General features: G+C 50.9%; 5 protein-coding genes and 1 non-coding gene across 20 annotated transcripts in view; 3 read left to right on the forward strand and 3 right to left on the reverse strand.

Annotated features, from left to right (window-relative positions):
- The first annotated feature begins 7572 nt into the window (after positions 1-7572).
- LOC103645785 (OVARIAN TUMOR DOMAIN-containing deubiquitinating enzyme 7) lies at positions 7573-12732 on the forward strand. Of its 5 annotated transcripts, XR_004856054.1 has the most exons (12): positions 7644-7905; positions 8010-8116; positions 8347-8422; positions 8587-8736; positions 8937-9001; positions 9077-9161; positions 9296-9445; positions 9557-9674; positions 9748-9808; positions 10436-10560; positions 10662-10762; positions 10955-11260. XR_004856054.1 is itself a non-coding variant. In XM_008670496.4 (11 exons), the coding sequence occupies exons 1-11, from the start codon at positions 7840-7842 to the stop codon at positions 11079-11081; spliced, it is 1170 nt and encodes a 389-aa protein (XP_008668718.1). In that variant the 5' UTR covers positions 7573-7839; the 3' UTR covers positions 11082-12732. The 5 variants fall into 5 exon arrangements, 4 of the variants coding, with proteins under 4 accessions (XP_008668718.1, XP_020403655.1, XP_008668722.1 ...); XM_008670496.4 differs by lacking the exon at positions 9748-9808 and having other exon boundaries at positions 7573-7905; positions 10955-12732; XM_020548066.3 differs by lacking the exon at positions 9748-9808 and having other exon boundaries at positions 10934-12732.
- A 474-nt stretch (positions 12733-13206) lies between these two features.
- LOC111590991 (U5 spliceosomal RNA) lies at positions 13207-13323 on the reverse strand. The gene has a single exon (XR_004856757.1). It is a non-coding gene; the product is annotated as a U5 spliceosomal RNA (small nuclear RNA).
- Positions 13324-13913: 590 nt separating this feature from the next.
- On the reverse strand, positions 13914-20540 carry LOC100272345 (uncharacterized). Of its 10 annotated transcripts, none has more exons than XM_020547490.2 (13): positions 20141-20540; positions 19524-19922; positions 19087-19164; positions 17840-17997; positions 17200-17263; positions 17005-17072; positions 16509-16764; positions 15570-15710; positions 15367-15473; positions 15240-15293; positions 15013-15096; positions 14551-14714; positions 13914-14316 (listed from the first exon to the last, which is right to left on the reverse strand). In XM_020547490.2, exons 2-13 carry the CDS (start codon positions 19861-19863, stop codon positions 14172-14174), a joined length of 1659 nt encoding a protein of 552 aa, XP_020403079.1. In that variant the 5' UTR covers positions 19864-19922; positions 20141-20540; the 3' UTR covers positions 13914-14171. The 10 variants fall into 10 exon arrangements, with proteins under 10 accessions (XP_020403079.1, XP_008667408.1, XP_008667409.1 ...); XM_008669186.3 differs by having other exon boundaries at positions 13954-14316; positions 17005-17081; positions 19524-19915; positions 20141-20320; XM_008669187.2 differs by having other exon boundaries at positions 13954-14316; positions 17005-17081; positions 20141-20304.
- Positions 20368-22329, forward strand: LOC542338 (acidic ribosomal protein P2a-3). Its single transcript, NM_001305861.1, has 4 exons — positions 20368-20495; positions 20972-21060; positions 21590-21816; positions 22052-22329. Exons 2-4 carry the CDS (start codon positions 20973-20975, stop codon positions 22076-22078), a joined length of 342 nt encoding a protein of 113 aa, NP_001292790.1. The 5' UTR covers positions 20368-20495; position 20972; the 3' UTR covers positions 22079-22329.
- Positions 22330-23503: 1174 nt separating this feature from the next.
- Positions 23504-26968, forward strand: LOC100283896 (cysteine protease 1). 2 transcript variants are annotated; one of them, XM_008669832.4, is made up of 5 exons: positions 23504-24124; positions 25440-25678; positions 25761-25901; positions 25989-26450; positions 26610-26666. In XM_008669832.4, the coding sequence occupies exons 1-5, from the start codon at positions 23635-23637 to the stop codon at positions 26649-26651; spliced, it is 1374 nt and encodes a 457-aa protein (XP_008668054.1). In that variant the 5' UTR covers positions 23504-23634; the 3' UTR covers positions 26652-26666. The 2 variants fall into 2 exon arrangements, with proteins under 2 accessions (XP_008668054.1, NP_001357489.1); NM_001370560.1 differs by lacking the exon at positions 26610-26666 and adding an exon at positions 26719-26968 and having other exon boundaries at positions 23524-24124.
- Positions 26969-68564: 41596 nt separating this feature from the next.
- LOC100273152 (uncharacterized) overlaps positions 68565-68856 on the reverse strand; it is a 4220-nt gene continuing 3928 nt past the window's right edge. Inside the window, exon 6 of the mRNA NM_001147599.1 lies at positions 68565-68856. This exon is cut by the window's right edge and continues 139 nt beyond it. The gene's annotated coding sequence lies outside the window, so the exon portion shown is untranslated.

The following is a 68856-nucleotide window of genomic DNA, read 5'->3' on the forward strand; positions in this document are numbered from 1 at the left end:
TTCGTTTTACGACCGTAAGGTGAGCTTCCTTAGGGTCGGCTTGGAATCTTGCACACATGCATACGGAAAGCATAATATCCGGTCGAGATGCACATAAATAGAGTAAAGAACCTATCATCGACCGGTATACCTTTTGATCCACGGACTTACCTTCCGTGTCGAGGTCGAGATGCCCATTGGTTCCCATGGGTGTCTTGATGGGCTTGGCATCCTTCATCCCAAACTTGGTTAGAATGTCTTGAGTGTACTTCGTTTGGCTGATGAAGGTGCCCTCTTGGAGTTGCTTCACTTGAAATCCTAAGAAATATTTCAACTCCCCCATCATAGACATCTCGAATTTCTGTGTCATGATCCTACTAAATTCCTCACAAGTAGATTCGTTAGTAGACCCAAATATGATATCATCAACATAAATTTGGCATACAAACAAGTCATTTTCAAGAGTTTTAGTAAAGAGTGTAGGATCGGCCTTTCCGACTTTGAATCCATTTGCAATAAGAAAATCTCTAAGGCATTCATACCATGCTCTTGGGGCTTGCTTGAGCCCATAAAGCGCCTTAGAGAGCTTATAGACATGGTTAGGATACTCACTGTCTTCAAAGCCGGGAGGTTGCTCAACATAGACCTCTTCCTTGATTGGTCCATTGAGGAAGGCACTTTTCACGTCCATTTGATAAAGCTTAAAGCCATGGTAAGTAGCATAGGCCAATAAAATGCGAATTGACTCAAGCCTAGCTACGGGTGCATAGGTTTCACCGAAATCCAAACCTTCGACTTGGGAGTATCCCTTGGCCACAAGTCGAGCTTTGTTCCTTGTCACCACACCATGCTCGTCTTGCTTGTTGCGGAAGACCCATTTGGTTCCTACAACATTTTGGTTAGGACGTGGAACTAAATGCCATACCTCATTTCTCGTGAAGTTGTTGAGCTCCTCTTGCATCGCCACCACCCAATCCGAATCTTGAAGTGCTTCCTCTACCCTGTGTGGCTCAATAGAGGAAACAAACGAGTAATGTTCACAAAAATGTGCAACACGAGATCGAGTAGTTACCCCCTTATGAATGTCGCCGAGGATGGTGTCGACGGGGTGATCTCGTTGGATTGCTTGGTGGACTCTTGGGTGTGGCGGCCTTTGTTCTTCATCCTCCTTGTCTTGATCATTTGCATCTCCCCCTTGATCATTGCCATCATCTTGAGGTGGCTCATTGGCTTGATCTTCTACTTCATCAACTTGAGCTTCATCCTCATTTTGAGTCGGTGGAGATGCTTGCATGGAGGAGGATGGTTGATCTTGTACATTTGAAGGCTCTTCGGATTCCTTAGGACACATATCCCCAATGGACATGTTCCTTAGCGCGATGCATGGAGCCTCTTCTTCACCTATCTCATCAAGATCAACTTGCTCTACTTGAGAGCCATTAGTCTCATCAAACACAACATCACATGAGACTTCAACTAGCCCAGTGGACTTGTTAAAGACCCTATATGCCCTTGTGTTTGAGTCATAACCAAGTAAAAAGCCTTCTACAGTCTTAGGAGCAAATTTAGATTTTCTACCTCTCTTAACAAGAATAAAGCATTTGCTACCAAAGACTCTAAAATATGAAATGTTGGGATTTTTACCGGTTAGGAGTTCATATGATGTCTTCTTGAGGATTCGGTGAAGATATAACCAGTTGATGGCGTAGCAAGCGGTGTTGACCGCCTCCGCCCAAAACCGATCCGAAGTCTTGTATTCATCAAGCATGGTTCTCGCCATGTCCAAAAGAGTTCTATTCTTCCTCTCCACTACACCATTTTGTTGAGGTGTGTAGGGAGAAGAGAACTCATGCTTGATGCCCTCCTCCTCAAGAAAGCCTTCAATTTGAGAGTTCTTGAACTCCGTCCCGTTGTCGCTTCTTATTTTCTTGATCCTTAAGCCGAACTCATTTTGAGCCCGTCTCAAGAATCCCTTTAAGGTCTCTTGGGTTTGAGATTTTTCCTGTAAAAAGAATACCCAAGTGAAGCGAGAATAATCATCCACAATAACAAGACAGTACTTACTCCCGCCGATGCTTATGTAAGCGATCGGGCCGAATAGATCCATGTGCAGGAGCTCTAGTGGCCTGTCGGTCGTCATTATGTTCTTATGCGGATGATGAGAGCCAACTTGCTTTCCTGCTTGGCATGCGCTACAAATCCTGTCTTTCTCAAAATGAACATTGGTTAGTCCTAAAATGTGCTCTCCCTTTAGAAGCTTATGAAGATTCTTCATTCCAACATGGGCTAGTCGGCGGTGCAGAGCCAACCCATGTTAGTCTTAGCAATTAAGCAAGTGTCGAGTTCAGCTCTATCAAAATCTACCAAGTATAGCTGACCCTCTAACACTCCCTTAAATGCTATTGAATCATCACTTCTTCTAAAGACAGTGACACCTATATCAGTAAAAAGACAGTTGTAGCCCATTTGACATAATTGAGATACAGAAAGCAAATTGTAATCTAAAGAATCTACAAGAAAAACATTGGAAATGGAATGGTCAGGAGATATAGCTATTTTACCAAGACCTTTGACCAAACCTTGATTTCCATCCCCGAATGTGATCGCTCTTTGGGGATCTTGGTTTTTCTCATAGGAGGAGAACATCCTTTTCTCCCCTGTCATGTGGTTTGTGCACCCGCTGTCGAGTATCCAACTTGAACCCCCGGATGCATAAACCTACAAAACAATTTTAGTTCTTGACTTTAGGTACCCAAATGGTTTTGGGTCCTTTGGCATTAGACACAAGAACTTTGGGTACCCAAACACAAGTCTTTGACCCCTTGTGTTTGCTCCCAACATATTTGGCAACTACTTTGCCGGATTTGTTCGTTAACACATAAGATGCATCAAAAGTCTTAAATGAAATGTCATGCTCATTTGATGCAATAGGAGTTTTCTTAGGCAACTTAGCACGGGTTGGTTGCCTAGAACTAGATGTCTCACTCTTATACATAAATGCATGATTAGGGCCAGAGTGAGACTTCCTAGAACGAATTCTCCTAATTTTGCTCTTGGGATAACCGGCAGGGTATAAAATGTAACCCTCGTTATCCTGAGGCATGGGAGCCTTGCCCTTAACAAAGTTGGACAATCTTTTAGGAGGGGCACTAATTTTGACATTGTCTCCCCTTTGGAAGCCAATGCCATCCTTGATGCCCGGGCGTCTCCCATTATAAAGCATGCTACGAGCAAATTTAAATTTCTCATTTTCTAAGTTGTGCTCGGCAATTTTAGCATCTAGTTTTGCTATATGATCATTTTGTTGTTTAATTAAGGCCATGTGATCATGTATAGCATCAATGTTAACATCTCTACATCTAGTGCAAATAGAAGTGTGCTCAACAGTAGATGTAGAGGGTTTGCAAGAATTAAGTTCAACAATCTTAGCATGAAGAATATCATTTTTATCCCTAAGATCGGAAATTGTAGTTTTGCAAACATCAAAATCTTTAGCCTTAGCAATTAAATTTTCATTTTCTATTCTAAGGCTAGCAAGAGAAATGTTTAATTCTTCAATCCTAGCAAGCAAATCATCATTATTATCTCTAGGATTGGGAATTGAAACATTACAAACATGTGAATCAACCTTAGCATTTAAACTAGCATTTTCATGTCTAAGGTTGTCAATCATCTCACGACAAATGCTTAGCTCACTAGATAATTTTTCACATTTCTCAATTTCTAGAGCATAAGCCTTTTTAACCTTAACATGTTTCTTGTTTTCTTTAATTAGACAATCCTCTTGGGAATCCAAAAGGTCATCCTTTTCATGAATAGCACTGACTAATTCATTTAATTTTTCCTTTTGAGCTATGTTAAGGTTGGCAAAAAGGGAACGCAAACTATCCTCCTCATCACTAGTATTATCATCACTAGAAGATTCATATTTAGTGGAGGAGTTAGATTTAACCTTTTTTCTTTTGCCGTCCTTTGCCATGAGGCACTTGTGGCCGACGTTGGGGAAGAGAAGTCCCTTGGTGACGGCGATGTTGGCGGCGTCCTCGTCGTCGGAGGAGTCGCTTGAGCTTTCGTCGGAATCCCATTCCCGACAAACATGGGCATCGCCGCCCTTCTTCTTGTAGTACTTCTTCTTCTCCTTTCTTCTCCCCTTCTTGTCGTCGCCTCGGTCACTGTCACTTGATATAGGACATTTAGCAATAAAATGACCGGGCTTACCACACTTGTAGCAAACTTTCTTGGAGCGGGACTTGTAGTCTTTCCCCCTCCTTTGCTTGAGGATTTGGCGGAAGCTCTTGATGACGAGCGCCATTTACTCATTGTCGAGCTTGGAGGCGTCTATTGGTTGTCGACTTGGTGTAGCCTCCTCCTTCTTTTCCTCCGTTGCTTTGAATGCAACGGGTTGAGCTTCGGATGTGGTGGGTTCGTCAAGCTCGTTGATCTTTCTTGAGCCTTCGATCATGCACTCAAAACTTACAAAATGCCCGATAACTTCCTCGGGGTCATTTTAGTATATCTGGGATTACCACGAATTAATTGAACTTGAGTAGGGTTAAGGAAAATAAGAGATCTTAGAATAACCTTAACCACTTCATGGTCATCCCACTTTACGCTCCCGAGGTTGCGCACTTGGTTCACCAGGGTCTTGAGCCGGTTGTACATGTGTTGTGGCTCCTCCCCTTTGCGAAGCCGGAACCGACCGAGCTCCCCCTCGAACGTTTCCCGCTTGGTGATCTTGGTGAGCTCGTCTCCCTCATGCGCGGTTTTGAGCACATCCCAAACCTCCTTGGCACTCTTCAACCCTTGTACTTTGATATACTCCTCTCTACTTAGTGAGGCGAGGAGTATTGTTGTCGCTTGAGAGTTGAAGTGCTCGATTTGGGCCACCTCATCCTCATCATAGTCTTCATCCCCTACGGATGGTACCTGTGCACCAAACTCAACAACATCCCATATACTTTTGTGGAGCGAGGTTAGATGAAATCGCATTAAATCGCTCCACCTAACGTAATCTTCACCATCAAAAGTTGGTGGTTTGCCTAATGGGACGGAAAGTAAAGGTGTATTTTTGGAAATGCGAGGGTAGCGTAGGGGGATCTTACTATACTTCTTGCGCTCTTGGCGCTTAGAAGTGACGGATGCCGCGTCGGAGCCGGAGGTGGATGCCGATGAAGAATCGGTCTCGTAGTAGACCACCTTCCTCATCCTTTTCTTCTTGTCCCCACTCCGATGCGGCTTGTGGGAAGAAGATTTTTCCTTCTTCTCTTTGTGGTGAGAAGAAGATTTCTTCTCCTTCCCTTTGTTGGAGGAGATCTTCTTCTTCTCCTTCCTCTTGGTGCGGGACTCTTCCGATGAAGTGCTCCCGTGGCTTGTAGTGGGCTTTTCGCCGGTCTCTATCTCCTTCTTGGCGTGATCTCCCGACATCACTTCGAGCGGTTAGGCTCTAATGAAGCACCGGGCTCTGATACCAATTGATAGTCGCCTAGAGGGGGGTGAATAGGGCGAAACTGAAATTTACAAATATAAACACAACTACAAGCCGGGTTAGCGTTAGTAATAAAGAAACGAGTCCGCGAGAGAGGGCGCAAAACAAATCCCAAGCGAATAAGCAAGTGAGACACGGAGATTTGTTTTACCGAGGTTCGGTTCTTGCAAACCTACTCCCCGTTGAGGAGGCCACAAAGGCAGGGTCTCTTTCAACCCTTCCCTCTCTCAAACGATCCACGGATCGAGTGAGCTTTCTCTTCTCAATCACTTGGAACACAAAGTTCCCGCAAGGACCACCACAAGATTGGTGTCTCTTGCCTCAATTACAAGTGAGTTTGATTGCAAAGAAAGGATCAAGAAAGAAGAAAGCAATCCAAGCGCAAGAGCTCGAAAGAACACAAGCAAATCACTCTCTCTAGTCACTATGGCGTTTTGTGGAATTTGGAGAGGATTTGATCTCTTTGGTGTGTCTAGAAATGAATGCTAGAGCTCTTGTAGTAGTTGGGAAGTGGAAAACTTGGATGCAATGAATGGTGGGGTGGTTGGGGTATTTATAGCCCCAACCACCAACTTGACCGTTGGTGGAGGCTGTCTGCTCGATGGCGCACCGGACAGTCCGGTGCCCCCCTGCCACGTCATCACTGCCGTTGGATTCTGACCGTTGGAGCTTCTGACTTGTGGGCCCGCCTGGGTGTCCGGTGCACACCGGACAGGTACTGTTTGCTGTCCGGTGTGCCAGTATGGGCGCGCCTGACTTCTGCGCGCGCTGCGCGCGCATTTATTGCGCAGCAGGTATCCGTTGGCGCGGAGATAGCCGTTGCTCCGGAGTCGCACCGGACAGTCCGGTGCACACCGGACAGTCCGGTGAATTATAGCGGACTAGCCGTTGGAGTTTCCCGAAGCTGGCGAGTTCCTGAGGCCGACCTCCCTTGGCGCACCGGACACTGTCCGGTGTACACCGGACAGTCCGGTGAATTATAGCGGAGTCGCCTCTGGAAATTCCCGAAGGTGGCGAGTTTGCGTTGGAGTCCTCTGGTGCACCGGACACTGTCCGGTGGCACACCGGACAGTCCGGTGGCACACCGGACAGTCCGGTGCGCCAGACCAGAGGTGCCTTCGGTTGGCCCTTTGCTCCTTTGTTGAATCCAAACTTGATCTTTTTATTGGCTGAGTGTGAACCTTTTACACCTGTATAATCTATACACTTGGCCAAACTAGTTAGTCCAATAAATTTGTGTTGGGCAATTCAACCACCAAAATTAATTAGGGACTAGGTGTAAGCCTAATTCCCTTTCAAGGACCCTTATACCGAAAATACCGACACCGAGGGGGATGTGTTTTATGATTTTTCGGTACTTAGGTGTTAAGCATGTTTAGAGGTATAATCCGGTACCCTGATTATGATACCTGACAAATAGCTACATACCAAGTTTTAAAACTAAATTACTAACTAAAATACTAAATACCTAACAAAAAACTAACCATATATCTACAATACTAAAAAATACCGACGGTGGTGACACAACGAAGGTGTGTGGCCTACGGCAAAGCTGGGGCGGTGGTGGCGACTCGTGGCGACGTGGGGAGGGGCAGAGGTGGCCCAGAGACGACCGATGCGAGCGCGCCGAGCCCAGACGACGCCTAGGGAGGGGCGGAGGAGGCGTGGGTGGAGAAACCGATAGGGGAGGCACGGGTGGCGGCGAGACAACGAAGAAAAGGGAAACGAGTGAACGCAAAAAAGCCACGAAGAAGGGGCCCGATTCGGTTTAAAGGGGGTAGGCGCTACAGATCTTGGCGCTTACCCCCAGACAAGTGGCAATACTGTTTAAAGGTGGTAAGCGCCAAGATCTGTTGCGCCTACCCCTACCACGTGAGTGTCACGCCACCGTGTCGTCAGCATGGGCCGAGATCTAGGCATCAATGCTATGACGCCGACCTATAGATCCATTTTTTAAATGAAACTGAAAAGAACATATTTTTGAAAATAAAACAGAAAATGGGCTAAATTGCAAAAATATTGGCCAGAGTATCTGTCTCCAAAGCATTTGAGTTTGATGAATGTGTTTTTTCTTTTGGCGGTGATGTGGCTTCGATATTGGGCCGGTCAAGATGAACACAAAAAATGGCGGAGAGCACGGTGCATAACTCCGAAGTCCGAAGCATTAGGCGGATCGCACGGCTCAGGGAAACGTTATGGGCTAGAAACTTGGCCCGTTCAGCCCATCAATGTAACCGAGCCGTACTCGTCAAGGCTCAGCCTGCTCTCTTCCTGCCCCCCCGTCCGATCTCTACCCGGCGGAATTCCGTAGACCTCGCCGTCGGCCACCGCCCGTGCAATTTGGAGTTGAGGGAAGTTCACCGGAAGGCAGCACGATGGTTCAGAAGAAGAAGAAAGCGGCCGCGGCGCCCAAACTCCGCAAGCTTCCGAAGCGCGACGCGGTAGCTAGCTACGCTCCATTTCCGCAACCTCCGCGCTTGGATTGGATCCTCTCCGGGGGAAGGAGTGTCTAACTTCCTTTTTCTCGGTCTCGGTTCTCTCGCAGGATAAGAAGCTCGGGAAGAAGGGTGACATGGCAGAGTTCAGGGCGCAGCTGGACTCCCTTGGGCTGAAGATAGTCCAAGTCACGGCAGATGGGAACTGCTTCTTCAGGTTCAGGACTGGCTTCTTTTGGCTTCTAATGTGCATGTCCTTGTCGATGAGAAGAAGAAACATTTGATTTTGAACAAAATGAGTTTTGTTTTTCCCGAAAGCAATTCTCAGGAGCTTATGCCTTTTCAAATTTTTAAGCAGGAGAGAAGTGTTAAAAAACGTTTTAAGAGTTTTTGAACAAAACGCTAGGGCGCCTTTTGAGTTATATGACTACTCATTGTAGTATGCAGGGCAATGGGTGACCAGCTTGAGGGCGATGAGGAAGAGCACATGAAGTACCGAGATATGGTTGTGGATTACATTGTGGTATGTGGGATAACTTTTTGTAATTGGTGAACTGTAGTTGTCCTCATGATGTCATGAATTAGAGGAGGGCTTTAGATTTTAATTCAACATGCTAAAATTGTTGGTGCTCCATGAAGGCATTGGACTATCTATGCTTTTCTAATCCTTCTTGTGCACATCTGCAGAAACACCGTGAGGAGTTTGAGCCATTTATCGAGGATGAAGTTCCGTTTGAAGAATATTGCAACTCTATGCTAAAGGATGGGACTTGGGCTGGCCACATGGAGCTGCAAGCCGCTTCTCTGCTGACAAGAAGAAATATATGCATTCACATGGTGAGTTAGCGATGCAAGCCTAGATTTTTTGTTTATTTGATTTATTTGTACTAGCACACTTCATGCAGTTAAGAACACCATGTCTTGTATGGATTATGTTGCTAACAGAACAGTTGATGCTCCGTGGTTCTGGTTATCATTGACTGCATATTGCAAATATTATTAGCAGCTGTGCTTCTGATCTACTATTTGATTTGCAGCTTAATTCACCACGTTGGTACATAAACAACTTTTCTGGCCGTGAAGCTACTAACATGGTTCACTTGTAAGTTAGAGTATCCTTTAACTGTTTGTACAAGTCGAATGATGGTAGCACAAATCTAATTTTATACCAATGCAGGTCTTATCATCATGGTGAGCATTACAACAGTGTCAGGCTGAGAGAAGATCCATGTCAAGGTCCTGCAATGCCAGTTGTCATCAAGGTTTTTTGTTGTGTGATTTGTAAAATGGTTCAGTTCTGTTTGTGTCCTGGAAAAGCTCTGAAAAATAGAGCTGAGGGAACAATGACGACACTGCCACTTACTTTGGCCTATTTCCTTTTGTTATCGAGTTACAGACTGATTCCAATATATCCAACACAAACAATAACGCTCAAACAAAAGCAAAGGAGGTGAAGAAATCTTCACACAGGTCAACCTATGACGACACATCAGTTAAATTGGTCATGGCTGGAACTGGATGTTCTGACATTGCCATAGCTGAGCATGTATGAACTATATGATTGATCACATTTTTTTGCAGTTCAGTTGTGTGTTTAATTTAGATTCTTGTTATTAGCCATTTTTCTTCTAGTGTCAAATTTGCTATTATCATACAGGTTCTCGGAGAAATGGATGGTGATGTTGATGCTGCTATTGAGTACCTGATAGCGGAGCGACTTGCAGTCAGTACTGATGATGCGGAGGTAGACCTTTATATAAACCATGCATTTAACGGTGAGTGTGCCAAACTATCTTGACTTCTGAGGCTCTGTGAATGTTGTTTTTCTGAGTATGATCTTTGTTCCAGTAGCGTTTTTGCTAAAATATGGATGTTGGAGCAAGAAAATTCCTTGGTTGTACAGAGTATGGTGAGAGCTCTCTGTGTATGATTCAAGGGCATTTTTGTTATCACTGGCATACATTCAGCTGTTAGTTACCATATGAAATTCAGTGACATACATAGTCATCTCGAACAATGTACTTTGCTTTCTGTCTTGGGTATGCCTCACTCACCGATGAATTTGTGGAAAAGTATAATTGGTAGGTAGTTCAGTTTCTATATACAAGCTGTTCTGGTTTCATGAATATTAATTAACAGATTTACTATACTTTGGTCATCATGATGTTTATCATTTCGAATAAGCTTGAGCAGATATTTGATAAGCTTGGTTTTGTTGCTGGGCTATTTCTGTTGTGCCCAATGGACAATAGATTTCTGATTATATGGAACTTCTGTCGATCTCAGAGAAAACATTTTGAAGTATATTTCTTCTAGTTGCTGTTAGACTGATTTGGGGAAGTATGTCTAGATGTTTAGGAAAGTGAGGGCATTGACAATTTTGGATTCTGTTTGATTTTTAAATCCTTGTTGATTAAGATTCAGCTCTTTAAAATGACCAGGACTTGATTCCTTTTCTGTACATTTTTTGGTCGAAAATGGTCAGAGTACATGTTTTTTTTTATCTGTATGGCCAAAGCTTATTATTATTTCATAGGAGATGAACCTACCAAGAGGCAAGAGGATAATAACATGATCGAGCACAAGGATGAAGCAAATTGTTCCAACGAAGATGAAACTGTCGAGAAACCAAAGCATTCAAACGCTGTGCATTCTAAGAAGGTAACTGTCACGTGGATGATCATGCCAATAATGATATGTATTGTGGATTTATTTGTCCTGAAAGGAACAAATGGGCAATATCTATTCTTGTTCTCATGCAGGAGAAGTCCAAAACCAATGGTTGTTGCTCTTGTGGATCTGCAAGGAAGCACAAGGCGTCTTGTAGTCTAGCCACAGCATCATCATCAAGAGAGCCTCCAAGGTAATAATAATCATATGTGCCATACCTGATATTATCCCCCTCCCCAGAGAATCGGAGATGTTCTACTGGTAGGCAATATGTTCTCTGAATAATAATAAAAAAAACTTCAACATAACACATTAGTTGGTCACAGTTGTTATTTCTATTGATAGCACCTTGGTTTTTAATTAGTTGGTGAAACCCATCCATCAGGGCCAAGGGCGGGCAAGGGAAAGGCCAGAGAGGAAAGAAGCAGAAGAAGAAAGAGCAAGCGGAAGCAGCAGCTGCCAAGGCCAAGGAGTCTGCAATTGTGCCAGACCTAGGAGCTCTTTGCATCTGAACACAAGCAGCAGATACGCCAGCCCTGCTTTTCATCCACCTGTGGCTTATCATCTCATGCTTAGTTGAAGCGAACGCAGCAGATCTGCTGCGTGCTGACTGAGGGACCGACGTGTAATTCATCCACACCACACGACAGGAGGGGCGATGATGTCGCTAAACTAGCAGGTTTTGCGATGGTATAGAATCACAATCGTGTCATTGGTGTCATGCTTACTAAACAAATCTTGTTTTGACGCGTAAGCTGATGAGCCTGTCGAATGGCCTCTGGTGACGCGTTGGCCTCCACTGGACCCATCTTGGTGCCACTGATGCCCAGCCGTCAGGCCAGTCGCCTGGCCTGACGACTGATGCCCAGGCCCAGCCTCCTTGAGATCCGTGGATCTGCCCTTCCAAATGCTGAACTCTTGTGTAGATTATAAGCACTAGGGACTAGATCACTAGAGTTAAGACCACTTATCATTTCTGAGTTCTCACTCTGTTCATCCACTCGTTAGGAAGGCTATTTTGATGCCGCACAGGCAACTCTCCTAGACAGCTAAGGATATAAGAACGGATTTAATTGATGTTGAAACGATTTAGCTGCAGGTGCATGCAGCTAGGGATGAAAGTAGGATGGGAAAATCTCGTACCGACCGTTATCGTATAACTGATTTTGTTAGTTTTATTCCGATCGATTTCGAACCCGAGGTAAAAAACGAAAACGGAACGGAAATGGGATATACAAAACGGTAAACGGAAACGGAAACGGTAGAGCTAGTTTCCCGACCGTTTCATCGGGATCCCGTTTTTAATCGGAATGATCCCGTTTCGTTACCGTATTTTCTAATTCGGGATCACTGCAATATGGCCAGCTCCAACTCCCATCCATAATCACTGAGGCCCAGCCCATGTAAGAAAAACCTAGCGATCCGACCTGTCTCGCCTGGCGCTGCTCTGCCTCTCTCCCAGGCGGCCAGCCGCACGTCCGCACCACAGCATCACACATTCACACGCCGCCACGCGCCCACGCCGGAGTCCGGACGCCGCCAGCCGCACGCCGACGCCGGCGACGCGTCTCGCTCTCGCCTGCTCTCTCCCTGTCTCCCAGCCGGCCGGCCGCACCAGGCACCACACGCGGTGACGCGGCACGCCGGACGCAGACACCGCCATCCGCCCATCCGCCGAACGCCATCCCTCCACTGCTCGTCCTCCAGACCTCCACTCCACTGCTCGCCCATCCGCGGTCCGCTCATCCGCCATCCGCCATCCGCGGTCCTCCAGACCTCCACTGCTCGCCCATCCGGCCATCCGCGGTCTCCCTGTCTCCACGGTTGCTCACAGCAGTACCGCACCAAGCTGCAGTGTGCTGTCCAGGGCTGCTGATTGCTGAACACCTGCTGTCCAGGGGCTCTGCTCTCCACTTCGGCTAGCCGGCTACAACTCCATTCCTCAGATGACGCCTCCGGTTGGAAATAATCCTCCCTCAGGCTCAGCCATAAGATTGGCCAAGTTGATGTGTGCTAGTAGACTTATATGACTTCTTATGTTAGCCAAGAGCCCAAGACTTATCACTTATGTGCTACATTAAACTATGTGTGCTCCGGATTTATATGGATTTTATCTATGTTTAATTAAGACTTGTGTTTACAATTTTTTATATTTGTTTTTAAGTTTTGAATATATGTTTTCATGTGTGATTTTACCGAACAAAAATACCGGTTCCCGTCCGATTTCGGCTTTAACCCGATCAGATAGTATCGGTTTTCGATTACCGTATTTATCCCGTTCGTTTTCGTTACCGATATATCCCGTTTTCGTTTCCGTCCCGCAAGTTAAATATGAAAATGAAAACGGTAGAGGTATCCGCAAGTTAAATATGAAAATGAAAACGGTAGAGGTATTTTACCGACCGTTTTCATCCCTACATGTAGCTTTGAAATGAGAAGGGCATCTTGAAATGCCTATATTTATTATAAAAGGAAACGTTAGTTGAGTATCATTCATAATCCGGGCAGCTCCACGATAGACGTGACCGATAAGTTAGAGCAAAATTTCGAAAGCAATTGAAAGAATCAACAGAACAACCTATATAAATACAATTGGAATTAATTTTGTACATAAACATTTTCTTTTGAATTGTTGGGCTTCTCAACAAGGAGAGAACCCTCCAAAAATAGGCGTATGCTGCTTGTTGCAGCGGGCACACGGTATTCTTTAGTAAAAGGCGAAAGAATAGTTCGCTTTGTGCCCACTGCGCAGCTGCGTGCATCTACGGGTGGCGCTTAGTCTCTCCTAAATAGCAGCGCCCCCCAGCTGGTATTAGCTTCATCGAGCGGTTTGGGATTAAGGAAAAGAGCAAGCAGCCAGAGGCAGTTGCCCACTGGACCAGAGGACTGCGTGCGCGGCCCAGACAGCCGCTTGTTGTCCGGCCCAACAAAGGAGCGAAGAGCGAGGAAGCGAAGGCCCACAAAAGGAAGTGTTCCAGTCCACTCGTCCAACGCCGCAAGCTTGCAACATCACCGCTCTATTTCCCCCTTCTCTTTTTAGTGTCAGAAAGAAACACAGGGGTACCGATGTTTACCAAATTATTAGGGTTTTCTAGCCACGTCTTTCTTATCGTAGCAGAAAAATAAAATGTTATCTGACTATGATATGCATTGCTCGCTCGCAAATAAAGTAAAGAAAGATCCCGCCCTAACAGTATCACATCACTGTATGAGCGTAATCATACAGCGACAACCATCGGCATCCGCATCGACAAAGAAAATGGTGTGTACTATTCGAGAGAACCAAATGGTTGCGTCGTGGTAAGCTCTCATACTTTGGTCAAGGTCAACTATAAGCTAAATAATGAATGCACTGAACACCAAATTTTGGCCAGGATGCATCTCTCATGGGATACAAATCGATGAAACAAATGGTCCAATAAATCCATTTGGTGCAAGTCAAGTATTTCACTCCATTTGTTCTCTATTAAAAAAATAGACATCGCATTGCAAATCCTATAACAATTTACAGCGAGAAAATCCTTTTGATGCAATTGTACCAGTCAGAATAGTCTGTAAATCCTTTCCAGCTGAAAGTAACTATACTTCGGCAACAGTGCACTTCAAGAGTTGAAGATATTTCCAGGTGAGACAGATCTACCATTCCTCTCATGAGTAGCTCGTCTGCGCAATGGAGGTGTGTAAACAGTTACCGGGAGCACCCATTCACCCTTCTCTCTTTTATCAACAAGGAGTGGGTGCTCGTACCTGGAAAAGGGAGAAAAAGCCAGGATTATGTACTCAAAACTATCAGCAGCAGGCTAGGAATATATTCGCACACTCCAAGCACCAGATGATATACTCGATAAGATCGCTCAAGTCAAAACAAGTAAATAGTTCTCACTAGCTATAATAGTAGCTACACACCGTTATCAAAATAATAGCAAAGATATGAAGGACAATACACAGTCCCAGCACACAAAACAGTTAACACTGACATACCTAGCTGGGTCTGTTCCTTCCGGAGTTGTGAAGAACTCAAATCGAAGAGACCACTGTACAGTGACCTTTGAGGTACAAAAAGACATAGGGCCATCAATGGGAATGGAAAACAGAAAGCTTGTCTGGTGAAGATCCGCAACAACCTCATGATGTTCACTGTGTAGCTGCACATGAAGTCCAAAAAGAAAAAAAAAGGTGAACCATTATAACCAACTAATGAAGTTAACAGTAAAAAGGTTGGCATAAAATGGCGGTTGTTTCGTAGAAGCTAAGTGGCATCTGATATTGCTGGAATTTTAACAATGGTTAAGAAATTCCAAGCTAAATAATTACTCAAGCCAAAAAGATAATTACCCTGATGTGAGAAAACACAAAAAAGGGGCTGGTTTGTGTAGCAAAGGATCTAAATCATTAAGATTTAGTTCAAACTTTAAACTAAATCCTAAATGCATGAAAATATACCTTGGTTATTGTTGGTGAGCCCCTTCTTGAAGGATGTAATGCGCGAGGATTAATTGTTTCAGATGTTTCCAGGGCTATAGATACCTGCGAATTACCAACCTACTATAAAAAAGGTAGACCCAATGCAGAAGGCTGCCACATGAATGGGGTCAGGGGAAAGGATAAACCGAGACAAGCCTTCCTCCACAAATACCATTCCACACAAATTTACAAGCTTAACCCTTTACCTCGAGGCACCTCCGTTTTCCAGTTCCGTGAAAGAAGGTAAGTGCTCCACCAATCTGCAACCATAGAACTGAGGTAACCAACTCTATCAAAACACAGCAAAAACTGTAATAAAACAAATTTGAGTACCATATCACCAAAGTAATAGGTTGAGTCAGAATTCTTTGGTGAAAACCGAAGCAAAACTTGGTCATCAATTCTTATATTATAAGATCTTCCTGTCGTAAAGCCTTCAGCTGCAAGTAAACAAGAAACAAAAAAAAGGAGGTTAATGATAACAATGAAGTAGACTGGTGAAATAGACACATATAGAACAGGAAATGATGGCTTACATCCAGCTGGATCAACATTTTTTGGCGTAAGGGGGAGTCCAGCATCATCTTTTGAGTGATCAGAATCTGGAGAAACCCTTTGCCCATTCGATGTATGGTCTGGTAGCAAAATGTTTAGTTTCCTTTGAGATGCCACTAAACCTGTTTGTGCCAGTTATTTAGTTAAACACTCTCCATGTAAGTGAATATAATATTTTTAAAAACATATGCGTGAGAGTTGTGCTGTCTCCCCCCTTCTGAGAAAGAACAATGTACATGTCATATTGTCACATGTTAGAAGTAATAGTAGTAATACATCTGCTTCCAGATTTGCAGTAAAGGATGATGCACCGCTAACATGACATTTTTTGTCATAAAAAACATGTTCAAATTTGCGAAAGGAGCACTCAACAAAAGCTGGGATAAAACTGAGTATATATAGTGCACATGGTACACATATTAAATCATCACCGTCCATCTCAGATCTAACGTCTCTAGTTGCTCTGTATATTTTGCAAAGAACATCATCTGAATTCTGAAGTGGTGAAGTGGTGAAGTGTTGTGGTTGAAGGTGTTATTTGTAAAATATAACAAGCAACCAGAGATGTTAGATTTGAGATGAACGGCGATAATTTAATATGTGCACCAGATATGTTCTCTAAAACTTTACAGGTTTGCATATACTAATAGAAACATTAATCACAAAAGAAGCCGAGACGGAAAACTTTGCATGTTTGCATATACTAATAGAAAAGGGATAGCTGGTAACACTATCCACATTCAAAAAAACAAGGCATAAGAAGAAAATTTTCAACATCATTAACCTTCAGGAAAGCAAAACACATAGAGAGAGATATCAAGTTCACAATGCTCCCTCTCCTTCGTTTCCCTTATGAGTTGAATACCAAATTCTAAAGCATCTCAAATCAAAGTATCCAACTATAAGCTTCAGTTCTTTACCTCCGTCATGATCATCTGAAATCTCTGACACTGACAATCGAGGAATTGGATTGTATGATGGGAAATTAGGTCGTTCCACTTGATTGTAAAATAGCTCACTCGTGGAGAGCCGTGATGACAGAGAATGCATTGACAACGAGCTCCTTAGGGAGAATTCAGGATGTGCTTTTGAAGGATTGTATGAGGAAACAGATGAAACTTCATCTTTAGAACTATCATATCCTTCTTCTAGATCAACATTATCATTTGCTTTGCTCTGCAATAGAGTAAGAGCAATCAATTACGGAAAAGTGTATTTTTGAGATATGATTTAGTTAATCTAATGTCTACATCTAAATGCAAAATGCCTTATTGCCTTTTAATGAAAAACTGCTCCAGTCCATATGAACATTTTGTCAAAATGATGAATAAAAAACATTTTGCCAACCCATGCAGCAGAATGTGTACGACAATATAGTAATGAAATTTGAGATCCTTTAAAGGAAAATGCACCAACCCATTCTGAATCTTCATCTTTTCCCTTCCAAAATATGCTCGGTTGATCCACCGAAAAAGGCAGATTCCCTAAAACATCTGATTAAGTCAATCTAGTCAATACCCAAATAGCTCAATTGACAATATTCATTTAGAACCAATGGTCGTTAACATTATAATACTTTACATGCAAGCATCTTATAGCATACTAACTAACCTTCTTCATTTAGTAGGCTGCTGCTTTTCTGGGAAACACGTATCTGCAATGGGACTCTAGCTTCCTGCAGAATACAAGTGAGTTGGGTCGGTTAATCTGAAATTGGTACTTAAATTTATTACATAAACTTGGATAGACAGATAACCCATTCAGTAGTGTTGAATGATGCAAGAAACAAGAGTGTGGACAAAACGTGTTGGCTGATGGCTGGGTGTGGGCAACCAAACAGGCTCCGCATATGGCCTGGCTGTCTGGGTGTGGGCATTGGGCAAACAAACAAAAGGACGCTGCATGTGCTAGGCCTGGCCAGCGCAGGACTGCATGCACAGTTTGGGCTAGGCTAGGAGAAGGGAACCAAACGCCCCCTTAGTCCCTTACTCTATCTCACATTTTGCGTTGAATGACATTTCTTATTTTTCTATCCATGATAAAATTTCAGGTCCTCACTGATCTTGAACGAGTGGTCTTGACAAGCCCTTCTATGCAAGTTACAAGCTCAAATAATCTATAAGAGAGTAATACAATTTGCTAAATGCTAGTCATCGTGCCAGCAAATCCATATTTTTAGCATGCAGCATGCATATTTCATAAGTATCATTTCCATCACAATTGAAAGCAGAAAAACAAGCTCCCCACTCACCAGATGAATTGCATTATTCACAAGACCTTTATATTGGTCTCCATTACCCAACATAACTGGCCTTCCAAATAATGTGGTCCTAACATAATAAAAATAGCGGATACTGATGCCCCTATAAGATGGCGGCAAAGTCTTTGGGAGCTCCACACGTGCAATGTCTGCATAAGATGGTTTTAGCAGAGTTAAAGTTATTTACAAAGTGTGGGTGATGAAATCCAGTCACTGATCAGAAAGTATGAAAGAACTATATACATCAGATACACACAGAAGTAAAATGCCAACTGATGAACTAAAGGGAAAAAAGAACATATTTTAAGGCCTAAAAGCAAGGGATATGTAAAAATAGATAGGCCAATGCTTCAGGTCTTTATCATTAATAACACTGGCAATTTAGCATGAAGGCCCACTGGAACACAGGAATCCCACAAGAATTGTATAGGAATTTCAAAAGAATCAGTTCATTTACGTAGGAAAAACATTGGAAAAGGAATTTTTCCTACATCCCGAAGAGAACCTAAAATGGAAAGAGAAAGCAACTATACACAGTCCACTTAAGATACCATGCCAAGAGGAAGCAAACAATCAACAACAGTTCGATAAACATGCATGTGCCAAACACCCGTCCATGGTACAGCCACATCTCAGTGATGGACATTGCACATTTGGTCCCATTTGGAATGCAGGACCCCCCCCCCCCCCCAATTCCTGCGTTTTTAGTGAAAATGGACTGATTCCTGTGAAAATCCTGTACGATTCCTGAAATTCTTGTGTTCCAAAGGGGACCCCACACAGATGCAGGAAAGAACAGCATTTAGCTTCACAAATAGAAATCTCAGACTCACATGCTCTTGATGGTGTACATGAAGGTCTGATGGAAAATAAATATCTCCAGTTCATGTTAAAAGATGGACCAATGAGGAATAACAAACGCTATCTAAATAATTAGCAGAAGAAGTAGTGAAGTACTCCCTCTGATCCAAATTATAGGACGTTTTGGCTTTTTTAGATACATTACTTTTACTATGCTCTAGACATAGTGTACATCTATGTACGTAGCAAAATATATTAATTTAAAAATGCCAAAACATCTTATAATTTCGAATAGAGGGAGCATAAAATAATTTATTAGGGCAGCAGGATCTCAGAAAGCATGCCAGCATATGTTTCAAGCAATATAGAATATAACATTATCAGACTTAAAAGTGCACTATTGAACAGAAGGAACAATTAAACAAGGCATTACTTACACGTTTTTGTTCGCCCTGCACCAATTATTACTTTAGAGACCAGTGATGGTGCCGAACAATCCAGAAACATATGTTCACCTGGTTCGAATCACAGTACATAGGAGGAATGTGAGAAAACTAAAAAAAAGATATAATCAATTAGTTTCATGTAACAATAAACAGACTTGGGTAACTTAAGGGACAAAAGCACAAATGACCAACCATGAAATACAAAGAACAAGATAAAAAATCAGTTCTGCAAACATGCACTGAATAAAAAAACAGGCATAAATGACGAACATTAGGCTAGGAGGACTAGCACATGCAGATCAAACATGCAAAAAGATCACCAACATATGAATTACTTATGACAGATGAGAGAAGGCATTGTTATATATAAGTAAAGATTGCTAGGAGAATGATTCATTTACTTAATGACATGATAATTAGAGTGTCACCTCGCCTTTGTTTAGACCCTGGTAAGGGCTTAGGAACAGAGAACCATTGAGTATCCAGCTTCTCAATCCCTTTAAGTTCAAATGATAGCACATCTAACAACAGCGAGGGGGCATCCTCGCCTGACACTGCCTGCCCAACATCATCCTTCAAACTAGCTGGGCTACAGATTTCGATAGTCACAGTGACTGAATCACCAGGTCTGTACGTCTCCTTATCTGTCTGGAGTTTCAACGTTGGGGATAACTGCTGTTTGGCTGCTGAATCAACCTTCCGGTCCTCAAACCATCCAACACTTCTTAAGAAGGAAAGCCCTTGCGGAATTGGAAGTTTCAGTGACATCGTATAGGAGTATCAGACCAGTAATAAGCTCTAACTCATCAAATTTCCGCCACTGCATTCTTGCATCAGAAAGAGAATAATCCAGGAAATCCATCAGCGACCTAGTAAAGGACATGAGTGTACACATGTACATCCAATACTTTTTTGCAAAGGAAAAAACGAGAAATGGTTTACAGGCATAATACACTTCAAATTGGATCATTCAGACCAGATCCGAATACTGGGTTTGGGTGCTCGGTTCCAAACAGCGGGGATGGAAGAGAAGGGGTGGGCGTACATGGCCGGGTGCTCGACGCCGGCGAAGATCCCGAATACGAAAGACCTGGTCACCTGGCGTAGGGCGGTGGCAGCGTCGGCCGCCCAGTCGTCGCCACCAGAGACAGGAAACACCGAAACAGGAAACACCGAAACAGAGCGCAAGCGAGGAGGGAGACGAGTGCCTCAGCCTGGATGAAGAGGAAGGCCCATTAAAGGCCCAATTACCACGAAGCGGATATGTATATATGTGCACACTGCGAAGCAATCCTAACCGCCACCAGCATCCGCCTCTCTTCTCAGTGCCAGCCGCCGTGCGCTCGCTCTCTCTGTCCCTCAAGGCCTTCGCCGGCGAAGAGCGCCTAGTCACCCACCAGGTATTCCCACTCCGTCCTTTTTCGTGTCTGCTGTGCGAAACCGAGGTCCCAAACTCTAATCTCGAGCTTTTTAGCTATTTGATTGATGCCTATTAACTACGATTATTTTTTTTTTTGGCAAAAATCACCCATGTCACCCCTGCTACTGACCTAGTATGGTGTCTGTTTGGATGAGATGCTATTTCTCTGCGCTGAGTTCTGATATTGGGATCGAATGAATCTCGTGAACCTACATGTCTTGAGCTTCTTGTTGACATATAGATCTCTAGAGACTCTAGTTGAGGAGGACCTTGTTAAGATTTCCTCTGGCCCTTGACTTGAGCATGTATATTGATTTGTAGTGTTCTGTAGTTAGCATTCACCCTAGGTATTGGCCTGATTTGCTTTAGGCTCTTGGGTCGGTAACTTCCATTTTACCTCACCTCGCTGTCATGTAGCTAAAAATTGGGAACTAACTGGAATGGTGGTTTGTGCAGGATGAAGTTTGTTGCTGCTTACCTGCTTGCTGTCCTTGCTGGGAACTCCAGCCCCTCTGCTGAGGACTTGACGGCCATTCTGGAGTCAGGTATTTTCACCCAGCTGCAACACATCCAACTGACAGCTCTTGTTACTATTCCCTCCATTTCAAATTATAGTTTCATAATTTGGAACGGATGGGTACCAAATATTAACCCTCTAGCTGGCTTTGTGGAAAAGACTCAATTCTGTCAATAGCAATACCTGCTTCTTGAGTGTAGGGATTCATGGGGGTTGTCTGTTGAACTACATGTTAATAATATTTTGACGCAGCTGGTTTGATTTGCATTGGTGGTTTATTCATCCCAATAGTGATCCTGTAATTACTGATTTATTGCTCTTACTGTGCTTTTTTCACACGAATCATGTAGCAGTACATCTGGTCTTATCATTCCTACTTAATACATGTGACAGTTGGCTGTGAACTACATGTTCAGTTGGTTTGGTTTGCATTGGTGGTTTATTCATCACAATAGTGGCCCTGTATTTACTAATTTCTTGCTGTGCTTGTACCTTGGCACACTGCTCAAGTAGCAGAAGCATCTGATCTTATCATTCCTACTTAATGCATGTCACAGTTGGCTGTGAAGTTGACAATGAAAAGATGGAGCTCCTGCTGTCCCAACTGAGCGGTAAGGACATTACCGAGCTCATTGCTGCGGGCAGGGAGAAGTTTGCTTCAGTCCCATGCGGCGGCGGCGGCGGTATGGCTGTGGCAGCAGCTGGCCCTGCTGCTGGCGGAGCTGCTCCTGCAGCTGAGGCGAAGAAAGAAGAGAAGGTGGAGGAGAAGGAAGAGAGCGACGATGTAAGATCATTGTTCTCCCATTATGGCTGCAACGATTATTTTTTTTTTCTCTATCAGAGAAGCAGCATATTATCTTCATGAGCAAGAGATACCACTGCCAATGCTCTATTGCCATCTCACCTGCTGCATTCCATCTTGATACCATGAAACCGATTATGTTTTTTATCCTTCTTACCTTTGCTGCCGAAGTACTAAACTCGGAGACTTGACTATGTTGTTTATGTTTCCTTTGCAGGACATGGGCTTCAGCCTCTTCGACTGAGCTGTGTGGGCAGTCATCACATCAGAGTAGTTTGTTTTGTTTTGACTTTTGAGTCGTGGAACCAGAGGAAAATCGTAGTCGTTGCTTGGACTTTAACCTCGTTTTATGTTGGAAACTAGTTTGAAAGGCTCCTACTGTCTTTATATTTGGTAATTCAGCCGTAGGTCGACATTGCCTCCAGAGATGTTATGAATTGGTCAGGTTTCCTGGCTGCTCACTGTTATGTTGTTACATGTCGACATCGCCTCGTTCATCCTTGCGTACGTGCGTGGTACCATCGAATCTGTTGATAGTGAATAAGTTTGGTTTAGCTTTATGATTGAGTCACGGATCACGATACAAATATTTTTCTTCACGATTTGTTATGGATCTAAATAGAATTTAGTTTAAAAATACATAGAAATAAGGTGTGATCTTCCAATTTCTCCTCCGCGTGCGCGTCCCGCATGTTGCACGGCTCGGTTTGACCCGCGCGCCCACGCCCATGTTCTCATGTTCCCACGTTCACGGCACGAGGCGAGACATGGCGTGTGTGCATGGTTCACGACTTCACGCTTCACGGAGGGGAGGGGCTGGCAGTGTGCATGGTTCGGCTGGGTGTGCCTGCTTCATCATGCTTGCCTAGGCTCTAGCGGGCCGGCCGCTCGGGGTCCGTCTCTCGTCTCTCCCGACTCCCGTGCGTCACCCCGTCGCCCAGTACCTCTCGTCATTTTCCTTCCCAGGTAAGCAAACGTCCTTGCGCCGTGACACGACACCACAAGTAGGGAGATTTGCCCCGCAGCGGAAGTTGCCGAGCGTTGACGCCTCTCCTAGTCGGAGGCTGCAATCGAAACGGTCCCCCGGTTCGTGTACGTGTGTGTGGCGTGCATGGCGAGTTGGCCACACGCAAACGGCCCGCCTCGCGCCCGGCTCAAAAATCAAATGCACAGCAGACTAAAAAGAGATGATATCGCGTGTACGTGTACACATATCTCTACTCTTATGAAATCTCAGTCTTTGAAATCATATTGAATGATATACTTACCAGGGGTTTTCGATCAAATGAGCCGACAAGAAGTATGATGCTTTTTAAATAATTATAATTATGCACCTTTAACGACATGTTTGTTTGTTGCCAAGATTATATAATCCGAACTATATAATCCAGTTTATGTAGATGTTGTTTACATAAATTATTAGTGGATAAAAAGTCAAACAATAATCCAAAATAAGTAACTAATGATTTATAGATTATTATATTTTAGTCATCTAAATTATATAATTCGCTAAATTTTTAACTTATTTAAGCTGGATTATATAATCTAGTTAAGATAAGTTAAACAAACATGATAATTGTAAAGACTATTAAGATTCTACCCTCATCTACTTTATTATCGCATGGGAGTATGGGACCTATAAATCTAACGGCGTGCCGAGCCCCGGAGAGCACACACCGACCGAACCGAAAAAACAGAGAATCCAAAAGAAAGGAACAGGGAGGTGGGGAAAAGCGCAGGGCGAAGAAAGGAAAGGGACGCACGTCTCGTCACGTCCTCCACCGGTCCACCCCCGCCGTCATGGCTGCCCTGGGCCTGCTCCTGCTCCTCCTCCTCGCCGTCGTCGGTGCCGCCAACGCCGCGGCGCCCGGCGGCAGAATGTCCATCATCTCCTACAACGAGGAGCACGCCGCGCGCGGGCTGGAGCGGACGGAGCCGGAGGCCCGGACGCTGTACGAGCTCTGGCTCGCCGAGCACGGCCGCGCCTACAACGCGCTCGGCGAGCGCGACCGCCGCTTCCGCGTGTTCTGGGACAACCTCCGCTTCGTCGACGCGCACAACGAGCGCGCCGCGGAGCACGGCTTCCGCCTCGGCATGAACCAGTTCGCCGACCTCACCAACGACGAGTTCCGCGCCGCGTACCTCGGCGCCAGGATCCCCGCCTCCCGGAGAAGGGGAACCGCCGTGGGGGAGAGGTACCGCCACGGCGGTGGCGCCGAGGAGCTGCCGGAGAGCGTCGACTGGAGGGAGAAGGGCGCCGTTGCGCCCGTCAAGAACCAGGGGCAGTGCGGTGAGGAACCTGGACCCTTTTCTTTCGGCTTATTAACTTGTGTCGATCAATTAGTTCTATCGAACAGAACAGATGCGGTTCCTCAGTTTGTTGACGCTAACTTTGGATGTGAAGTTCTGAACGGGCCGGTTTTGCATTAGGTCTTTAGGGTTCGATATGCCTGGCCTTTTAACTTCGTAAATGTTTGATGCTTGAGCTATTTCTTTGCGGATTTTTTTTCTATCACAACAGGTAGTAGGTCTGAAAATCTGTGGTGAAGTTGGATCTTCCCCCCTCTGTGAACTTATGAGATTTAATCTACACACAATTGTTGTTTGTAATTTGATGATTAACAACGATGAGGTTTAATAAACACACAATTGTTTGTTTGGAATTTGATGATTAACATTCATGAGATTTAATCTAAGCATAATTGTTTGTTTGGAATAGATGATTAACATTCATGAGATATAATCTACACACAATTGTTTGTTTGAAATTTGATGATTAACACTGAAGTAGCTGGCCACCTTTCTGCATGGGTATTGTTTCCCCGACGGGTTACGGTTTAGATGAACCGTACAGAAGGGGGTTATTTCTTGGTTCTTTTCTTCTGGACGAAGTAAGGGCCATGAGTCCTGCTGCGTGGAATTTAGACGGAACGAGCCCCACGGTTTCTTGGACTTTGTCCGGCCTGCTGTGCCTTCCCTATTTTTAGGGTTACAGTTTAACTATCTTCCAAACCGCTTTTTCTGGTGTAAGACTACTCTTTTATGATTGTTTCTGTTGTGGTCTTTCCATCGAAGCTGCTGTTAGTTGTTTCTGCCGGTCAGGCCTTCTTTTTTAAGGGATACGCTAACAAAACTTTACAGAACTATTTTGGGATTCTTTGGGCTCTCACATGCCATGTCATATATGAACAGGCTTACAGTTACACAACATGTTCTGTTGGCACTGCTGTACTTGGGAAGTACTGCTTTGTAGTGTTGACTGTTTGCTTGGCTTTAATCCGCTTCTACAATATTTTTTGTCTCCATTGAGCCTGTGGTTCTCGTATAATACCTTGCTGGGTGAGACCTCCTAGGATTTTGTCTCTTGCAAGAATTAGAACACCTATGGTTGCTTGTAAAAATTGGCCACATGGATTCAAGAAGGCGAACACTGTAAAACAAATTATCTGATTAAATGTCACAGTTTATCTATGTTATCCTGGTAGCGTTAATATGAGGATCTGGCTGCACACTCTTCATATGTATAAAGTCAGTACTATTGTAGCTTATGCAGTCTATCTATTTCTGTTGTTCAGAATTTGTTATTGTTGAATTATGATATGCAGGAAGTTGCTGGGCTTTCTCTGCAGTAAGCTCAGTAGAAAGCGTTAACCAAATTGTTACTGGTGAGATGGTGACCTTGTCCGAGCAGGAGCTTGTAGAGTGCTCGACTGATGGAGGGAACAGCGGCTGCAATGGTGGGCTTATGGATGCCGCATTTGATTTTATCATAAAGAACGGGGGCATTGATACTGAAGGAGACTACCCTTACAAAGCTGTGGATGGGAAGTGTGACATCAACAGGGTACATTACATTGTCTAACCCTCCTTCCTCTGATGCTGTCGCTGGTAAACTCACCTTCAGATTTATGCATTGGTCACTGCAGGAAAATGCCAAGGTTGTGAGCATCGATGGCTTTGAAGATGTGCCTGAAAACGACGAGAAATCATTGCAGAAGGCAGTTGCTCACCAGCCCGTCAGCGTTGCCATTGAGGCTGGTGGCCGGGAGTTCCAGCTGTACAAAGCGGTAAAACCTGCTGCAGTTAGCAGCATATGCTATGGCCCAGCAAGGTTTGGCTGCTGTTCTTACACTCGTCTTTCGGTTTTCATTTAGGGTGTCTTTACTGGAACTTGCACCACGAATCTTGACCACGGTGTCGTCGCTGTCGGCTACGGCACCGAAAATGGGAAGGACTACTGGATTGTCCGCAACTCTTGGGGTGCAAAGTGGGGCGAGGATGGTTACATCCGTATGGAGAGGAACGTCAATGCCACCACTGGGAAGTGCGGGATTGCTATGATGGCATCCTACCCTACCAAGAAGGGCGCAAACCCTCCCAAGCCGTCTCCAACCCCTCCAACGCCGCCGCCTCCCCCGGTTGCCCCGGACAATGTCTGCGATGAGAACTTCTCCTGCGCAGCGGGCAGCACCTGCTGCTGTGCGTTTGGTTTCAGGAACGTCTGCTTGGTCTGGGGTTGCTGTCCGATGGAAGGTGCCACCTGCTGCAAGGACCACGCCAGCTGTTGCCCGCCGGGTTACCCTGTGTGCAACGTCAGAGCCGGAACTTGCTCGGTGGTAAAGTCTTTGCTCCTTAATTAATGTTTTCACGGCAGTAACTACACTTGGAGTTGTAGGTATAGCATGCTGTTTGCGCGTTATTTGTGTTTATCACGGTTGATTTAACCATAATAGCAGGCTGTTACATTTAAATTACTCCTTGTTTAAATTGAGAAGAGCAAGAACAGCCCAATTTTGTTTGTGTTCGTCATGATCTAGCCATAAAATAACATGCGGATGCATACTAAACCCTCTATTTGTTTTTTTATATAAAAAAATCGAGCAGAGCAAGAACAGCCCGCTGAGCGTGAAGGCCTTGAAGCGCACCCTCGCCAAGCTGAACAGCGCATGAGCTCGTCCAGACATCAGGGATCATCGATCTGGAGAGGAATGGGACCACCGCCCGGAGCTTTTCAGACTCTGCGTCCTGATACAAGCTTTCATAGATAACATTATATTGTATCTAAGTATTACTTGGCGTCCCATGAATCCGTTGTAAATATCAAGCTATAATTTCTACTATCTTTGTTCTCGAATTTTTATTGCCCGCTAATTTTTTTTTTTGAACAGGGCTCCTTTGAAATGTAGGAATTTCATAGAAATGATATAGAAATTTTACAGGAATTAGTTCAAAAAACATAGGATTCAGGGATTTTTTCTTTGTTCCAAAGAGAGCCTAAAATGTGACAAATAAAAAAAGTAAGAGTATATCTTATTAAGGGATACTTGTGTACATTTGGACCGAGTCTGATGGACCGGCCCGAAGCACGAAAAAAAAAGCACGACCCAGGCATGACACGACATGAAATATTTTAGTGCCGGGTTGGTACGACCCGATATATTGGGCCGGGTTTGAGCCGAGGTCGAGGCCTGTCGGGGACCATAATTAGGGGTACCCTCAAGGCTCCTAATTCTCAGCTGGTAACCCCCATCAGCATAAAGCTGCAAAGGCCTGATAGGTGCGATTAAGTCAGGGATCAGTCCATTCGAGGGACTCGATCACGCCTCGCCCGAGCCTAGCCTCGGACAAGGGCAGCCAACCCCGGAGGATTTCCGTCTCGCCCGAGGCCCCCCTCCAGCGGCGAATATATTTTCGGCTCGTCCGAGGCCCTGTCTTCGCCAAGAAGCAACCCTGACCAAATCGCCGCACCGACCGACCAAATCGCAAGAGCATTTAATGCAAAGGTGGCCTGACACCTTTATCCTGACGCGCGCCCCCCAGCCGGCAGAGCCGAAGTGACCGCCGTCACTTCGCCGCTCCACTGACCGGCCTGACAGAAGGACAGCGCCGCCTGCGCCACTCCGACCGCGGTGCCACTTGACAGAGTGAGACTGACAGGCAGTCAGGCCCGGCCGAAGGCACCATAGGAAGCTCCGCTCCGTCCGACCCAGGGCTCGGACTCGGGCTAAGCCCCGGAAGACGGCGAACTCCGCTCCGCCCGACCCAGGGCTCGGACCCGGGCTAAGTCCCGGAAGACGACGAACTCCGCTCTGCCCGACCCAGGGCTCGGACTCGGGCTAAGTCCCGGAAGACGACGAACTCCGCTCCGCCCGACCCAGGGCTCGGACTCGGGCTAAGTCCCGGAAGACGACGAACTCCTCTCCGCCCGACCCAGGGCTCGGACTTGGGCTCAGCCCCAGAAGACGATGAACTCCGATTCGCCCGACCCCAGGGCTCGGACTCCGCCCTGGCCTCAGCCGACGGTCTCCGCCTCGCCTGAACCAGGGGCTCGGACTCGACCTCGACCACGGAAGACAGACTCGACCTCGGCCTCGAAGGATCTTCCACATCACCCAACCTAGGGAGCAGACCAGCCACGTCAACAGGAGGCGCCATCATCACCCTACCCCGAGCTGACTCGGGCCACGGGGAACAAGACCGACGTCCCATCTGGCTCGCTCCACCAGATAGGCAATGATGGCGCCCCGCATATTCTGTGACGACGGTGGCTCTCAGCCCCCTTACGAAAGCAAGAGGACGTCAGCAAAGACTCGACAGCCCCGACAGCTGTCCCTCCGCCAGGCTCCAGCACTCCTCCGACGGCCACGACATCACACCAGCTGGGTGCCAAAATCTCTCCGGCTGCCACGACGACGTGTACTTAGGGCGCTAGCTCTCCTCCGCTAGACACGTAGCACTCTGCTATACCCCCCATTGTACACCTGGATCCTCTCCTTACGCCTATAAAAGGAAGGACCAGGGTCCTCTTAGAGAGGGTTGGCCGCGCGGGGACGAGGACGAGACAGGCGCTCGCTTGAAGCCGCTCGCTCCCTCTCCCGCGTAGACGCTTGTAACCCCCTACTGCAAGCGCACCCGACCTGGGCGCGGGACGAACACGAAGGCCGCGGGATTCCCACCTCTCTCACGCCGGTCTCCGGCCGCCTCGCTTTCCCCCCTTCGCGCTTGGCCTCGTGCTCGACCCATCTGGGCTGGGGCACGCGGCGACATTCACTCGTCGGCTCAGGGACCCCCCGGTCTCGAAACGCCGACAGTTGGCGCGCCAGGTAGGGGTCTGCTGCGTGTTGACGAACAGCTTCCCGTCAAGCTCCAGATGGGTAGTCTCCAGCGACCTCTCCAACCCGGGACGGTGCTCCGTTTTGGGAGTCTCGAGTTCATGTCCCTCGACGGCAGCTACGACATGAAACTCATTCCACCGCCGGGCGGCAGCGGCAACGGCGGCCGACAGCCCGCCCGCCGGCGGCGGAATCGACGACGTCTTCCCCGCGTGGTGGAAGAACAACCTTCGAGCTCATCCCGCCCACTTCCCCGCCGGCGGCGGGGAAGGCGGGGCAACCAAGGCCAAGCAGGAGGCAGTGCCTCGTCGGCTGTCGAGCGAGTCGACAGCGCCGGCACCCCAACGGGGGGCGCACCGGGTATCGACCTCGCGCTTGAGACGAAGACGAGCGCCGTCTCCCCGCGACACGCCAATCCCGAGCAAGCGGACGACGCCAGCACGCTCGCGAAAAGCTTGCTGGACGTCACCCTCGTACCTGAGACGACGGTCCAAGAGGTACCGACCGATTCTCATCCCACGTCATTTGGGTTCAGCCTCAACCCGCCTAGTGGCTTCGCTTTGGCGGGTGCTCTCGTAGAGGCGAGCCCAAACCCTCTGGGGTTTCGTATGCGGTCACCTTGGGACCGGCTAACGGACGTCTCGACCTACGGGCCCTCTGGGTCCGAGGAAGACGACGAGCCCAGCTTCTGTTGGGATTTCTCTGGACTTGGCAACCCCAGTGCCATGCGGGACTTCATGACCGCATGCGACTACTGCCTCTCCGATTGTTCCGACGGTAGCCGTAGCCTCGGCGACGAGGACTGCGGCCCAAGTCGCGAATGCTTCCACGTCGATCTAGGGGGTCCCTCCGAAGGCAACCATCTCGGCATGCCGGAGGACGGTGATCTCCCTAGGCCGGTGCCTCGCGTTGACATCCCACGGGAGCTAGTTGTGGTCCCCGTTCAGGCGGGGGGCCATGACCCACAGCTCGAGCAAATCCGCGGGGTGCAGGCCAGGCTCGACGAGGGAGCAGGAGCGCTTGAGCTGATCCACCGGGACGTCGGGCAGGCATGGGCGGGCCAACCTCTGGTCGGAGAAATACGTCATCTACCACAGGGCTTCCAGCACCGCATCGCCGACGATGTCAGGGTCAGGCCGCCACCCGCATCTAGTGGGGTCGGCCAGAACCTGGCTGCAGCAGCAATGCTCCTCCGCGCGATGCCAGAGCCATCAACCACTGAGGGGCGGCGAATCCAGGGAGAGCTCAAGAATCTCCTGCAAGGCGCCGCGGTCCGACGGGCCGAGAGCTCCACCTCCCGAAGGCAGGGGTACCCCTCGGAACCTCATGCCGCGACTTCCCGATTCATGCGGGAAGCCTCGGTCTACACCGGGCGCACGCGCAACACCGCGCCTGCGGCCTCGGGTCGCCTCGGCAACGGGCACCATCACCGCGACCGTCGGGCCCACCTCGACGAGAGGGTGCGCCGAGGCTACCACCCCAGGCGTGGGGGACGCTACGACAGCGGGGAGGATCGGAGTCCCTCGCCCGAACCACTCGGTCCGCAGGTGTCGGCGTTTCGAGACCGGGGGGTCCCTAAGCCGACGAGTGAATGTGCCGCGTGCCCCAGCCCAGATGGGTCGAGCACGTGGGCGAGCGCGAAGGGGGGGAAGCGAGGTGGCCGGAGACGGGCGTGAGAGAGGTGGAAATCCTGCGGCCTTCGTGTTCGTCCCGCGCCCAGGTCGGGTGCGCTTGTAGTAGGGGGTTACAAGCGTCCACGCGGGTGAGGGAAGCGAGCGGCCCCAAGAGAGCGCCTGTCTCGTCCTCGTCCCCGCGCGGCCAACCTCCTCTAAGAGGGCCCTGGTCCTTCCTTTTATAGGCGTAAGGAGAGGATCCAGGTGTACAATGGGGGTGTAGCGGAGTGCTACGTGTCTAGCGGGGGAGAGCTAGCGCCCTAAGTACATGCCAATGTGGCAGCCGGAGAGATCTTGGCACCCAGCTGGTGTGATGTCGTGGCCGTCGGAGGAGCAACGGAGCCTGGCGGAGGGACAGCTGTCGGAGCGGTTGAGTCCTTGCTGATGTCCCCCTACTTCCGTAAGAGAGCTGAGAGCCGTCGTCGTCACAGGGCTTGCGAGGCGCCATCATTGCCTATCTGGCGGAGCTAGCCAGATGGGACACCGGTCTTGTTCTCTGCGGCCCGAGTCGGCTCGGGGTAGGGTGATGATGGCGCTTCCTGTTGACGTGGCTGGCCTGCGCCCTAGGTTGGGCGTCGTGGAGGCTCCTCCGAAGCCGGGGTCGAGTCTGTCTTCCGTGGCCGAGGCCAAGTCCGAGCCCTTGGGTCGGGCGAGGCGGAGGTCGTTCGGCAGAGGCCAGGGCGGAGTCCGAGCCCTGGGGTCGGGCGAAGCGGAGTTCGTCGTCTTCTGGGGCTGAGCCCGAGTCCGAGCCCTAGGTCGGGCGGAGCGGAGTTCGCCGTCTTCCGGGACTTAGCCCGAGTCTGAGCCCTGGGGTCGGGCGGAGCGGAGTTCGCCGTCTTCCGGGACTTAGCCCGAGTCCGAGCCCTGGGTCGGGCGGAGCGGAGTTCGCCGTCTTCCGGGACTTAGCCCGAGTCCGAGCCCTAGGTCGGGCGGAGCGGAGCTTCCTATGATGCCTTTGGCAGGGCCTGACTGCCCGTCAGTCTCACTCTGTCAAGTGGCACTGCAGTCGGAGTGGCGCAGGCGGCGCTGTCCTTCTCTCAGACCGGTTAGTGGTGCGGCGAAGTGATGGCGGTCACTTCGGCTCTGCCGGGGGGCGCGCGTCAGGATAAAGATGTCAGGCCACCTTTACGTTAAATGCTCCTGCGACTCGGTCGGTCGGTGCAGCGATTTAGTCAAGGTTGCTTCTTAGCGAAGGCAGGGCCTCGGGCGAGCCGGAGATGTGTCCGCCGTTGGAGGGGGGCCTCGGGCGAGACGGAAATCCTCCGGGGTCGGCTGCCCTTGTCCGAGGCTAGGCTCGGGCGAGGCACGATCGAGTCGCTCGTACGGACTGATCCCTAACTTAATCGCACCCATCAGGCCTTTGCAGCTTTATGCTGATGGGGGTTACCAGCTGAGAATTAGGCGTCTTGAGGGTACCCCTAATTATGGTCCCCGATAGTAGCTCCCGAGCCTCGAAGGGAGTGTTAGCACTCGCTTGGAGGCTTTCGTCGCACTTTTTTGCAAGGGGACCAGCCTTTCTCGGTTGCATTTTGTTCCGGTGGGTGCGCGCGAGCGCACCCGCCGGGTGTAGCCCCCGAGGCCTCGAAGGAGTGGTTTCACTCCTCCGAGGTCTTAATGCCTAGCGTAATGCTTCGGCTGGTCTGGTTGTTCCCTCATGCAAACTGGCCGTAGCCCGGGTGTACGGTCGGGGCCCAAGTTCTCGGGCTGGTATGTTGACGCTGTCAACGGTTCGGTCGGAGCCGGGTTTGCGAGAGCAGCCCCCGAGCCTCTGCACAAGGCGAGAGGGCGATCAGGGACAGACTCGGCTTTTTTACATACGCCCCTACGTCGCCTTTCCGCAAGGAGGAGGGGGGAGAGCGCCATGTTACCCTCGATGGGCACCGAACATGGTGTCTCCGGTGAGCAGCAAGCGGGTAATCCGAGTGGACGTCCGTGCCCCGTTCGTTAGGGGTCGGCTAGGGGCCCAGAGGCACGCCCAAAAGTACCTGCGGGTGATCTGCCGGACCCGGTCCCCTGGCGACGGGGTCCGAGGGCTCGATGCCTCCCTCCGATGGGATTCTGTTACAAGATCGCTCCCGCTGGTCTCGGAAATGTCCTAGGGTACCTCGGGAGCGCAGCCCGAGCCTTGGTTATGTATTGAACGTACCCCTGGTCATCCCTCGCTCGGTGTCTGAGGCGACTGTGAACCCTTCGGGGGCCAGCCTTCGAACCCCTGATCAGTAATGGGCGCGGAGCCCGAGTAGCCTGAGGCGGCCATGGAGCCCTTCGGGGGGCCGGCCTTCGAACCTCTGACCAGTAGTGGGTGTAGGGCCCACGCGATCTGAGGCGGCTGTTGAACCCCTCGGGGGCCAGCCTTCGAACCTCTGATCAGTAGGGGGGCTCGGAGCCCGTTTCCTTCACGGGGAAGGATCCTTTTTGGGGTATCCCCCTTTCCCGGTCCCTGTTGCAAGAGATAGAGAAAGAGGAAAAAAGGAAAAGGATACGAAATCGAACGTCGTGGCGTACCTTTTTTGGCACGATTATTACGGCGAAGGCGAAGCGCCGCCCGCTTCTCCTGCCAGAAACGCCGCCTGTCCTGCCGCAGAGTTAATGCGACGGGGCGAGTGGTTGGCGGGGCAGTCGTTGCGCGTGCGCGAGCCGTTCGAGGAACGGATCACGGGCGCGCTGTCTTCACGCCGTGAGAGGGGGTTCTCTTGCTGCCCCTGGATGGGACGTGAGCTTGGCCGACGACGCGACCGCTGCTCCCGCCCGCCTGCCACCGTCATTACTGCCGGCCCACTATCGCATGCATTGACCGTCGCGCCAGGCTGGCGCTGCTGGGTCGTGCGCTGGGTCGCCTCGAGTCGCGGCATTGGTTCCGCAACCGAAGAGGCGCGGTGGTGGCGCAAGTGGTGGTGCAGTTGCTTGCATGCAGCATCCGGCGCGCCGGTTGCGTGACGCGTGGGCCTGGGCCTCCATGCTGGCGTGTTGGGAGTCGGAGAGGCGTGTCCACTTGGCGCGGTTGCATGCCGCCTGCATGGCTGCCCGCCCCTTCCGCCCGTTGGTCTGGGCAAAAGTGGGGGGTCGCTTGTAACCGCTGGGCGGTTGCGTGCACCACGCGCGGCGGTTTGGCTTCTTCTGCTTTGAGCTGGTTTGCATGACATGCGGGACCCAGCCCCCGCGCCGCAGGGGAGGGCCTTGGAGCGTGTTGGAGAAGACTCAGCCCGTGATGGTTGGGGGCGCACGTTGGGAGAATTGCCTTTAAAAGGAGGGCGACCCCTTTCGGAAGGCGACCATGTCTTCTCGCTCCCTCATGCATCGCGTCTTTCCACCTTCCAAGCCCTCGGATGGGGGATACCCGCCGTCTTTTCGCCTCATTGTTGGAGGAACGCAACTCCGTGGGAGTTGGTACCTTTTAGCCATCGTTCAGCTTCAAGGATTTTCATCATGCAGCCCGGCTGCACCCCTCCACCGGCGGTCACCCAAGATGGTGACCTCCAGCTTGATGGTGGGGAAAGCGAGCCGGGCTGCGGCCTCTGCCCCTCCCTCGGCCTCAAGGATTTTCGTCATCCAGGCCAAGATGGAGGATGAGGCGAGTCGGGGGGCTGCCCCCGCGCGGGTCGGCTGCCCTTTTCTTCCCCTGGCGTCTGGGGGAGAATGGCATCCTCCAGTTTCGCGGAGACTTCCTCCAGCCATGCCGGGATAGGTGGGCCACCGTCACTCGGCCAGGGCGCAGCACTACGCCCTCCGTCCGGACGACGGTTGCGCCGCGTACCGCGAGGGCAGCGCCCACGCTCTGGGCGGTTCTGACTGGGGCGAAGACCTGCCGGCGCGCTTCGAGGCGTCGGCAGCCGGAGATGGCTTCTCTACCGATGAGATTGCCAACTCCGCCAGTAGCCCTGGGTCTCCGTCTCTCGGCCTGAATGGCTGGCTCTCGTCCTCTGCGGGTGAGAGTCCTCCTGTCGTAACACCTGCCCCGAAGCCGCTGCCGAAGCTGCTTCGCCGCCCGGGGCGGGGGTGGTTGCCGCTGTTGCCGGATCGGGCGGCGGTGGGCCGCCCGTCGTCCCGCGATCGCTCCGCGCTTTCCCCAATCTTGTGGGATTGTTCGTACCCGCGGGGACGGAACCGGAGTTCCGTTTGTAATGGCACTTTGAATGCCAGGGTTTTTGTTCATTATGGCTGTCGAGGCCTGAACATGTATGTAATTTTGGCATGGAGCCGTGTTTTTTCCTCATTTTCGAGCACTGAGACTCGCCTGTTGATTATCTGAACCGCTTCACCAAGCATGAGTCACCCCGTGTCAAGGTGACGAGTGAGGTATCCATATCCCGGAGGCGTAGGAATCCCTCGGCTCGATCGGCCTTGTTGTCTGAGGCTCCTCTAGCTTAGTTAAAGAGACCCCTTGGCCGCTCTTCGACGAGCCAAGGCCAGGGGTAGCGATATCAGCACAAACAGAGGCGGAGTTGGCTCGAAAATGAAAACCTGGTTGGCCGGAGCCTGGCCGGGTTGTCCGTTAGCGGGACCGACGCCGGAGTTGACCAGCCGAGGCCTCGGGTCGGGCTGGCGCCCTTGGAAGATGGTTGGCCGAGGCCCCAGGGGTAACCGACCGAGCCGCCTGCTCGGGCCGGATTCCCGGAGAAGTCCCTGGACCGCGTCACCGTCCGAGGCTGGGTCGGACCTCGCTGAAGGTGTCGTCGATGCCGAGGGTGCTACAGCCCCCTTCCAGCGTGAAGACCCGAGCCTGCAAGATCAGATTGTCTTGTAGCGTGTGCCTTCTGCGGCCGCCGAGGCCAGAACACACACCCTCGCTGCGTTGTAAAGCTGCGTCTCTTTTCCTCTTGTTTCGAGTATCTGGACTTTTTTGTCGGTAACAGGGATGTTTGTGCGAGTGAGAGTTGCTTCTCGCGGAAGGTGATGAGTGAGGTATCCGTATCCCGGAGGCGTGGGAGTCCCTCGGCTCGGTCGGCCTTGCCGCTTACGCGTACTTTCACCCGTCCATGAGGCCCTGTCACCGACTCAGTCGAGAAGGCTCGAAGGATCGCTTCGGCAGAAGAGCTTCCGAACGTAAAGACTTGTTCGGTTCGTGGAATCACTTTATCCGAACGCGAGTTACTTATCGCAGAAGGTGATGAGTGAGGTATCCGTATCCCGGAGGCGTAGGAGTCCCTCGGCTTGGTCAGCCTTGGCTGCTTACGTGTACTCCGTCGTTTTCAGGATCCACTTTTCGAAGTAGTCAAAAAGCACGAAAGATATTCTGGTAAAAGAGATCTTTTTTCGAGGAAAAATTCGACGCAGAGGGGGTTCCCCCCCTTTTAGCCCCCGAGGGAGGGTCGAGCTTTGCCGAGGCGAGGCCGACCCTTCCTTGATGACTAAACTTTGCGTGGGTGCGAGGTATATGGACAACTTGAAAACATCTTAAGGGTAGAAGCGACGTAGTTGTTGGATGTTCCAAGCGTTGCCGTAGACCTCGCCTTGACTGTTGGCCAGCTTGTACGTTCCGGGCTTCAGAACTTTGGCGATGACGAATGGCCCCTCCCAGGGGGGGCGTGAGCTTGTGCCTCCCTCGGGCGTCTTGCCGCAGCCGAAGCACCAGGTCGCCCACCTGGAGGTCTCGGGGCCGGACCCCTCGGGCGTGGTAGCGTCGTAGGGACTGCTGGTACCGCGCCGAGTGTAGTAAGGCCTTGTCCCGAGCCTCTTCCAGCTGGTCCAGCGAGTCTTCTCGACTAACTTGGTTGCTTTGATCGTTGTAGGCCCTCGTCCTCGGGGAGCCGTATTCCAGGTCAGTGGGCAAGACGGCCTCGGCCCCATAGATAAGGAAGAACGGCGTGAAACCCGTGGCTCGGCTCGGCGTTGTCCTCAGGCTCCAGACCACCGAGGGGAGTTCCTTCATCCATCGCTTGCCGAACTTATTGAGGTCGTTGTAAATCCGAGGCTTGAGTCCTTGTAGAATCATGTCGTTGGCACGCTCTACTTGCCCATTCGACATGGGATGAGCCACGGCGGCCCAGTCCACCCGGATGTGGTGATCCTCGCAGAAGTCCAAGAATTTTCTACCGGTGAACTGGGTGCCGTTGTCGGTGATGATGGAGTTCGGGACCCCGAAGCAATGAATGATGTTGGTGAAGAACGCCACCGCTTGCTCGGACCTGATGCTGTTCAGAGGTCGGACCTCGATCCACTTGGAGAATTTGTCGATGGCGACCAGCAGGTGCGTGTAACCCCCGGGCGCCTTCTGCAAGGGACCGACGAGGTCCAGACCGCACACAGCAAAGGGCCAGGTGATGGGTATCGTCTGCAGAGCCTGAGCGGGCAGGTGGGTCTACTTCGCATAGAATTGGCACCCTTCGCAGGTGCGGACAATTCTAGTGGCGTCAGCCACCGCCGTTGGCCAGTAGAAGCCTTGCCGGAAAGCATTCCCGACTAGGGCTCGAGGCGCTGCGTGATGGCCGCAAGCCCCCGAGTGTATCTCTTGCAGGAGTTCCTGACCTTCGGTGATGGAGATGCATCGCTGGAGGATGCCTGAGGGGCTGTGGTGGTAGAGCTCCTTTTCATCGCCCAGCAAGACGAACGACTTGGCGCGTCGCGCTACCCGCCGAGCCTCGGCTTGGTCGAGGGGTAGCTCTCCTTGGCAGAGATATTGCAGGTACGGGGTCTGCCAATTTCGATCAGGCGTGGCCCCGCTCTGCTCCTCCTCGACGTGCAGTGCCTCGACCTCGGGGGCCGAGGGTACCTCGGGCTGAACCGAAGGCGCCTCGGGCCGAGCTGAGGGTGCCTCGGGCTGAGCCGAGGGTACCTCAGGCTGGACCGAGGGTGCCTCGGGCTTGGGCGTGTCGTCGATCTTGACGGAGGGTTGATGCAGATCCCGGGAGAAGACGTCCGGGGGAACCGTCGTTCGCTCCGAGGCTATTTTTGCCAGCTCGTCCGCAGTCTCGTTGTAGCGCCGAGCGATGTGGTTAAGCTCGAGCCCGTAGAACTTTTCTTCCAGGCGCCGAACCTCATCGCAGTAGGCCTCCATCTTCGGGTCGCGGCAGTGGGAGTTCTTCATGACTTGGTCGATGACGAGCTGCGAGTCACCGCAGGCGTCGAGGCGTCTGACCCCTAGCTCGATGGCGATCCGCAACCCGTTGACCAGAGCCTCGTACTCAGCCACATTGTTGGACGTCGGGAAATGGAGGCGTAGCACGTAGCATAGGTGTTTCCCAAGGGGCGAGATGAAGAGCAGGCCCGCGCCGGCTCCCGTCTTCATCAGCGACCCGTCAAAAAACATGGTCCAGAGCTCCGGTTGGATCGGAGCCGTCGGCAGCTGGGTGTCGACCCATTCGGCTACGAAGTCCGCCAATGCCTGGGACTTGATGGCCTTTCGAGGGGCGAACGAGATTGTCTCGCCCATGATTTCCACCGCCCACTTTGCAATCCTGCCCGAGGCCTCTCGGCACTGGATGATCTCCCCCAGGGGGAAGGATGATACCACAGTTACCGGATGAGACTCGAAGTAGTGTCGCAACTTCCGCCTCGTCAGGATCACTGCATACAGCAGCTTCTGGACTTGTGGGTAGCGAATCTTGGTCTCGGAGAGTACCTCGCTGACGAAGTAGACCGGCCTCTGAACGGGCAATGCATGCCCCTCTTCTTGCCTCTCGACCACAATCGCGGCGCTAACCACCTGAGTGGTCGCGGCGACGTAGACCAAGAGGGCTTCTCCATCAGCTCTTTCACCGAGGCGTGAGATGAAGCGGCTCAGGGCCGCGAGACATCCCATGACCCTCTGTACGCCTTTTAAGTCCTTGATGGGCCCCATGCTGGTGATAGCTGCGATCTTCTCCGGGTTGGCTTCGATGCCCCGCTCGGAGATGATGAACCCCAAGAGCATGCCCCGGGGCACCCCGAAGACACACTTCTCGGGATTGAGCTTGACGCCTTTCGCTTCTTTTAGCTTGTGGCTCTCCTCGCCTATCACTCTGCGCTTCCCCTTGTCGAATCGGCGCAGAGGCTGCTTGACGGGTCGGGCTCCGGCCCGAATATCCAGCGAGTGCTCGGCGACATCCCTCGGTATGCCAGGCATGTCCGAGGGACTCCACGCAAAGACGTCGGCGTTTGCGCGGAGAAAGTAGACGAGCACTGCTTCCTATTTGGGGTCGAGCCCGGAACCGATCCGGATCTGCTTGGAGGTGTCGCCACTGGGGTCGAGGGGGACGGCCTTAACCGTCTCCGTTGGCTCGAAGTTGCCGGCATGACGCTTCACGTCTAGCACCTCTTTAGAGAGGCTTTCCAGGTCGGCGATGAGGGCCTCGGACTCGGCGAGGGCCTCAGCGTACTCCATGCACTCCACGTCGCATTCGAACGTGTGTTTGTACGTGGGGCCGACGGTGATGACCCCGTTGGGGCCCGACATCTTGAGCTTCAGGTAGGTGTAGTTGGGGACGGCCATGAACTTCGCGTAGCATGGCCTCCCCAATACCGCGTGGTAGGTTCCTCGAAACCCGACCACCTCGAACGTCAAAGTCTCCCTTTGGAAGTTGGAGGGCGTTCCGAAGCAGACGGGAAGGTCGAGTCGTCCGAGGGGCTGGACGCGCTTCCCAGGAATGATCCCATAGAAGGGCGTAGCGCCTGCTCGGACGGAGGACAGATCGACGCGCAGGAGCCTGAGGGTCTCGGCGTAGATGATGTTGAGGCAGTTGCCCCCGTCCATCAGGACCTTGGTGAGCCTGACGTCGCCGACGATGGGGTCGACGACGAGCGGGTATTTCCCCGGGCTCGGCACGTGGTCGGGGTGGTCAGCTTGGTCGAAGGTGATGGGCTTGTCGGACCAGTCTAGGTAGACTGGCGCCGCCACCTTCACCGAGCGGACCTCCCGGCGCTCTTGCTTGCGATGCCGAGCCGAGGCATTCGCCACATTGTGAATCATCTAGGCCCCTTTGGTAATGTTTTAGTAATTAATGACAACTACTTGTGGACTAATGATTCTTGGAGAAATAAGAATGCAGGGTTGGAGCACATAGAACAGGAAATGTTGAAGAGTCATACGCATTGGTTGTGGATCAGATGAAAGAAAAGGTATAATATAGGTTTTACTTTTGCCGGTCTTGAGGAGTTTAGAGAAGATACCTGACCGGATTAGTAGGCTAGATAGCCGTACTATTAAGAGGGGTCAATGACTCAGATCTGTGTAAAACTTAGTGCCTCATAGAGCATCAAGTAGTTACATTTGCATGAGGACTAACAGCGCTTCACATTTCGCAAGTCAAAAGTTCTTTCAAAAGCATGTTTGAAATTGCGAAGTCTTGGACGCGCGGACTGTCCGGGCCTTAGGGGCGGACCGTCCGCGATCCACCAGAGGGGTCCGAAGTCTGACCATTTGTGTTGACACTGTGTTCTATTGCACTGCGGACCGTCCGGGCCTTAGGGCCGGACCGTCCGCAGTCCTGACCAGAGGAAGGTGGCTTCGGGCCAGTCCCTCAATTATAGGCGGACGGTCCGCCTGTGAGGGGCGGACGGTCCGCAAGTGTCAAACTCGTTTTTGGACAGGGACTGTGTGTTTTTATAGATTTGTACTACGGACGGTCCGGGGGACCAGTCCGGACAGTACTGTCTCAGGCCGCGGACCGTCCGGGATTTATAGCCGGACGGTCCGCGTGTGTTAACTTCTCTTGATCCGAGGCTCGGGTGTTTCAAGCTGTCAGGTCGCGGACGGTCCGGCCCTGGAGGGCGGACTGTCCGGACCCACCTTTTGTGTCAGCTCTGACAGGTTTCAAACGGTCAATATAGCCGTTACTTGTACGGCGGACCGTCCGGCCCTAGGGCGCGGACGGTCCGCGTGTGCGCAGAACTGCCCCCTTTTGCACATAACGGTTGGTTTTAGATGGGGGACTATAAATAGAAGGGTAGCTCGTGTGAGAGACCTCTCTTGGCTATTCCTTGCACACATTGAGCTCATTTGTGATCCTCCAACTCACTCTCTCACACTCTTTGCTTGAGATTGCATTCTAGTGAGAGATTGAGAGTTCCTAGTGCATTTGCATCATTTGGTGATTCTTGAGGCACTAGGTGGTACACCGAGCAAGCGTCGTTGGCTTGTTACTCTTGGAGGTTGCCGCCTCCTAGACGGCTCGGGTGATTGTCTCCGTCGAGCTCTCCAAGAAGATTGTGGAGAAGCCGCGGTGTGGATTGAGAGGGGTTCGCGCCTACCTCGCCGGAGCGGCAAAGGTGACATTAGTGGAATCGAGGTATTGAGTGATTTCTTGTCCACTTGGCTCAAAGATCAAATCGTGTCTTGATAGAGGAGCAAGTGAGAGCTTGAAGTCCACCTCAACGTGGATTAGGGGTGATCGACAAATCACCGATACCACGGGATAAATTTCGGTGTCTATTCCTTCTAGCATTACTTATTGCCTTGCAATTAATTAGTGTTTTGCTTATTGTTCTTCAAGTATTCAATCTCCGTAGTTGTCTTTCATACATTGTTTACTTATTGACACTAGATAATTTATTCCTCTTGTTGTATTGATTAAATTTATTTAGTATTGTTGTTTTTAGTCAAAACCGTCTATTCACCCCCCCTCTAGCCGGTGTCCTAGATCCTACAAGTGGTATCAGAGCCGAGGACTCCATTGTTTGTGGATCTAATCATCCCGGAGTGGGACAAAATGGCTAGTAACAACAATGTGCACATTGGGAAGCCACCGCACTTTGATGGAAATAATTATGATTATTGGAAAATAAGAATGTCAATGCATCTTAGAGCAATGGGTGGAAAAATTTGGCCAATTGTTAGGGATGGATTTGTTGTATTGAAGGAAGATGAACCATCCGTTAGTGATAATGAGAATATCCTCACAAATGATCAAGCCATGAATGTCTTTTATGATGCTCTTGATATAAATGAGTTCAATCGTATCAAGAATCTCACAACCGCTCATGAGATTTGGATAAAACTAATGGAGATTCATGAAGAAACTACAATTGTGAAGAGTGCCAAACTATATGTGTGCAAAGGGAAGTTTGAGCAATTTATTATGAAAGAAGATGAGAGTGTATCCGATATGTTCAATCGGTTGAATGAGATAGTAAATGAACTCAAAGGACTTGGTTTTAATGTACCGGATGTGGATTTCACACACAAGTTCCTTAGATCACTTCCGGAGAAATATGAGACTATTGTGACAATGCTAGTAAGGAGTGATCTATCTACAACTTCTCCAACCGAAGTATTGGGAGAAATTCTCACTCAAGATATATTTAAGAAGTCACAAGTCGATGCTTTAAGTTTGGCAAAGAAGGTGAAAAATGAATCTATTGCTCTCAAAGCCAAGGCCTCAAAGGCAATTGAAAAAGAAGATAGCAATGATGAAGAAAATGAAAGTGAGAGTGATGGTGACATGGCTTTATTTGTAAGGAAATTCAATAAATTCATGAAGATGAAAAGAGGTCAACCTAGAAGAGGTCAAACATCTAGAAGAAATGCTTTCAATGATAGAAAATGTTTTGAGTGTGGGGAACCCGGTCACATTGCCATGAATTGCCCAAGCAAGAAGAAGAAGGGCAAAGATGAAAGTGACAAGAAGAAAAAGAAATACTATAACAAGAAGAAAGATGACAAAGCCTACTTAGTTGAATGGGACTCGGATGATAGCTCGGATGATGATGATGATGACACCTCATCCAAGCTTAATGCCGGAATTGCCATCAAGGAAGCTCCCTCACTCTTCTCATCCCCCCATTGTCTCATGGCAAAGGGAGATGCTAAGGTAAAAATCATCACCGATTTAAATGATATAAAAGATGATGATGATATCGATGATGTTGATGATGATGGCTATTCATATGATGATCTTGTTAGAATGTTAGGTGAGGCCGATGACTACATGCACAAAAAAAGAGAAATTTAAGACCTTGAAGGAATTGTATAAAAACCTCCAAGTGTCTTTTGAGGAGCTCAAGACCTCTCACAATGACTTCAAAGAAAATTGTGAGAAGCTTGCGGATGCTCAAAAATCATCTATTGTGCATGAAGTTGAGGTGGTCACTAAGGATGTTGGAGTCACTTGTGACTTACTTGATAGTCTTACAAGTGAACCACTACCTACTAACTCTATTTGTGATAAATGCAAAATTTCTCTCAATGATAACATTGCTCTTGATGAATCAAAAATTATTGTTGAGAATGAAGTGTTAGTAGATAGAATAAATACTCTAACTCATGACCTAGAAAAGGCATATGGAGGTAAGACTAAATTGGATTTCATATTGGGAAGTCAACGATGCTCTCTTAACCGTGAAGGTCTTGGATATGTTCCCAAGAAAGGAAAGAATGCTTTTGTAAAGCAAAAGACATTGTTTGTGAAAGAATGTGACAAAGTGTGTCACAAGTGTCACAAAAAGGGACATGTTAAGAAAAATTGTCCCAAGTTCAAGCATGTATCCTCCACTTGTTTTGAGCATTGTTATGTTCTTTCTCATAATGCAAAAGGTGTTCATGCTAAATTTGTTGGTACTTCAATTGTTGGAAACAAAAAGAAAGCTATTTGGGTACCAAAGACCTTGGTCACTAACATCCAAGGACCCAAGCAAGTTTGGGTACCTAAAAGAGATTGATTTCCTTTTGTAGGTAAACTACAAGGCGGGAGGGAATCATTGGGTGTTGGATAGTGGATGTACTCAACACATGACCGGGGATATGAAGATGTTTACCCAAATGAGTGAGGAAGATTGCTCAAATTATGATAGTATCACATTTGGAGATAATCGTAAAGGAAAGGTTAAAGGTTTGGGTAAAATTGCTATCTCAAATGATCATTCTATATCAAATGTGCTATTGGTTGAGTCTTTGAATTTTAATTTACTTTCCGTAGCTCAATTATGTGATTTAGGATTTTGTTGCAATTTCGCGGTTGAAGATGTTATTATCTCTAGTGTTGATGGTAGCAATCTTAAGTTTAAAGGTTTTAGACATGAAAATCTTTATCTTGTTGATTTTTCATCTAATGAGGCAAAGCTCACAACTTGCCTATTTTCAAAAGCTTCACTAGGTTGGTTATGGCATAGAAGACTTGGTCATGTTGGGATGAAGCAACTCAATCGGTTAACCAAGCATGACTTAGTTCGAGGCTTAAAAGATGTGAAGTTTGAAAAGAACAAATTATGTAGCTCTTGTCAAGCCGGTAAGCAAGTGGCAAATACTCATCCAAATAAAAGTCAAATGTCCACTCATCGACCTTTGGAATTACTTCACATGGATTTATTTGGGCCCACATCTTTTGTAAGTATTGATGGTAATTCTTATTGTCTTGTGATTGTGGATGACTATTCAAGATTTACTTGGGTTTATTTTCTACGAGACAAATCCAATGTGTTTGAAACATTCAAGTCATTTGCTATATTGGCTCAAAATCAATTTGATTTCGACATAAAAAAGGTTAGAAGTGATCATGGGTCGGAATTCAAAAATGTAAGAATTGATCAATATTGTGATGACAAGGGTATCAAACATGAATTCTCTTCCAAATATACCCCGGAACAAAACGGTATTGTTGAAAGAAAGAATAGAACTCTTATTGACATGACTAGGTCTATGTTAGCGGAATATAGTATATCGGATTCTTATTGGGCCGAGGCAATAAATACCGCTTGTCATTCATCAAATAGACTATATTGTCACAAGCTCTTGAAGAAAACTCCATATGAATTACTCATTGGTAGAAAGCCAAATATCTCATATTTTAGGGTATTCGGTTGCAAATGTTATATTTTGAGAAAAGGGAGCCGGCTTTCTAAATTTGAGAAGAAATGTGATGAGGGTTTTCTTCTTGGATATTCATCAAATAGTAAGGCTTATAGAGTCTTCAACAAAACTCATGGTATTATTGAGGAAGCATATGATGTTGAATTCGATGAAACAAATGGGTCTCAAGATGAGAGTGATAATCTCGATGATGTTGGGGGAACTCAATTGATAAATGCAATGAAAACAATGGCCATTGGTGAAATAAAACCAAAGGAAGATGATGATGAAGATAGTGTGGTTGTCATTCCTTCATCCTCAACTATAAATGAGGAAGATCACCAAAGCCAACAACTCAATGAAACCATGGATACTCATGATCAAGGTACTTCAAGACCTTTGGTTCCTCCTAATGCTTCAACAAGCAATTATCAAACGGTATCAAGAATTCATCATTCCATTGTGAAGGATCACCCGGTTGATCAAATTGTGGGTGATATTAGTAAGGGTGTTCAAACTCGCTCTCGCATAGCTTCGTTTTGTGAACATTTCTCTTTTGTATCTTGTATGGAACCTAACCGTGTAGATGAAGCTCTACTTGATGTTGATTGGGTGAATGCAATGCATGAAGAATTAAATAACTTCGCTCGAAATGAAGTTTGGGAGCTTGTTGAGAGACCAAAGAATCACAATGTTATTGGTACAAAATGGGTGTTTCGCAACAAGCACAATGAAGATGGTGTGGTAGTAAGAAACAAGGCAAGATTAGTTGCACAAGGATATACTCAAATTGAAGGATTGGATTTTGGGGAGACATTCGCTCCCGTAGCAAGATTAGAAGCAATCCGGATTCTACTTGCTTATGCTTGTGCACATAATATCAAGCTCTACCAAATGGATGTAAAGAGTGCCTTCCTAAATGGTAAGATTAGTGAACTAGTGTATGTTGAACAACCTCCCGGTTTTGAGGACCCCAAAAGACCTAACCACGTGTTCAAGCTTTCTAAAGCTCTCTATGGGCTTAAGCAAGCTCCACGCGCTTGGTATGAAAGGCTTAGGGATTTCTTGCTTTCCAAAGACTTCAAAATTGGGAAGGTTGACACTACTTTATTCACTAAAAGAATTGGCAAAGACTTATTTGTTTGTCAAATCTACGTTGATGATATTATTTTTGGATCTACTAATGAATTATTTTGTGAGGAGTTCGGAAAAATGATGTCAAAAGAATTTGAAATGTCTATGATAGGAGAATTGAGCTTCTTTCTTGGCCTTCAAATCAAACAATTGAAAGATGGAATTTTTATAAGTCAATCAAAATATTTGAAGGACATGCTCAAGAAGTTTGGTTTAGAAAATGCTAAGCCTATCAAGACTCCAATGGCAACAAATGGTCATCTAGACTTAGATGAAGGAGGTACTATGGTTGATCAAAAACTTTATCGTTTAATAATTGGTAGTTTGCTTTATATTACCGCATCTAGGCCCGATGTTATGTTTAGTGTATGCATGTGTGCTCGATTTCAAGCTTCACCTAGAGAGATTCACTTGAAGGCCGCTAAAAGAATTCTAAGATATTTGAAGTATACTCCCAATATTGGTCTATGGTATCCCAAAGGTGCTCAATTTGAATTAATTGGATATTCGGATTCGGACTATGCGGGGTGCAAAGTTGATAGAAAAAGCACCTCCGGTTGTTGTCAATTTCTTGGTAGATCTCTTGTTTCATGGTCTTCTAAGAAACAAAATTCGGTTGCTCTATCTACCGCCGAGGCGGAATATATATCGGCCGGAAATTGTTGTGCTCAACTATTATGGATGAAACAAACCTTATTGGACTATGGAATTATTTTCAAGAATGTGCCTCTCATGTGTGATAATGAGAGTGCGGTAAAATTGGCTACCAATCCGGTCCAACACTCAAGAACCAAGCATATTGATATACGGCATCACTTCTTAAGGGATCATGTTGGCAAGGGAGATATCTCTATTTATTCCATTGGCACGGATGATCAATTAGCAGACATTTTTACAAAACCTTTGGATGAAACAAGATTTTGTTCTCTAAGAAGTGAAATGAATGTGATCGATATCTCAAATGTGGCTTGAAGTTGATCACACATGTGTCGTATTGCAACTTGGGTCTAAATATACTCTTTATGCTATTTATTTGGTATTTTTGGTACATTTTTCATTCTGAATTGCTCTAGATAGTTTAATTCAAAATTTTTGCATTACTCAATTACATCATATGTATATGCATGCATACTAACTCTTGGATTGGTCAAAATGTCCATATATGAGCACCAATTCGGATTCGAAATTCAAAATCAGCAAGTGGACAGCAATTGGAAAAATGAGTATCAGGCCGCGGACCGTCCGCCCATGGACCGCGGACCGTCCGCAGCATCAGGAACTGGACAGTCCGATCAGCCTCGCGGACAGTCTGAAATCATCAGGGCGCGGACCGTCCGCCGCCTCAGCGCGGACCGTCCACGACAGGGCAGTAAAAACGAGCAGTGGCCGCAGACTTGCCAGTTCTGCTCATTCGCTTGTTCTCTCTAGCTCTCCACTCACCAAATACTCTTCTGTGTCGAGTGTGCGCGGACGGTGAAGTGAAGTTGTGCGCGGACAGTCCGACAGCTTGTAGCAACATTCCATCAACATGTCTTCATCACGGTATCTTCAAATCTTGTGGATTTCATCAAATGTCTTCTATTTTGAGATTATTTGGGTTTCCTCTCTGATCTGAAATTGAGCAGTAGTTTTCAAAATCTGATTGGTGGGATTGTTAGTTCTCCTCAATGTGAATGCTATGCAAAATTTTGAACTTGTTTGGATGCGTATTCTCTGCAAAATCATCAAATTCAACATTTGTGGCGGCTAGGGTTCTTGGAGTCGCCCCTGGTCGGTCGCGGACCGTCCGCCTGGTGGACGCGGACAGTCCGGCCCCCTAGCACGGACCGTCCGGACCCTGGCAGAGCATTCCCATTCCATTCCTTTTTATAAGTGGTGATTGGTATCAATTATTTATCTATGGATGTCTGTCACACTGTTGCAGTGGTTTTGGTGGTCTCCGCAAGAAACTTGCAGGTCGCTTTAAATCCAAGCGCCCTCGTGGCAATGATGATGACTATACACCAACCACTGATTCAGAAGCCCAATCCTCAGCTGGGGGCACTGAATCCATGGATGTTGAAGATTTTCCTCATGTTCATCCCGATTATCCCATTGATATCCAAGGATGGACTTATCCAAAGCGGAGATTTTCTATGGCTGAGTACTGCTCTAGACGGACTGTGAACCAGTATACTCTGCCATCTGATACAAATATCCAGTTTTTCCACACTCAGCTGCAGTTTGATGTCTTTTGGGGCACCCTGGTGGATACCAATTTTCATAAGCATCAGGTGATTGATTGGTCCTTCTTGCTCAGTCAATCAGTCATGGAGGGTCTCATCTCTAAATTTGAAACATGTGGATTATATCAGTTTATGGGGCAACGCACCAATTTCAATGAAATGGCAGTTAAGCAATTCCTGGCTACCTCGGAGATTGATATTGCAGAAGAATCTATCACCTGGATGACTGGCTTCAAGCGCTATTCTGCTTCTTTTGCTGACTTTGCCGCTGCCAACAGTCTGGACTATGGCACCATTTCTGCTGGGCTGGATCTTTGTACTGAAGATAATTTTGAGGATTTTGTGCAGTTTTATGAGCCAGCCAGGCTCGGTATACCCAGGAGGTTTGGAGAGACAGCAGGACTCAGACATCATCCGGCTGTAATCAACAAGATTGCCAGAGTCACCATTCTTCCCAAGAGTGGTGATAAGAGTAAAATACGGGATAAGTTCTGGAACATCATCCAGCACATCATGAATGGTGAAGTCATGAATATTGTTCTTTTCATGATGAGACAGCTTAATGATTTGAAAATGGATAAGAATCAAAATTTCGCATATGCTCCTTACATTATGGCTCTCATCAAATCCAAGACAAGATTTGAGGGCCCATGCGAGATTGTTCACACCCCATTCAGGCCTTTTAAGAATGAGATAGGGTTTCTCACCAGGCCACTCACCCCCTTCCCAGATGATGAGGAAGACCCTGGCTATGAGGGTGGAGCAGCTCCTAATGTTGAGGGACAACAGATGCCTCCTCCTCCACCTCCTCCTCAACCTCAGCACTATTGGGAGCCTGCTCCAGGATACTTTGATCCTTATTTTCACAATATGCAGCAAGGGCTTGAGACTCATATTGATCCTCGCTTTGAGGGCCTGATGACACATGTGGATCACCGCCTCGATGACATGCAGTCTCGCTTTGACAGTAACTGGGATGCGCTCAACTCTGAATTTTCTGAGTTTCGTGATCAAATTCACACTAATGTCACTGATCCCATCATGTCCAGGCTGAATAATATGCAACAGAGTTTTCAAGATAACATGGGTGCTCTCTCCAGTCAGTTTGACAATCTTTCTACAAATGACAACATGCATGATATAAGTCAGAGGCAGCAGCAGCTCCAGCAGGATTTTGGCCAGTTCTCCTCCCTGTTTGACACCTTCAGCACTCACTACTACAACATGCATCCTCCGCCGAGTGATCAGTGAGGCCTCTCCTTTGTGGCAATTGATGCCAAAGGGGGAGAGAAGTGATGAGAAGTTGTATGGCGTCTCCTTCAGTGAGGCCTCTCCTCCCTGTTTGCATTAGTTTATGTCTTACGCATTTGGAACTTGGTTTGATCTATTAACTCTATGTCGTATGTCTGTGGACTATTATCTGTAATATTCTGTGGGATGAACTATGTTTTAGTTCAAATTACTCTGTGTGTGGTTAATCGAGGTGTGATTATAATTGCTGCGCTCAATCTACGGATCATCTCTTGTATGCCTCGATAACCATGATTGTAGGAAAGTCTCCATCAAGCTCCAATATAATATGTGTGTTATATCTTCAACTTCAAATAATCCTGCACACACTTAGGGGGAGCCTTTCTTACATACTGAGTTTTTATTGGGATTTATCTATCTCTCGGACAGAACTTCAAATCAAGATAAGTCCTATGAAACTCATCTCTAGGATCTATCTTATACCTTAGGTATGAGAGAGATTTGGAGAAACTAAACTTCTCTTTAATATACTATGTGGTGTTGTCATCAATTACCAAAAAGGGGGAGATTGTGAATCATCTAGGCCCCTTTGGTAATGTTTTGGTAATTAATGACAACTACTTGTGGACTAACGATTCTTGGAGAAATAAGAATGCAGGGTTGGAGCACATAGAACAGGAAATGTTGAAGAGTCATACACATTGGTTGTGGATCAGATGAAAGAAAAGGTATAATATAGGTTTTACTTTTGCCGGTCTTGAGGAGTTTAGAGAAGATACCTGACCGGATTAGTAGGCTAGATAGCCGTACTATTAAGAGGGGTCAATGACTCAGATCTGTGTAAAACTTAGTGCCTCATAGAGCATCAAGTAGTTACATTTGCATGAGGACTAACAGCGCTTCACATTTCGCAAGTCAAAAGTTCTTTCAAAAGCATGTTTGAAATTGCGAAGTCTTAGACGCGCGGACTGTCCGGGCCTTAGGGGCGGACCGTCCGCGATCCACCAGAGGGGTCCGAAGTCTGACCATTTGTGTTGACACTGTGTTCTATTGTACTGCGGACCGTCCGGGCCTTAGGGCCGGACCGTCCGCAGTCCTGACCAGAGGAAGGTGGCTTCGGGCCAGTCCCTGAATTATAGGCGGACGGTCCGCCTGTGAGGGGCGGACGGTCCGCAAGTGTCAAACTCGTTTTTGGACAGGGACTGTGTGTTTTTATAGATTTGTACTACAGACGGTCCGGGGGACCAGTCCGGACAGTACTGTCTCAGGCCGCGGACCGTCCGGGATTTATAGCCGGACGGTCCGCGTGTGTTAACTTCTCTTGATCCGAGGCTCGGGTGTTTCAAGCTGTCAGGTCGCGGACGGTCCGGCCCTGAAGGGCGGACTGTCCGGACCCACCTTTTGTGTCAGCTCTGACAGGTTTCAAACGGTCAATATAGCCGTTACTTGTACGGCGGACCGTCCGGCCCTAGGGCGCGGACGGTCCGCGTGTGCGCAGAACTGCCCCCTTTTGCACATAACGGTTGGTTTTAGATGGGGGACTATAAATAGAAGGGTAGCTCGTGTGAGAGACCTCTCTTGGCTATTCCTTGCACACATTGAGCTCATTTGTGATCCTCCAACTCACTCTCTCACACTCTTTGCTTGAGATTGCATTCTAGTGAGAGATTGAGAGTTCCTAGTGCATTTGCATCATTTGGTGATTCTTGAGGCACTAGGTGGTACACCGAGCAAGCGTCGTTGGCTTGTTACTCTTGGAGGTTGCCGCCTCCTAGACGGCTCGGGTGATTGTCTCCGTCGAGCTCTCCAAGAAGATTGTGGAGAAGCCGCGGTGTGGATTGAGAGGGGTTCGCGCCTACCTCGTCGGAGCGGCAAAGGTGACATTAGTGGAATCGAGGTATTGAGTGATTTCTTGTCCACTTGGCTCAAAGATCAAGTCGTGTCTTGATAGATGAGCAAGTGAGAGCTTGAAGTCCACCTCAACGTGGATTAGGGGTGATCGGCAAATCACCGATACCACGGGATAAATTTCGGTGTCTATTCCTTCTAGCATTACTTATTGCCTTGCAATTAATTAGTGTTTTGCTTATTGTTCTTCAAGTATTCAATCTCCGTAGTTGTCTTTCATACATTGTTTACTTATTGACACTAGATAATTTATTCCTCTTGTTGTATTGATTAAATTTATTTAGTATTGTTGTTTTTAGTCAAAACCGTCTATTCACCCCCCTCTAGCCGGTGTCCTAGATCCTACACACATGCCCACCGTAGATCATGAAGCAGTCGCGGACCTCGGGGAACTCTCCTGCTTGGTGATCTTCCTTCTTGTCGTCGTCGTGGGCCCTGCCACCCTCTGCGGGTGGCCCGGCCCTGTGGAAGTGGCGCCGAAGCATGACGCACTCCTCGAGGGTGTGCTTGACGGGCCCCTAATGATAGGGGCACGGCTCCTTGAGCATCTTGTCGAAGAGGATAGCACCTCCGGGGGGCTTCTGAGGGTTCTTGTACTCGGCGGCAGCGACAAGGTCCGCGTCGGCGGCGTCGCGTTTCGCTTGTGACTTCTTCTTGCCTTTCTTCTTGGCGCCACGCGAAGTTGACGCCTCGGGAGCATCTTCTGATGGGCGGCCCTGGGGCTGCTTGTCCTTTTGGAAGATAGCCTCGACCGCCTCCTGGCCAGAGGCGAACTTGGTGGCGATGTCCATCAGCTCGCTCGCCCTGGTGGGGTCTTGCGACCCAACTTACTCACCAGGTCGCGACAGGTGGTGCCGGCAAGGAACGCGCCGATGACATCTGAGTCGGTGATGTTGGGCAGCTCGGTGCGCTGCTTCGAGAATCGCCAGATGTAGTCCCGGAGAGACTCTCCCGGCTGCTGCCGGCAGCTTCGGAGGTCCCAGGAATTCCCGGGGCGCACGTACGTGCCCTGGAAATTGCCGGCGAAGGCTTGGACCAAGTCATCCCAGTTGGAGATCTGCCCCGGAGGCAGGTGCTCCAACCAGGCGCGAGCAGTGTCGGAGAGGAACAGGGGGAGGTTGCGGATGATGAGGTTGTCGTCGTCCGTTCCACCCAGTTGGCAGGCCAGGCGGTAGTCCGCGAGCCACAGTTCCGGTCTCGTTTCCCCCGGGTACTTTGTGATAGTAGTCGGGGGTCGGAACCGGGTCGGGAACGGCGCCCGTCGGATGGCCCGACTGAAGGCCTGCGGACCGGGTGGTTCGGGCGAGGGACTCCGATCCTCCCCGCTGTCGTAGCGTCCCCCACGCCTGGGGTGGTAGCCTCGGCGCACCCTTTCGTCGAGGTGGGCCCGACGGTCGCGACGATGGTGCTCGTTGCCGAGGTGACCCGGGGCCGCAGGCGCGGTGTTGCGCGTGTGCCCGGTGTAGACCGAGGCTTCCCGCATGAATTGGGAAGTCGCGGCATGAGGTTCCGAGGGGTATCCCTGCCTTCGGGAGGCAGAGCTCTCGGCCCGTCGGACCGCAGCGCCTTCCAGGAGATTCTTGAGCTCTCCCTGGATTCGCCGACCCTCGGTGGTTGATGGCTCCGGCATCGCGCGGAGAAGCATCGCTGCGGCTGCCAGGTTCTGACCGACCCCACTGGATGCGGGTGGCGGCCTGACCCTGACGTCGTTGGCGACGCGGTGCTGGAAACCCTGGGGCAGGTGACGTATTTCTCCGACCGGGGGTTGGCCCGCCCATACCTGCCCGACGTCCCGGCGGATCGGCTCAAGCGCTCCTGCTCCCTCGTCGAGCCTGGCCTGCGCCCCACGGACTTGCTCGAGCTGTGGGTCGTGACCCCCCGCCGGAACGGGGACCACAGCTAGCTCCCGCGGGATGTCAGCGTGAGGCACCGGCCTAGGGAGATCGTCGTCCTCCGGCATGCCGAGATGGTTGCCTTCGGAGGGATCCCCTAGCTCGACGTGGAAACATTCGCGGCTTGGGCCGCAGTCCTCGTCGTCGAGGCTGCGGCTACCGTCGGAACAGTCGGAGAGGCAGTAGTCACATGCGGTCATAAAGTCCCGCATGGCACTCGGGTTGCCAAATCCAGAGAAATCCCAACAGATGCTGGGATCGTCATCTTCCTCGGACCCAGAGGGCCCGTAGGTCGAGACGTCCGTCAGCCGGTCCCAAGGCGACCGCATACGAAACCCTAGAGGGGTTGCACTCTCCTCAACGAGAGCGCCCGCCAAAGCGAGGTCGCTAGGCGGGTTGAGGCTGAGTCGAAATGACGAAGGATGGGAATCGGTCGGTACCTTTTGGTCGACGAGCAGCGACATAGTCACGTCGGGGACTGATTGCACCGTCGTCTCAGGTACGAGGGCGACGTCCTGCAAGCTCTCCGCGAGCGCGCTGGCGTCGTCCACTTGCTCAGGATTGGCGTGTCGCGGGGAGACGGCGCTCGCCCTCGTCTCAAACGCGAGGTCGACGCCCGACGCGCCCCCCGTTGGGGCGCTGGGGACGTCGATTCGCTCGACAGCCGACGAAGCGCGGCCTCCCGCTTGGCCTTGGTTGCCCCGCCTCCTCCTCCGTTGGCGGGGGAGAGGACGGGGCGAGCTCGAATGTTGTTCTTCCATCACGCGGGGAAGATGTCGTCGATTCCGCCACCGGCGGACGGGTTGTCGGCCGCCATTGTCGTTGTCGCGCGGCGGTGGAAGGAGTATCATGTCATAGCTGTCGTCGAAGGACATGAACTCAAGACTCCCGAAACGGAGCACCGTCCCGGGCCGGAGAGGTTGCTGGAGACTGCCCATCTGGAGCTTGACGGGAAGTTGTTCGTCAACACGCAGCAGGCCCCTACCTGGCACGCCAACTGTCGGCGTTTCGAGACCGGGGGGTCCCTAAGCCGACGAGTGAATGTGCCGCGTGCCCCAGCCCAGATGGGTCGAGCGCGTGGGCGAGCGCGAAGGGGGGAAGCGAGGTGGCCGGAGACGGGCGTGAGAGAGGTGGAAATCCCGCGGCCTTCGTGTTCGTCCCGCGCCCAGGTCGGGTGCGCTTGCAGTAGGGGGGTACAAGCGTCCACGCGGGTGAGGGAAGCGAGCGGCCCCAAGAGAGCGCCTGTCTCGTCCTCGTCCCCGCGCGGCCAACCTCCTCTAAGAGGGCCCTGGTCCTTCCTTTTATAGGCGTAAGGAGAGGATCCAGGTGTACAATGGGGGTGTAGCGGAGTGCTACGTGTCTAGCGGGGGAGAGCTAGCGCCCTAAGTACATGCCAATGTGGCAGCCAGAGAGATCTTGGCACCCAGCTGGTGTGATGTCGTGGCCGTCGGAGGAGCAACGGAGCCTGGCGGAGGGACAGCTGTCGGAGCGGTTGAGTCCTTGCTGACGTCCCCCTGCTTCCGTAAGAGAGCTGAGAGCCGCCGTCGTCACAGGGCTTGCGAGGCGCCATCATTGCCTATCTGGCGGAGCTAGCCAGATGGGACACCGGTCTTGTTCTCTGCGGCCCGAGTCGGCTCGGGGTAGGGTGATGATGGCGCTTCCTGTTGACGTGGCTGGCCTGCGCCCTAGGTTGGGCGTCGTGGAGGCTCCTCCGAAGCCGGGGTCGAGTCTGTCTTCCGTGGCCGAGGCCGAGTCCGAGCCCCTGGGTCGGGCGAGGCGGAGGTCGTTCGGCAGAGGCCAGGGCGGAGTCCGAGCCCTGGGGTCGGGCGAAGCGGAGTTCGTCGTCTTCTGGGGCTGAGCCCGAGTCCGAGCCCTAGGTCGGGCGGAGCGGAGTTCGCCGTCTTCCGGGACTTAGCCCGAGTCCGAGCCCTAGGGTCGGGCGGAGCGGAGTTCGCCGTCTTCCGGGACTTAGCCCGAGTCCGAGCCCTGGGTCGGGCGGAGCGGAGTGCGCCGTCTTCCGGGACTTAGCCCGAGTCCGAGCCCTGGGTCGGGCGGAGCGGAGTTCACCATCTTCCGGGACTTAGCCCGAGTCCGAGCCCTGGGTCGGGCGGAGCGGAGCTTCCAATGATGCCTTTGGCAGGGCCTGACTGCCCGTCAGTCTCACTCTGTCAAGTAGCACTGCAGTCGGAGTGGCGCAGGCGGCGCTGTCCTTCTGTCAGACCGGTCAGTGGTGCGGCGAAGTGATGGCGGTCACTTCGGCTCTGCCGGGGGGCGCGCGTCAGGATAAAGGTGTCAGGCCACCTTTGCGTTAAATGCTCCTGCGACTCGGTCGGTCGGTGCGGCGATTTAGTCAAGGTTGCTTCTTAGCGAAGGCAGGGCCTCAGGCGAGTCGGAGATGTGTCCGTCGTTGGAGGGGGGCCTCGGGCGAGACGGAAATCCTCCGGGGTCGGCTGCCCTTGTCCGAGGCTAGGCTCGGGCGAGGCACGATCGAGTCGCTCGTACGGACTGATCCCTGACTTAATCGCACCCATCAGGCCTTTGCAGCTTTATGCTGATGGGGGTTACCAGCAGAGAATTAGGCGTCTTGAGGGTACCCCTAATTATGGTCCCTGACAGCAGGCCTTCAGCCGGGCCATCCGACGGACGCCGTTCCCGACCCGGTTCCGACCCCCGACTACTATCACAAAGTACTCGGGGGAGACGAGACTGGAACTGTGGCTCGCGGACTACCGTCTGGCCTGCCAGCTGGGTGGAACGGACGATGACAACCTCATCATCCGCAACCTCCCCCTGTTTCTCTCCGACACCGCTCGCGCCTGGTTGGAGCACCTGCCTCTGGGGCAGATCTCCAACTGGGATGACCTAGTCCAAGCTTTCGCCGGCAATTTCCTGGGCACGTACGTGCGCCCCAGGAATTCCTGGGACCTCCGAAGCTGCCAACAGCAGCCGTGAGAGTCTCTCCGGGACTACATCCGGCGATTCTCGAAGCAGCGCACCGAGCTGCCCAACATCACCGACTCAGATGTCATCGGCGCGTTCCTCGCTAGCACCACCTGTCGCGACCTAGTGAGCAAGCTGGGTCGCAAGACCCCCACCAGGGCGAGCGAGCTGATGGACATCGCCACCAAGTTCGCCTCCGGCCAGGAGGCGGTCGAGGCTATCTTCCGAAAGGAGAAGCAGCCCTAGGGCCGTCCATCGGAAGATGCCCCCGAGGCATCAACTCAGCGTGGCGCCAAGAAGAAGGGCAAGAAGAAGTCGCAAGCGAAACGCGACGCCACCGACGCGGACCTTGTCGCTGCCGCCGAGTATAAAAACCCTCGGAAACCCCCCGGAGGTGCCAACCTCTTCGACAAGATGCTCAAGGAGTCGTGCCCCTATCACTAGGGGCCCGTCAAGCACACCCTTGAGGAGTGCGTCATGCTTCGGCGCCACTTCCACAGGGCCGGGCCACCCGCGGAGGGTGGCAGGGCCCACGAATCTGATAAGAAGAAAGATCGCCAAGCAGGAGAGTTCCCCGAGGTCCGCGACTGCTTCATGATCTATGGTGGGCAAGCGGCGAATGCCTCGGCTCGGCACCGCAAGCAAGAGCGCCGGGAGGTCTGCTCGGTGAAGGTGGCGGCGCCAGTCTATCTAGACTGGTCCGACAAGCCCATCACTTTCGACCGAGCTGACCACCCCGACCATGTGCCAAGCCCGGGGAAATACCCGCTCGTCGTCGACCCCGTCATCGGCGACGTCAGGCTCACCAAAGTCCTCATGGACGGAGGCAGCAACCTCAACATCATCTACGCCGAGACCCTCGGGCTCCTGCGTGTCGATCTGTCCTTCGTCCGAGCAGGCGTTGCGCCCTTCCATGGGATCATTCCCGGAAAGCGCGTCCAGCCCCTCGGACAACTCGACCTTCCCGTCTGCTTCGGAACACCCTCCAACTTCCGAAGGGAGACCCTGACGTTCGAGGTGGTCGGGTTCCGAGGAACCTACCACACGGTGCTGGGAAGACCATGCTACGCGAAGTTCATGGCCGTCCCCAACTACACCTACCTGAAGCTCAAGATGCCGGGCCCCAACGGGGTCATCACTGTCGGCCCCACGTACAAACACGCGTTCGAATGCGACATGGAGTGCGTGGAGTACGCCGAGGCCCTCGCCGAGTCCGAGGCCCTCATCGCTGACCTGGAGAGCCTCTCTAAGGAGGTGCCAGACGTGAAGCGACATGCCGGCAACTTTGAGCCAGCGGAGACGGTTAAGTCCGTCCCCCTCGACCTCAGCGGCGACGCCTCCAAGCAGATCCGGATCGGCTCCGGGCTCGAACCCAAATAGGAAGCAGTGCTCGTCGACTTTCTCCGTGCGAACGCCGACGTCTTCGCGTGGAGTCCCTCGGACATGCCCGGCATACCGAGGGATGTCGCCGAGCACTCGCTGGACATCCGAGCCGGAGCCCGACCCGTCAAGCAGCCTCTACGTCGATTCGACGAGGAGAAGCGCAAAGCCATAGGCGAGGAGATCCACAAGCTAATGGCGGTAGGGTTCATCAAAGAGGGTGTCATCAAATCAAGATGAAAGAGTCCGACCAGCTCGCGACTTCTTTCATCACACCCTTCGGCATGTACTGCTATGTCACCATGCCGTTTGGCTTGAGGAATGCGGGTGTGACGTACCAGCGGTGCATGAACCATGTGTTCGGCAAACACATTGGCCGCACGGTCGAGGCCTACGTCGATGACATCGTAGTCAAGACGAGGAAAGCCTCCGACCTCCTTTCCAACCTTGAAGTGACATTCCGATGTCTCAAGGCGAAAGGCGTCAAACTCAATCCCGAGAAGTGTGTCTTCGGGGTGCCCCGAGGCATGCTCTTGGGGTTCATCGTCTCCGAGCGGGGCATTGAAGCCAACCCGGAGAAGATCGCAGCCATCACCAGCATGGGGCCCATCAAGGACTTGAAAGGCGTACAGAGGGTCATGGGATGTCTCGCGGCTCTAAGCCGCTTCATCTCACGCCTCGGCGAAAGAGGTCTACCTCTGTACCGCCTCTTGAGGAAGGCCGAGTGCTTCACTTGGACCCCTGAGGCCGAGGAAGCCCTCGGGAACCTGAAGGCGCTCCTCACGAAGGCGCCTATCTTGGTGCCCCCAGCTGTCGGCGAAGCCCTCTTGGTCTACGTCGCCGCGACCACTCAGGTGGTTAGCGCCACGATTGTGGTCGAGAGGCAATAAGAGGGGCATGCATTGCCCGTTCAGAGGCTAGTCTACTTCGTCAGCGAGGTACTGTCCGAAACCAAGATCCGCTACCCACAAGTTCAGAAGCTGCTGTACGCGGTGATCCTAACGCGGCGGAAGCTGCGACACTACTTCGAGTCTCATCCGGTAACTGTGGTGTCATCCTTCCCCCTGGGGGAGATCATCCAGTGCCGGGAGGCCTCGGGTAGGATTGCAAAGTGGGCGGTGGAAATCATGGGCGAGGCGATCTCGTTCGCTCCTCGGAAGGCCATCAAGTCCCAGGTCTTGGCGGACTTCGTGGCTGAATGGGTCGACACTCAGCTACCGACAGCTCCGATCCAACCGGAGCTCTGGATCATGTTCTTCGACGGGTCGCTGATGAAGACAGGAGCCGGTGCAGGCCTACTCTTCATCTCTCCCCTCGGGAAGCACCTACGCTATGTGCTACGCCTCCATTTCCCGGCGTCCAACAATGTGGCCGAGTAGGAGGCTCTGGTCAACGGGTTGCGGATCGCCATCGAGCTAGGGGTCCGACGCCTCGACGCTCGCGGTGACTCGCAGCTCGTCATCGACCAAGTCATGAAGAACTCCCACTGCCGCGACCCGAAGATGGAGGCCTACTGCGATGAGGTTCGGCGCCTGGAAGACAAGTTCTACGGGCTCGAGCTCAACCACATCGCTCGGCGCTACAACAAGACTGCGGACGAGCTGGCTAAAATAGCCTCGGGGCGAACAACGGTTCCCCCGGACGTCTTCTCCCGGGATCTGCATCAACCCTCCGTCAAGATCGACGACACGCCCGAGCCTGAGGCACCCTCGGCCCAGCCCGAGGTACCCTCGGCCCAGCCCGAGGCACCCTCGGCACAACCCGAGGCACCCTCGGCTCGGCCCGAGGCGCCCTCAGTTCAGCCCGAGGTACCCTCGGCCCCCGAGGGCGAGACGCTGCACGTCGAGGGGGAGCAAAGTGAGGTCATGCCTGATCAAAACTGGCAGACCCCGTACCTGCAATATCTCCACCGAGGAGAGCTACCCCTCGACCGAGCCGAGGCCCGGCGGGTGGCGCGGCGCGCCAAGTCGTTCGTCTTGCTGGGTGATGAGAAAGAGCTCTACCACCGCAGCCCCTCTGGCATCCTCCAGCGATGCATCTCCATCGCCGAAGGTCAGGAACTCCTGCGAGAGATACACTCGGGGGCTTACGGCCATCACGCAGCGCCTCGAGCCCTTGTCGAGAATGCTTTCCGACAAGGCTTCTACTGGCCCACGGTGGTGGCCGACGCTACCAGAATTGTCCGCACCTGCGAAGGGTGTCAATTCTACGCAAGGCAGACCCACCTGCCCGCTCAGGCTCTGCATACGATACCCATCACCTGGCCTTTTGCTGTGTGGGGTCTGGACCTCGTCGGCCCCTTGCAGAAGGCACCCGGGGGCTACACGCACCTGTTGGTCGCCATCGACAAATTCTCCAAGTGGATCGAGGTCCGACCCCTAAACAACATCAGGTCCGAGCAGGCAGTGGCGTTCTTCACCAACATCATCCATCGCTTCGGGGTCCCGAACTCCATCATCACCGACAACGGCACCCAGTTCACCGACAGAAAGTTCCTGGACTTCTGCGAGGATCACCACATCCGGGTGGACTAGGCCGCCGTAGCTCACCCCACCAAATGGGCAAGTAGAGCGTGCCAACGGCATGATTCTACAAGGGCTCAAGCCTCGGATCTACAATGACCTCAACAAGTTCGACAAGCGATGGATGAAGGAACTCCCCTCGGTGGTCTGGAGTCTGAGGACAACGCCGAGTCGAGCCACGGGCTTCACGCCGTTCTTCCTAGTCTACGGGGCCGAGGCCGTCTTGCCCACAGACCTGGAATACGGCTCCCCGAGGACGAGGGCCTACACCGACCAAAGCAACCAAGCTAGCCGAGAAGACTCGCTGGACCAGCTGGAGGAGGCTCGGGATAGGGCCTTACTACACTCAGCGCGGTACCAGCAGTCCCTGCGACGCTACCATGCCCGAGGGGTCCGGTCCCGAGACCTCCAGGTGGGCGACCTGGTGCTTCGGCTGCGACAAGACGCCCGAGGGCGACACAAGCTCACGCCCCCCTGGGAGGGGTCGTTCGTCATCGCCAAAGTCCTGAAGCCCGAAACGTACAAGCTGGCCAACAGTCAAGGCGAGGTCTACGACAACGCTTGGAACATCCAACAGCTACGTCGCTTCTACCCTTAAGATGTTTTCAAGTTGTTCATATACCTCGCTCCCACGCAAAGTTTAGTCATCAAGGAAGGGTCGGCCTCGCCTCGGCAAAGCCCGACCCTCCCTCGGGGGCTAAAAGGGGGAACCCCCTCTGCGTCGAAATTTTCCTTGAAAAAAGATCTTTTCTGCCAGAATGTCTTTCGTGCTTTTTGACTACTTCGAAAGTGGATCCTGAAAACGACGGAGTACACGTAAGCAGCCAAGGCTGACCGAGCCGAGGGACTCCTACGCCTCCGGGATACGGATACCTCACTCATCACCTTCTGCGATAAGTAACTCACGTTCGGATAAGTGATTCCGCGGACCGAACAAGTCTTCACGCTCGGAAGCTCTTCTGTCGGAGCGATTCTTCGAGCCTTCTCGACTGCGTCGGTGACAGAGCCCCATGGACGGGTAAGAGTGCGCGTAAGCGGCAAGGCCGACCGAGCCGAGGGACTCCTACGCCTCCGGGATACGGATACCTCACTCATCACCTTCCGCTAGAAGCAACTCTCGCTCGCACAAACATTTTTGTTACCGACAAAAAAGTCCAGATACTCGAAACAAGAGGAAAAGAGACGCAGCTTTACAACACGACGAGGGTGTGTTTTGGCCTCGGCGGCCGCAGGAAACACACGCTACAAGACAATCCGATCCTGCAGGCTCGGATCCTGACGCTTGAAGGGAGCAGCAGCACCCTCGGCGTCGACAACACCTTCGGCGAGGTCCGACCTAGCCTTGGACGGCGACGCGGTCCGAAGATCTCCACTCTGAAGGACGGCGTCATCACCAAGCCCGGGCCATCGCTGCTAGGGTCTTCTCCGGGAATCCGGCTCGGGCAGGCGGCTCGACTGGTCACCCCGAGGCCTCGGCCGGCTGTCCACCGTGGACATCAGCCCGACCCGAGGCCTCGACAGGTCAATTCCGGCGTCGGTTCCGCTAACGGGCAACCCGGCCAGGCTCCGGCCGACCAGGTCTTCTTTTCGGGCCAACTCTGCCTTTGTTCATGCTGACACCGCTACCCCCGGCCTCGGCTCATCGAAGGGCGGCAGAGGGGTTCCTTTAACTGAGCAAGAGAAGCCTCGGGCAACAAGGCCGACTGAGCCGAGGGACTCCTACGCCTCCGGGATACGGATACCTCACTCGTCACCTTTGCATGGGGCGACTCACACTTGGTGAAGCGGTTCAGACAACCAACAGGCGAGTCTTAATGCTCGAAAATGAGGAAAAAACACGGCTCCGTGCCGAAATTACATACATGTTCAGGCCTCGACAGCCACAATGAACAAAAACACTGGCATTCAAAGTGCCATTACAAACGGAACTCCGGTTCCACCTCCGCAGGTACGAACAACCCCACTCGATGGGGGGGCCTGCGGAGCAACAGAAGACCGACGAACGGCGCGCCGTCGCCCGCTCCAGCAGCGGCGACGACGACTACTTCTGCTCCGGGGCCGAACAGCGGCAACGATGACCTCAGGGCGGATGCTGCTGCCAGGAGGCCCCCGCCCATGCCCAAACTCGTGAGGCAAGGACGGGCAGAAGGCCGTAGAGTTGGAGATCGGTCCGTGGGCGGCCCTGGCTGTCTCGCTGGCGGGAGAACCTCTTCCAGCTGCCGTGGCAGAAGACGGCGCCGAGAGCGGCTCCGAAGCCACTCGCGTCCGAAGGCCAGGCACGCGGTAGCTGCTGGTGCCACGGACAACAACCGCCCTTCCCCCCGATCACTGAGGGAAGGAGCGGGCCGCCGCCCACGCAGGGGCCGACCCCAACTCGGCACACTCCCCTCCCCAGCCCTGGTGATGAAAATCCTTGAGGCTAAGGGAGGGGCAGAGGCCGTAGCCCGGCTCGCTTTCCCCCACCATCAAACTGGAGGTCACCGTCTTGGGTGACCGCCGGCGGAGGGGTGCAGCCGGGCTGCATGATGAAAATCCTAGAAGCCGAACGATGGCTGAAAGGTACCAACTCCCACGGAGTTGCGTTCCTCCAACGACGAGGCAGAAAGACGGCGGGTATCCCCCATCCGGGGGCTTGGAAGGTGGAAAGACACGATGCATAAGGGAGCGCGAAGACATGGTCGCCTTCCAAGGGGGTCACCCTCCTTTTAAAGGCGACTCTCCCTACTTGTGTCCCCAGCCGTTGCGGGCTGAGTCTTCTCCAACACGCTCCAAGGTCCTCCCCTGCGGCGCAGGGGCTGGGTCCCACACGTCATGCAAGCCGGCTCAGAGCAGAAGAAGCCAAACCGCCGTGCGCGGTGCGCACGACCGCCCAGCGGTTACAAGCGACTCTCCACTTTTGCCCAGACCAACGGGCGAAAGGGGCGGGCAGCCATGCAGGCGGCATGCAACCGCGCCAAGTGGGCGCGCTTCTCTGACTCCCAACACGCCCAGCATGGAGGCCCAGGCCCACGCGTCATGCAACCGGCGTGCCGAATGCTTCGTGCATGCAACTGCACCGCCACTTGCGCCACCACCGCGCCTCCTCGACTGTGGAACCAATACCGCGACTCGAGGCGACCCAGCGCACGACCCAGCAGCGCCAGCCTAGCGCGACGGTCAATGCGGCCAAAAACGGGCCGGCAGTAAAGGCGGTGGCAGGCGGGCAGGAGCAGCGGTCACGTCGCCAGCCAAGCCTACGTCCCATCCGGGGGCAACGAGAGAACCCTCTCTCACGGCGTGAAGACAACGCGCCCGTGTTCTGTTCCTCGAATGGCTCGCGCACGCGCAACGGCCGCCCCGCCAACCACTCGCCCCGTCGCATTAACTCTGCGGCGGGACAGGCGGCGCCTCTGGCAGGAGAAGCGGGCGACGCTTCGCCTTCGCCATAATGACCGCGTCAGAAAAGGTACGCCGCGTCGTTCGATTTCGTATCCTTTTCCTTTTTCCCTCTTTCTCTCTCTTGCAGCAGGGACCGGGAAAGGGGGATACCCCGAAAAGGATCCTTCCCTGTGAAGGAACCAGGCTCCGAGCCTCCCTACTGATCAGAGGTTCGAAGGCTGGCCCCTCGGAAGGGTTCGACAGCCGCCTTAGGTCGCGTGGGCCCTACACCCACTACTGGTCAGAGGTTCGAAGGTCGGCCCCTCGGAAGGGTTCAACGGCCGCCTCAGGCTACTCGGGCTCCGCGCCCACTACTGATCAGGGGTTCGAAGGCTGGCCCCCGAAGGGTTCACAGTCGCCTCAGACACAGAGCGAGGGATGACCATGGGTACGTTCGATACATAACCAAGGCTCGGGCTGCGCTCCCGAGGTACCCTAGGACATTTTCGAGACCAGCAGGAACGATCTTGTAACGGAATCCCATCAGAGGGAGGCATCGAGCCCTCGGACCCCGTCGCCAGGAGACCGGGTCCGGCAGATCACCCGCATATAATTTTGGGCGTGCCTCTGGGCCCCTAGCCGACCCCTAACGAATGGGGCACGGACGTCCACTCGGATTACCCGCCTGCAGCTCACCGGAAACACCATGTTCGGCGCCCATCGAGGGCAACATGGCGCTTTCCCCCTCCTCCTTGCGGAAAGGCGACGCAGGGGCGTATGTAAAAAAGTCGAGTCTGTCCCTGATCGCCCTCTCGCCCTGTGCAGAGGCTCGGGGGCTGCTCTCGCAAACCTGGCTCCGGCCGAACCGTTGACAGCGTCAACATACCAGCCCGAGAACTTGGGACCCGACCGTACACCCGGGCTACGGCCAGCTCGCATGAGGGAACGATCAGACCAGCCGAAGCGTTACGCGAGGCATTAAGACCTCGAAGGAGTGAAACCACTCCTCTGAGGCCTCGGGGGCTACACCCGGCGGGTGCGCTCGCGCGCACCCACCGGAATAAAACGCAACCGAGAAAGGCTGGTCCCCTTGCAAAAAAGTGCGATGAAAGCCTCCAAGAGAGTGCTAACACTCCCTTCGAGGCTCGGGGGCTACTGTCGGAGACCATAATTAGGGGTACCCTCAAGGCTCCTAATTCTCAGCTGGTAACCCCCATCAGCATAAAGCTGCAAAGGCCTGATGGGTGCGATTAAGTCAGGGATCAGTCCATTCGAGGGACTCGATCACGCCTCGCCCGAGCCTAGCCTCGGACAAGGGCAGCCGACCCCGGAGGATTTCTGTCTTGCCCGAGGCCCCCCCTCCAGCGGCGAATATATTTCCGGCTCGCCCGAGGCCCTGTCTTCGCCAAGAAGCAACCCTGACCAAATCGCCGCACCGACCGACCAAATCGCAGGAGCATTTAATGCAAAGGTGGCCTGACACCTTTATCCTGACGCGCGCCCCCCAGCCGGCAGAGCCGAAGTGACCGCCGTCACTTCGCCGCTCCACTGACCGGCCTCACAAAAGGACAGCGCCGCCTGCGCCACTCCGACTGCGGTGCCACTTGACAGAGTGAGACTGACAGGCAGTCAGGCCCAGCCGAAGGCACCATAGGAAGCTCCGCTCCGCCCGACCCAGGGCTCGGACTCGGGCTAAGCCCCGGAAGACGGCGAACTCCGCTCCGCCCGACCTAGGGCTCGGACTCGGGCTAAGTCCCGGAAGACGGCGAACTCCGCTCCGCCCGACCCAGGGCTCGGACTCGGGCTAAGTCCCGGAAGAAGACGAACTCCGCCCCGCCCGACCCAGGGCTCGGACTTGGGCTCAGCCCCAGAAGACGATGAACTCCGCTCCGCCCGACCCCAGGGCTCGGACTCCGCCCTGGCCTCAGCCGACGGTCTCCGCCTCGCCTGAACCAGGGGCTCGGACTCGACCTCGACCACGGAAGACAGACTCGACCTCGGCCTCGGAGGAGCTTCCACATCGCCCAACCTAGGGCGCAGACCAGCCACGTCAACAGGAGGCGCCATCATCACCCTACCCCGAGCTGACTCGGGCCACGGGGAACAAGACCGGCGTCCCATCTGGCTCGCTCCACCAGATGGGCAATGATGGCGCCCCGCATATTCTGTGATGACGGCGGCTCTCAGCCCCCTTACGGAAGCAAGAGGACGTCTGCAAGGACTCGACAGCCCCGACAGTTGTCCCTCCGCCAGGCTCCAGCACTCCTCCGACGGCCACGACATCACACCAGCTGGGTGCCAAAATCTCTCCGGCTGCCACGACGGCGTGTACTTAGGGCGCTAGCTCTCCTCCGCTAGACACGTAGCACTCTGCTATACCCCCCATTGTACACCTGGATCCTCTCCTTACGCCTATAAAAGGAAGGACCAGGGCCCTCTTAGAGAGGGTTGGCCGCGCGGGGACGAGGACGAGACAGGCGCTCGCTTGAAGCCGCTCGCTCCCTCTCCCGCGTGGACGCTTGTAACCCCCTACTGCAAGCGCACCCGACCTGGGCGCGGGACGAACACGAAGGCCGCGAGATTCCCACCTCTCTCACGCCGGTCTCCGGCCGCCTCGCTTTCCCCCCTTCGCGCTCGGCCTCGCGCTCGACCCATCTGGGCTGGGGCACGCGGCGACATTCACTCGTCGGCTCAGGGACCCCCCGGTCTCGAAACGCCGACACGGCCCATGGGCGAGCACGAGCACGATCCGTTTAAGACAGGCACGAAATGGCCCATATAGAGGCACGAAAAGGCCCATATATTTATTAAAATCACACTTCATTCGACACTTTCATGTACTTGATAAAGAACACAGCTAGAAATATTGTTAGTTAGATGTTTTTTGTAGCTTTGAATTAGAGTATGTGATGTAATTTTATTTTTGTTATGAACATTAGATAATAAACTGAACTTACAAACTTTATATAGAGTTGATTATACTCTTTTTCTTTCTAACAAAATGATTTGTAGACGAGGTAGTCATTATATAGCTATGGTAACTTAATACAAATATTAAGTTTGCTTTTGGTCAAATTTATTTGTCTTATCTTTTATTTGTTTTATTAAATTTGTTTTGAATTACGGGCTCTGACGTGAATTTCGGACCCTGATGTGAATTTCATGCCAAAAACTGAATTTCGAGCCAAAAATCGAATTTCGGGCTCTAACGTGAATTTCGGGCTTTTATAATTTCGGGCCGCCCAAAATGAGCCCGGCACGTTTAAACAATTACGGGTCGGGCCGTGTGCCGAGGGCTAGGCCCATGGGCCGGCCCGGCATGGCTCGAAATTCAAACGGGTCGGGCCGGCCCGAAATTCAAACAATACGGGCCTTTTCGGGGTTGGACCAGGACGGGCCGGGCAGCCCGAATATACACTATACTTGTCATGGATGGATGGAGTTCCATAATTTCACGTTTCAGACTCTAGTAGATGTCTTCAATTTTATTTTGACATATAGAGTTCTTTTTTTAAGTACGGCAGGAAGATCTTAGATCTGTCTCAAGATAGATAGGAACTTGAGTCCATGTTCAGAAATAATGCGGCGGGTCGGACCAAACCAAATTCATCGTGCTTCGGGCTAAATCAAATCCAAAACCAAATTCACCATGCTCCGGGCTAAGACTAAACGAATTTGGGTTAAGGAGGCCTCAAATTTTTCTAGGTCACACTGTGTCAGTCTAAAAAATAGAAACAATGACTTAGTTGGCCCTAAAGCACGTCGTATTTTTATTGGACCATGTCGAGCCATATATCACATAAAATCTAAATATTACAACCAAATAAAATCCATAGCTTACTGCATTAAAAATATTAAACAATGCTAACATCATTTGACCACATAAAGTTTAAATATTACAACATTACTACATTAAAGATAATAAACAATGCTAACATCATTTGACCACATAAAGTCTAAATATTATAGTATTACTACATTAAAGATATTAAACAATGCTAGCAACATTTGATCACATGAAATCTATATATTATAACATTACTATATTAAAGATATTAAACAATGCTATCATCGTTTGACCACATAAGACTAAATATTACAACAATGTAAAGTCTATATCTTACTAAATTAAAAATTGCAATATAAACTTTATTTCCGCCCCATATCTGCAGGCTGTACCGGAGGCTGAATGGACTAAAATTTAAGACTCGATATAAACCCGCCTTCGGCTAATGCTTTGTGTTTTTGTTCCTGTTTTTTTGGTCATGCTGTTAAAAAAAAGTCAGGTCCTTTATAGAAAGGCCGAAGCGCTGAAGGCCCCTATTGGGGAGCCGCAAGATTAATGCTGCCCCCGACATTAGTATCGCGGAGGAGGCTCCGGGGGATACTAGTAGGAGACACCGAGATGGGGTCCATGGACATGGGTGGCTGGGCGCTGCAAGGGCTGCACACTGGCCCCCGTCGGCGGTAGGAGACGCCGGCCCCAGGACGACGGGAGGATCGGAACGCCGCAGGGGCTGGGACTGGGAGCGTGAGATCGTCGGTATGAAGAATTGAAAACGGCAAACTTCATAAATTCCGACAAACGATAAATCAAATTACATGCATGTTTAGTACATAAAATCTATGTCAATAGATGCCATTTCGTAAATAAATCTTTTAATCTGCAATTGATGCTGTAGCAATTGATATATCGGAACAGAAATTGACGGTAAAAGTCCACTGATAAAGACTTCTCTACACCTTAGATTATCTTCATAATTTCACGTTTCAGACTCAAGTAGATGTCTTCAATTTTATTTTGACATATAGAGTTTTTTTTAAGTACGGCAGGAAGCTCTGTCTCAAGATAGATAGGAACTAGAGTCCATGTTCAGAAATAGTGCGGCGGGTCGGACCAAACCAAATCCAGCGTGCTTCGGGCTAAACCAAAATCTAAATCAAATCTATTGTGCTATGGGCTAAATGGACTCGGGTTAAGGAGGCCTCAATTTTTTTAGGTCATACTGTGTCAGTCTAAAGAGTAGAAACAGTGACCTAACTTAGCCCTAAATAGGGATGGACATTCGGTTTTTTCTAAACTTCGGTTTGGTTTTTTGGTTTTAAAAAACTTCAGGTTTTTAGACATTAGAAACCGATCGGTTTTCTAAAAAAATGAAAAACCAAGAAGTTCGGTTAGACATTACCAAACTTATACTCAAGACAATACATATAACAAGTTTACATAATAGATTATCATAATTTTAAAAAATAAAAATTATATAGATATAAATATTTAAAAATACATCATACATCACATACAAATAAGTGAATAATAATTTAATTGTATCACACATTTAGTTCACGTAATCGTATAGTCAAATTTGAGAATTGATAGCCAGGACGACGGGAGGATCGGAACGCCGCTGGGGCTGGGACTGGGAGCGTGAGAACGTCGGTATGAAGAATTGAAAACGGCAAACTTCATAAATTCCGACAAACGATAAATCAAATTACATGCATGTTTAGTACATAAAATATATGTCAATAGATGACATTTCGTAAATAAACCTTTTAATCTGCAATTGATGCTCTAGCAATTGATATATCGGAACAGAAATTGACGGTAAAAGTCCACTGATAAAGACTTCTCTACACCTTACAGAATCGTCGACAAAATAACCCATTCATTCACACGGTACAGCTGTCTTTGCAAAATACATCTTATTAGTATTTCAGAAAACGAGCTACCAGCAGATGGGCATCGAATGAGCTCCACAGAGTTCGTCAGAGCAGCCTAAAATTAAAATCAGTGACAGAGAGATCATATGGCTAACAGCGCAAGCAGCCCACACACTTGTATGCACGAGTTGCAATTTCTCAAAATATCATTTCGAGTAAGATATGCGCCCATAGTAAACCTCATGTTCAAAAAGAAAAAAATACACAAGCC

The sequence above is a fragment of the Zea mays genome, chromosome 2 (genome assembly GCF_902167145.1).
Source record: "Zea mays cultivar B73 chromosome 2, Zm-B73-REFERENCE-NAM-5.0, whole genome shotgun sequence".
NCBI classification, from domain to species: domain Eukaryota; kingdom Viridiplantae; phylum Streptophyta; class Magnoliopsida; order Poales; family Poaceae; genus Zea; species Zea mays.

Excerpts from the sequence above, each read along its gene's own strand:
- LOC100272345 (XM_008669186.3), bottom strand. The coding sequence starts at position 19,863 with ATGTCACTGAAACTTCCAATTCCGCAAGGGCTTTCCTTCTTAAGAAGT. Across the intron at positions 17,264-17,839 it reads TGAATAATGCAATTCATCTG|GAAGCTAGAGTCCCATTGCA; the intron begins GTGAGTGGGGAG and ends TGTATTCTGCAG. Across the intron at positions 14,715-15,012 it reads GCTCACCAACAATAACCAAG|CTACACAGTGAACATCATGA; the intron begins GTATATTTTCAT and ends CTTCATGTGCAG.
- LOC103645785 (XM_008670496.4), top strand. The coding sequence starts at position 7,840 with ATGGTTCAGAAGAAGAAGAAAGCGGCCGCGGCGCCCAAACTCCGCAAG. Across the intron at positions 8,117-8,346 it reads GATGGGAACTGCTTCTTCAG|GGCAATGGGTGACCAGCTTG; the intron begins GTTCAGGACTGG and ends TGTAGTATGCAG. Across the intron at positions 8,423-8,586 it reads TGGTTGTGGATTACATTGTG|AAACACCGTGAGGAGTTTGA; the intron begins GTATGTGGGATA and ends GCACATCTGCAG.
- LOC100283896 (NM_001370560.1), top strand. The coding sequence starts at position 23,635 with ATGGCTGCCCTGGGCCTGCTCCTGCTCCTCCTCCTCGCCGTCGTCGGT. Across the intron at positions 25,902-25,988 it reads AGTTCCAGCTGTACAAAGCG|GGTGTCTTTACTGGAACTTG; the intron begins GTAAAACCTGCT and ends GTTTTCATTTAG. Across the intron at positions 26,451-26,718 it reads GAGCCGGAACTTGCTCGGTG|AGCAAGAACAGCCCGCTGAG; the intron begins GTAAAGTCTTTG and ends AAAATCGAGCAG.
- LOC542338 (NM_001305861.1), top strand. The coding sequence starts at position 20,973 with ATGAAGTTTGTTGCTGCTTACCTGCTTGCTGTCCTTGCTGGGAACTCC. Across the intron at positions 21,061-21,589 it reads GACGGCCATTCTGGAGTCAG|TTGGCTGTGAAGTTGACAAT; the intron begins GTATTTTCACCC and ends TGCATGTCACAG. Across the intron at positions 21,817-22,051 it reads AGAAGGAAGAGAGCGACGAT|GACATGGGCTTCAGCCTCTT; the intron begins GTAAGATCATTG and ends TTTCCTTTGCAG.